The sequence below is a fragment of the Mesoplodon densirostris genome, chromosome 5, assembly GCF_025265405.1.
Source record: "Mesoplodon densirostris isolate mMesDen1 chromosome 5, mMesDen1 primary haplotype, whole genome shotgun sequence".
Lineage (NCBI taxonomy): Eukaryota > Metazoa > Chordata > Mammalia > Artiodactyla > Ziphiidae > Mesoplodon > Mesoplodon densirostris.
In genome coordinates, this window is record NC_082665.1 from 671,339 (window position 1) to 741,883 (window position 70,545).

The 70,545-nt window shown below is 52.0% G+C and overlaps 1 protein-coding gene across 3 annotated transcripts; it reads right to left on the reverse strand.

The window, feature by feature from the left end:
- Nucleotides 1–599: 599 nt before the first annotated feature.
- On the reverse strand, nucleotides 600–38,035 carry COL6A2 (collagen type VI alpha 2 chain). Of its 3 annotated transcripts, none has more exons than XM_060100316.1 (28): nucleotides 37,926–38,035; nucleotides 16,900–17,039; nucleotides 16,163–16,761; nucleotides 15,871–15,891; nucleotides 15,056–15,121; nucleotides 14,366–14,419; nucleotides 14,239–14,283; nucleotides 13,899–13,925; nucleotides 13,644–13,670; nucleotides 13,500–13,544; nucleotides 12,886–12,939; nucleotides 12,395–12,457; nucleotides 12,064–12,126; nucleotides 11,720–11,809; nucleotides 11,000–11,062; nucleotides 10,391–10,453; nucleotides 10,101–10,163; nucleotides 9,723–9,785; nucleotides 9,408–9,458; nucleotides 9,068–9,103; nucleotides 8,762–8,824; nucleotides 8,599–8,661; nucleotides 8,389–8,424; nucleotides 8,162–8,207; nucleotides 7,664–7,816; nucleotides 7,051–7,503; nucleotides 6,904–6,942; nucleotides 600–1,681 (listed from the first exon to the last, which is right to left on the reverse strand). In XM_060100316.1, exons 2-28 carry the CDS (start codon nucleotides 17,036–17,038, stop codon nucleotides 1,083–1,085), a joined length of 3,084 nt encoding a protein of 1,027 aa, XP_059956299.1. In that variant the 5' UTR covers nucleotide 17,039; nucleotides 37,926–38,035; the 3' UTR covers nucleotides 600–1,082. The 3 variants fall into 3 exon arrangements, with proteins under 3 accessions (XP_059956299.1, XP_059956300.1, XP_059956301.1); XM_060100317.1 differs by having other exon boundaries at nucleotides 10,101–10,159; nucleotides 10,387–10,453; XM_060100318.1 differs by lacking the exon at nucleotides 600–1,681 and adding an exon at nucleotides 2,872–4,008.
- Nucleotides 38,036–70,545: the final 32,510 nt, after the last annotated feature.

A 70,545-nucleotide genomic window follows, 5' to 3' on the forward strand; every position in this document is an offset into this window, starting at 1 on the left:
AACAGCCTGGGATTTAACAGGGCACTTCCCAGAGGGTGAACTTAAAAGACCTGGGCGTCTGGACAAAAAGTCACTGCGGCTGCCAGAAAAAAAGAGCCTCTCTCGCATTTCTCCCCTGCCTATCTATCCATCATCTATGTATCAATCATCTATCTACTTCTCTCTCACCTGTGTACCTATCTATATATCAATTATCTATTTTTCTCTCTCTCATCTGTGTAGCTGTCATCTACCATCTACCTGTATCACCTATCATCTGTCATCTCTTTATCATCTCTCTCTATCCACAAATATCCTCACGCAAACCAGCAAACATCCCTAAAGTGCTCTGGCCCCGTTTTGGGGACATAGTGACACTTCACTGACCAAATACTTTTGTTTTCAGCCCAAAGCCAGCTAGACAAAGGTGGATTCCACGGTTGAGGCCACCCAGTCGGTGCCCTTGGGAGTGGGGTGCCTGTAAGGACAGGAGGCCAGGCCCGGCACCCTCTGGGTGCACAGAGCAATCTGGGGGACCCCGGGGTGTGACCAGTCCTGGGGCTTATGTGAACGGTCTCAGCACCCCCAGTGGCACAGACACTTGGAAGGTGGGGAGCAAGGGGGGTTCAAAGCCTTTATTGGACTGAGGTGTGTGCACATAGGGAGCTGCAGGCTCTGCTGTCACAGCTCAGTCTGATGGGGGAGGTGACGCCCAGAGACCTGGGAGCGGGGCCAGGAGGGCTGGCAGAGAGCCTCTGGAGGGCACCCGGCGGAGGACAAGTCTGGGAATGAGGCTGGGCTGAGGGAGGCCAGCCCCAGATGTGCTCCCCGGGAAGCCTCTGGGGCCCCGGGAGGGCACAGAGGGCAGGACAAGGGTGGATGGTGAAGAGGGGCAGTGCGCTCAGGGTGTCCAGGGCTGCGGGATCCCCGGTAGGAGCTGGGGTGGGCGGGGGTCCTCCACTCCTGACTTTACACCCACACGTGGAGAGATTGAGCCCTCAGTGCGCCGGACCTCTCAGGTGGTCTGAGTAGCACCACGGACAGGAGGACGGCGCCCGCGGGGCAGGGGTCGCGGGGCTGGTGGTGGGGGCGGGCAGGGGGCGCTAGCAGATCCAGCGGATGAACCTGTCGAAGAAGCCGGGCTGGGCCAGGCTGTCGTAGTCCTTCTCGCGGAAGACGGCGGCCGGGTCGCCCAGGCTGATCTTGGAGAGCACGTCTGCATCCACGTCGCTGCCCACGGCCACCACGGTGGGCACCACGCTCTGCTTGCGCATGGAGTGCACCGCCTCCTCCAGGCTGTCGTTGCCCGTGACGCCGTCCGTGAGGAACACGAAGTCCAGCTCGGCGTGGCGGCGCGCCCCGGCCCGCGCGCCGCGCACCACCTGGTTGATGGCGTGCACGATGCCCACGCCCACGTGCGAGAAGGAGTTGAGGTAGCGCGCGCTCGCCAGCGCCTCCTGGATGACGGTCAGGTTGGAGGTCAGCGGGAAGGCCACCTGCTGCTCGAGCGGGCCTCCGAACTGCAGCAGCGCCACGCGCGCGTTGAGCGGGTCGTCGTCCCTGCGCGCCAGGGTCAGCCGCCGGGACACCTCCTCCACGAAGCGCCGCGCCTTGTGGAAGTTCTGCTCGCCCAGCCGCTCGGAGCCGTCCAGCAGGAAGACGATGTCCACGGGCCGCTGGGTGCACTGGGCCACGTACAGCTCTGGGGGCGAGACGGGGTGGTGCGCGGGCGACCTGGGTGAGGCCCCGCTGCCCCGCCCCAGCCGCACCCCCCGGGCCACGCCCGCCCCGGCCACGCCCCACGCCCGCCTCTCGGCGCATACCCCACCAACAGGAGCCACTCAGACCGCTGGAGCTTCACTCAAGATCACCGGCGGTCGGGAGCCCTACACAGCACCCGGGACGTGGGTCCAGGCTCCTACCCTGTCTCCCTGGGACCGACATCATCTCTCCTGGTTGTGCTCCCACCAGGAAATGTCCCCAAACCTGAGGCTGAGGGGTCCCTTTCCACTCTCCCAGAACCATCTCTGCCCAGTGACCTCCTTCAGGCCTCGCGGGCAGGAAGCCAGGGATCAGTAAAGCCCCTTCTTTTGGCCCAAGAATTGGATGCGCCCAAAGGACCACGGTCCATGGGGAGTAGGGGTGGGAGAGAGAGGTGTCATCACACCTGTGATTGTGTACAAAGACCTCATGGAGATCCCCAGACGCAAGGACCCACCTCTGGAGGCTGGGCCGTATCTCTCCCAGCCCTGGGAGCATCAGGGAGAGAAGGGGCCTGTGTCCCCTCGACTGGCCCAGGCTTTGGTGGGCAGTGGGCACAGGTGTGGCCAGACCCCTGTGGCAGCCCGGGTGACTCCCTGTTACCTGATACCCTTGCCCTCATCGGGGCAGTCACCAGCCCAGGACATGCTGGACAGTGTGAGGGCAAGGCTGCCACCAGGGCTGAGGCTGGGCCTCTGAGGGACGTGGGCGCCTCTGCACAGCCTGAAAGCCCGCTCCGAGCGGGACCACAGGCTGGGTCTCCGTCCAGCAACGCGCAGCCAAGCCCCTCGCCCAAGGCACTGCTGAGATCTCAGCTCTAACGGCCGACGGGGCTCGGCAGGGGCGGGGCTGGTCCCCCCTCTTGGGTCCAGCTCCTCAGCCCCATGGGCACCCTCCTGACCTGGGCAGGAGAGGACTCCGTTCACAGCCCAGGCGTGCTGACCCAGGGCTGGGAGCACAGGGATCCCATCAGAAGGGGGTCCTGACCTGTGGCACCAACCACGAGGGGCTCAGGATCCTGCTTGGGCCCCGCAGGCACCAGGTGCCCCCCTGCATGGGCAACCCCCGAGGTCCAGGAGAGCAAGCAGTTCACCCCAGCAAGTCGCTGACCACAGCACACATTCACACTCCTTGTTTTTCAGCTTTTATAGAATGCATGAGATGCGCTCACAGCACCTGAAGGACACTCTTGGGTGTGTCGCCTGCAGCACTGGGCTACCCACGGAGGAGCGAGTGTTTCTGGCAGATTTTCTTTTTTTTAAAGGAGCTTATTTATATGGCAGCACAGCTGAAGAGCAGCTTTGGCTTTAAACCCACAGAGCTGGAGCTGGAGCTGGAGCTGAAACCGCCCAGCGAATTCCCCGTGTGCCCCTGGGCCTCTAAGTCCCTGCGGTCAGTCAGAAACGCAGGGACTGCTGGTTTGGGGGTGGTTCTCAATGTATCAACCAGGGGGACGAGAGAAGCGCACAAGGGGTGACCTGGGCACAGAGGCCAGAGGTGAAGCCGGGAGTTGGGGCTGTTCATGAGGCTCTGGTCTTCCCTCTTTCTTTTTGGCGAAATAATGGCCCCCAAGAGATGCCTACGTCCTAATCCTGGAGCCTGTGACTATGACCTAATACGGCAAAAGGACTTCGCAGATGGAATTCAGTTAATAATTCCCTTGAAACGGGGAGACCCTCCTGGATTATCCGGCCCTAAATGCCACCACAAGTGTCCCTGTAGGAGGGAGGCTGGGGCAGGGCCGGGGTGGGGGAAGGGGAGAGGCCATGTGTCCACAGAAGCAGAGACGGAGCTGGAGAGGCAGGAAGGGCCCTCCCTTAGAGGCCCAGAGGCCGCGCGGCCCTGGGACACCTTGCTTTTGGACTTCTGGCCTCCAGACCAAGAGAACAGCTTCCTGCTGTCTTCAGCCCTGCAGTGTAAGGTAGGCAGCCCCTGGGAGCTGCTGCAGCCGGTGGGGCCACACCCCGTGGGCTCAGCAGAGCGCCAGCACCGTCTCAGGGTCCCCCACGATGTCCCTGTGCACCAGCTTAAAGGCATCAATGAACAGGTCCATCCAGTCCTGCCGCTCGCCGCCTGTGGCGAACTTGGCCCTCTCCGCGGTGTAGACCAGCACAGCCACCAGCCTGGAGTAGGCGGCTGGGTCCTGTGTGACCTCCGTGGCGTTTAGCAACTGTTGGATCAGGGGGATGGTCCTGGGGAAGGAGGCGTCCGGGCCCTCTTCCGTGCGGAGGAAGGTGACCGGGGGCTCGCCGCCAGGCCGCGGTCCATCTGTGGGGGATTCCAGAGAAGTCTTTCAGGGACTTGGTCGGCGTGATCGGGGCTCCAGCCGCCTCTCTCCTCTGAGACGAGGAGGGACCGAGAGCTCAGCGAGGGGGTCAGATGAGGAGCCGGGGAGGCTGCAGCTCCGCCGTGGTCAGCACGGGGCGCCAAGGCGAAACAAATGGGGCTTTGGGGAGCCCGGAGGAGACGGGGAGCGGAAGCTCGAGAACTGCAAGACTCCTGGCACAGATGGCTGCTGAGACTAACCAGGTTCTGGCGGCCCTGCCCTGGGACGACCCCAGCCCCTTAAAATGCTCAGCACTACCGGACAACTTCCTGCCTGTTCCAACCTGGCCTATGATAGGCAGCTGGGCCCCCTGAGCCCCTCTCAGGGCGGTTTCTCCAGCGGCTTGTGTACAAATCCTCCTCCGCCCTTCACCTTCAGACATAAACCTCCCCACCCTGCGCCGCTGCCCTGAGGACCAGGGAGCAAACGCTCAGTGCGCCCCACGCTCTCCCCGTCCCGTCCCGTCCCGTCCCGGGGGAGGTCAGAGCCTACCCTCTGGGCCCCTCGCTCCAGGTGCACCACGCCCTCCGGTCCGCAGGGTGCCTCGGGCACGTCCAGTTAGCTCGCCCGGGTGGCCTGGCCTCACAGCCCCAGCCCTGCCCTGCGCCCTGCCTTTCGGGCGCCCAGCCTTCCGGAGCCTCCTGCCTTGGCGTGGGGAGCGGGGCTCAGGGCTCCCTGGCTCTCCCCGTCCCGCAGCAGCTGTCACGCACGAAGACCTGCCTTGGCCACCTTTCACTGGTGTCCATCTTTGTTTCTCTTTGACAGCCTCGTGGTTCTGCCCCAGTTGAGAGGCCCCCCTGGCTTGGTCCAAGCCCAGATGTGGCTGAGCCTCTGGGTGGAAGGGGCCATTTGGCCCAGTAGGTCAGGGCTGTGCCAGAGCAGGCAGCGTCCACCCAGCGCCCCATTTGCTCAGCCCTCAGCGAGCGTGCCAGAGTCCACTCGTGTCAAGGAGGTCATGTGTAAATGCATATTCTGTAGTTACAGCTACTTTCTTCCCTTCTGGTCACAATGTCTAATTTACTTGGAAATTTCAAATCGCTTTAAAGGAGAATGAGATTGTGAGTTTAGCAGAGTGGGGACTTAGGAGAACGGGGAGGGGTCCCTAAGGGGGCTGTTCCTGTTCACTGTCAGGTCCTGGAGGCTCAGGGGAAGTGAGATCACCAGCATTACTCTAGCATCCAAACCAAAAACATCACACGAAAGGGCGTGACAGCCCCAGATCTCTCACAAACAGATGCAAAAATCCCCAATAAACTATTAGCAATCAACTCTAACAATATGTATGCATTACACATCATGGCCAAGTGGGATCTATCCCAGGTCTTGGAAGGCTGGTTCAGCGCTCAAAGCTCCATGAACATAACCCATCACACCAGCAAGCTAAAGAGGAAAAACCACCTGATCGTATCAACAGGTGCAGAAAAAGCATCTGACAAAATCCCGCACTTGTTCACGACAGACTTTCAGTACCTAGCATTGGGGGGCCACCCTCAGCTCGATAAGGAACATCTACAGAGACCCTCAGCGGACTCCCCCATGGTGAGAAATTCACAGCTTCCCCAGCAAAATCACTGCTGGGCCCTGGCACCAGGGGCTGGGTCAGGTTTCTGCCCTCGAGGGGCCAAGCTGACCACGGGACCCGCACCCTGGGAGGAGTCAGGCGCCCTGAGGGCAGGGGCACAGACCAGGGGTTAATTGGGTCTCTGCGTGGACCCCACCCACCCCCTTTAGCCCCCGGGGGAGACTGGGCTTGGCGCTATTGGGCCAGCCTCTGGGGTTTGGGGTGGCTCTGGGCACCACACACAACCGTCTTCAGCTGACTCTGGGGACCCCAGGCCCAGGCCGTCTCTGGGATGACCCCACAGCTTGCCAACGGCCATGGCATAGTCACTGGTGCAATCTCGGCGAGCACTTCCTTGGAAGTTCTCTGTTAGAATAAGTGTGCGGACCCCTGTCCCCAACTCAACACGGTCCCTTACCTCAGGCGGCCTTGGTGCCTTTGAACCTGCCCGGGGCCCCCTGACGCCCAGGAGGAGCCTGCCGGGACACTGACCTCGTGGCAGACACGGATGTGGACGCAGGCCCCAAGGTTCCCATCAGTGTTGGACCTGCCAACAGTCCAGCCCGACTCACCCTGCCCCCCGCCTGCTGCGGAGGCCCCACCACCCAGAGCCGGCCCCGGGGGCCCCTCCGAGGCAGCAGGGTGCCCAGAGGAGCTGGTCGACGCCTCCCGCCCCTTCCCTGCCCCGAGGGACCCCTTGGGGGCAGCCTCCGTGGGTCCCCAGCCCCCAGCCTCCCGCTCTAGTGCAACCACGTAGGGCTCGAGGCACGGCCCCCTAAACACGTCTGCTCCGGAGGGAAGAGCAAACCCCAGCTGCCAGGCAGCAGCTCAGGGCGTCAGGGCAGAGGTCCGCTCTGCAGCTGCCCCCGTGGCTGTGGATGTGTTCGCCTCCCTGAGGGTTTAAGACCAGCCATTTCACTTACTGGATCCAGGGCTTCCGCCTGCAGGAGCCGGGCGGCCCTGGGGTGTCTGTGCCGCTGGGCACCTCAGCCCACGAGGCAGTGAATCTGTGTTCCAGACCAGCGGCCCGAGAGCTTAGCGCACCCCCTCCCCACGTGCGCCAGGTGGGTGGGGTGGCCGAGCGACTCCAGATGTCAACTGCACCCCGAGCCCCCTCCTCCGAAGTGCCGGGGTCCCGGAGGCCAGGCCACCGCGGGTCTGGAATCCGAGGCTTCTCGCTGGGGTGGCTGTAGCAGCAATTCCTAGGGTCCCTGCACGGCCCTACCCCCCGACCTGGCTGCCGGCTTGCCCGGGGGGCCAGTGGCGCCCACGTTACCTGTTTGGCAGGGAAGGTCCGGGCACACGATCTGGGGGTCTAGGAGAGATCACAAGAGGCGGGGGTCCCGGTGGCTCCCTTGGAGGCCTGCGGAGACCTGGCCCCGCCCCGGCCGCACGCCCCGCCCCTCCGCTCCCGCGGACTCACCCGGGCACAGCACGTCCTCCATGTCGTCGATGAACTTCTCGGCCACCAGGTCAGAGAAGAGCGTCATGTTGCGCACCTGCTGCGGCTTGTCGCAGGCGATGGAGTACAGGTTCTCGCTCTCGTGCTTCTCGTGGAACATGTCCCCGATGCCGATGGCCGTCACTGTCACGTCGTGGTTGCACAGCGCCCGCAGGTTGAGGTCGTCGTCGCGGGGGTCGTGGCGGCCGTCCGTGATGACCACCGCGAACACGCGGGTCTTCTGGCGCCGGCTTTCCTTGATGAGCTGGTTGTAGGCGAACTTGAGGGCCGAGGGCGTCCAGGTGCCGCCCGCGATCCACTCAAGGTTCTTGACGGCCTCCTTGAAGCTGGACAGTGAGTCGATGCGCTCGTCGTCCAGCTGGATGGCCTCGAAGGTGCCGTCGTGGCTGTACTGCACGACGCCCACGCGGGTCCCTGCGGGTGGGCGCGGGCGTGAAGGCGGCCCTCGGCAGAGCTAGGACCCCTCCCGTGGATTTCTATCCGGACCTCAGGCATCCTGCGGCCCCTCTGCTCAAGAATGCGGCCTGGTGCCCCCTGCCCTGCCGGACCCCCACCCCACTGCGGTGCCGCTGACCCGTCTCCGACTTGGGGTCCTTGGCGATGGCGCCCAGCCTGTTGACCACGTTGATGACGAAGTTCTTCTCCAGCGTGAAGTTGGTGTAGCCGATGCTCTCGGAGCTGTCGATGACGAACACCACGTCCAGAGCGCCACAGCGCTTCTCACAGTCTGCGGGGGGGCGGGATGAGCGTGCGGGGCGGGGTGAGCGGGGGCGTGGCGAACGGAGGGCGTGGCGAGCAGGCGGGGAGGGGTGAGCGTGCGGGGCGGGGTGAGCGGCGAGCGGAGGGCGGGGCGAGCAGGCGAGGAGGGTCGAGTGGAGGGGCGGGTGGTGACAGCGCTGATCCCCGGCCCAGGGAGACAGCCTAAAACCCCAGGGGCGTGCAGCCAGGTGCACCGTGGGAAACACTGAACGTGAGCGGGAGGGGAGGACTCGGATGGATGACCCTGACCCCGGGACAAGAGCCCCCAAGGACACAAGTGTCCCAGTCCAGCCTCGTGGGGGCCGCGACTCACCACAGCACCCGCACGTCTCCCTCACGTAGGTCATGACGTCGCACTCCTGTGACACAGCGGGGTCAGCCCCCAGCCCAGAGCGCAAACCCTGGGGAGGGGCTGGAAGCGCTTCTATAGGAAGCCTGTGGCCCCTGCCCGCCTCCTGCTCTGACCTCACCCCTGCTGACCTGCCCTTCAGATTTTTAGGAGGGAGGAGGACCCTGAGTCCCACCCCGACTGACACCTACCGTGAGGCCGGGGTCTCCTGGGGGGCCAGGCTCTCCCTGGAAGGAGGAAGGGTATCAGTGAGAGGTGACACCTGTCATGGCTGAGGCTGGGAGGGCTGGACTTGTTCTCACGCGGCCACTCCAGGACCCCTGCATGGTTCGGGGTGCCTGTTGGCCTGGCTGGCCCAGGGACTGTGGCCCGAGGGCCAAAGGGATGGGCGACTGACCTACCTTGGGTCCTGGCGCTCCTCTCTGCCCCCGCGGGCCTGGCTCACCAGGGGGACCAGGGTCTGCCTGAGAAGGAAGAGGGCATGTGGGCTCCGGCAGTACCTTGGGTGGTCCCCCCACGCGGCCCTGCGCCGGGCAACCGTCAACAGGGAGCAAAGGTACTCACAGGCTCGCCCTTCTGGCCTTTCTTCCCGGGTCCTCCTTTGGACCCAAAGTCACCTCTGCCCCCCTGTGACACAGGACACCCGTGTTAATAACGCAGAGAGCTTGGCAGCTGGCACTGCTCCCCTGCCGTCCCCCAGCCCTCCAGGGATCTGCCCAAGAGGGACACGCCTTTTCAGGAGGAACCTGTACTCGGCAGTGCGGGGCGGTCAGATGCAGCCCCACACGGCGGCATTTCAGGGCGCGGCCCACCCCCACCAGCAGAGCTCAGCACGGAGGCCCGCTGCACAGACCGCCCCGCGTTACGTACCTCGGGGCCGCGGGGGCCAGGCTCGCCTTTCTCTCCCTGGGAAGCAAGCACAGGGGTCACTCAGCACTGGGCCGAGGGCTGATGGCCGTGCAGCCCCCTCCCTTCCCTGACGGGTGGGCTTGGGTATCGAAATCTGTACAGAGCCACAGAGGCTATGGGAGAATGTTTGATTCCCGGGGGACCTGCCTCTGCTCTTGATGGTCCCCCCCACCGCGACCCCAGCCTCACCCTGGGCCCGGTGGGGGGCCCTGGCAGGAACTAGCAGGAACCCTCCAGTCAGTGGAAGGCCCTCCCGACAGTGCCCACCCCTCCCCCTGTCCCTGGCCCCCCCAGGACTTACAGGTGCTCCTCGGGGTCCCGGGTAGCTGAAGCCAGGCCTGCCGGGGTCTCCCTGGAGGGACACGGGAGGACAGTCAGGGCAGGGCCAGTGGAAAAGGTGGAGACTGAGTCAGTCGGCCTGGACTGGGGGTGGGTGGGCAGGGCCCGCCTTGGGAGGACATGCCACCCCTGAGGGTGAGAACACGGGCTGGGGTGGGAGGGTGCTGCCCAGGCCCCTGATGTCCTCCCTCACCGAGGGGGCGGAGCCAGCATGCTCCCGGCAGCCTTACTCAGGAGCCCTGGCCCATCCTGCCTGCTGGGTGGGGAGGGGGCATACCTTGGGGCCAGGCTGTCCCGAGTCTCCGCGGGGGCCAGCGTCCCCAGGGTCTCCCCGAGATCCCTGAGGGAAGAAAGGAAGCAGGGAGTCGGCACAGACGGGGCTGACCTCATCCAGCTCTGACCCCCAGGCAGCATCGCTGCCCTGCAGGGCTGGCCATCCTGAGGGTCTCTCCTCTGCGTGCCACGTCCCGGCTCCCCCTGGCACACCCCCTGCCTGGTAAAGCCTGATCCCTCAGGGCAGGATGAGGGTGTGAGGTGCGTGGGGGCCCCTGGCTCACTGTCTCGCTGCCCAGGTTTACTGTGCGGACAGTATCCTGCCTGCCCACGGACAGGAGGACGCAAAGCCATGGGCCCTCCCAGGCGTCCTGCTACTGACCTGCTTCCCGGGCTCTCCAGCAGTCCCCTGGGGACCTCTGGGTCCAGGTAAACCTCGGTCTCCCTGGAAAGAAAAGAGACGAGGGCGCTTCAGAGACGCTGCTGCCGCTCACTGTGGACTTCGGCGAGGGCGGGGCGCCCTGCTGCCCTCCAAGAGGTCCTTAGCCCTGACCCCAGTGGCCCCAGGCAGGGTCTGCAGGGCAGAGGGCAGGAGAGGGGCAGGGGGCCCTGGCGGTGCCACCCCAGGAGCGTATGTGGCCTCTGTGGCTGCCCACCCGCTGCCCCACTTGCCTTGGCTCCTTTGTTGCCAACCTCTCCAGCCAGGCCCCGGGGCCCCTCAGGGCCAGGGTCCCCCTGTGGGAAGACAGGCCAGGTTAGTCTGGGGAAGGTGAGGAGAGGGGATCATGAGCTCCCCAGACGGTGGAGGGTGGTGCTGGAACAGCAGGCCTGCCCGCTCAGCCTCATGAAGCAGGGCAGGGGTCACCAGTCCCAGAGGAAGGAGCCCCTCCTTTGAGACCTTCCCCCACATCTCACAGGGAAATGGCTGCCCTTGGATTTCACCACAAAGACAAAGACCTCCTGCGCCAGCTACAGGAGCACATGTGTGCGGGGGGGGTGCTGGGGGGTGAGGCAGTGCACAGCTTGCACAGCTGTGCATGGCGTGCACGGAACTGTCCTTGCCCAGGCCTCTCATCAGGGAGTGCCTCCTGCTCTCCCAGACCCTGCAGGGAGCGCCCGCTGACGGTCAGGCGCCGGGGGTTGCCTTTGTTCTCCTAGTGGACCGTGGAGGGGGTGCTGGTCATCCCTCGTCACAGGGGCTCCACTGGCACCACGGTGAGCCCCCAGTGTAGACACCGACACGGCAGACGGCGCCCGAGGCTCCCCCGTGCGGACACTCACCTTCTCGCCCTTGGGGCCATCGCTGCCTGGGCTGCCCTTGGTTCCAGGGTCTCCCCTGCGCCCCTGCAGAGAACAGGCACGGGGGAGTGTGGGGTTCCAGGGTGGGAGCCCCACTGGAACCCCATACGGACTCTGGCTGTGGGGTCTGGGGGCCCCTCCAGAGGGCCTCAGCCTAGACCCTGTCCTCTGCTGGGTCGGTTTGGTCCCAGACGAGGATTTAGGAAATGACGGGGGCTGGTGAGCTTGTAAGTCCGGGAGTGCAGGTGACGTGACTGGGACCGAGCTTGGACCAGCTCTTCGTGAAGTCCCTCTGCTCCCTTTGGATCGGGATGCGTCCCCTCTGGGGGTCAGCCCTGGGACTGGGCTCCACCCACCCCGTGGCGGGACCCTCAGGGATGGCTGGGTGGAGTTGCCGTGTGGACCTGCAGAGTGTGTGCCTGGGTCTAGGTTGAGCCCTTGGGGGCTCCTGCCAGGGGGGCAAGGTGGGGCCCCGGGGCCACTTAATGGGCACCGAGCGTCCGGCAGGGGCGTGCCTGGGCCCCGCAAGCCACTCCTCAGCAGCCCTCTGTGGCGGCTGCTCTGCGGGGGCCAGTAGGCTCAGCTGGAGAGGCCGGAGGACTCTGGGCTCAGAGGCCCAGAGCAGCGCACGCCGAGGCAGCCCTGCGGGAGGGTGTGGCAGGCTGGCCAGGGTGCCCAGGGCCTGTGGGCAGGTGAACTCACGGGCTCGCCTTTGGGGCCTCGGGGCCCAGGCCCACCCTTGGCTCCTTTCAGGCCGGGACTTCCTGGGGCTCCGGTGTTGCCTTGGTAGCCCTGCGGGGAAGAGAGAGCTCAGCTACTGCCGCGACCTGCCCAGACGGGCAGACGGCTGTGGGCATGGCCCAGCCCGTGCGGACGCATGCCTGCCGTCTCCGGTGGGGCCGTGTCTCCCTCACGGTGTGGTGCGCTGTCACCTGGCAGCAGGGAGAGAGCGGCTGGGGGCGCTCAGGGCCCAGGGCTGGCCTGCCTGCCCACCCCCCACCATGGGGCACCACGGAGTGGGGCCGGAGCCCGCCGGGAACACTTGCCTTGCTTCCTTTTGCCCCGTTTTCCCCCAGGGGCCCTCTGCGTCCGGGGCGGCCAGGGTCCCCCTGGAAAGGTTTGGAGAAATCAGCCTCGTACTCTTCAGATGCCAGCAGTGGGTCAGGACCCCGGCGGGGCTGGGGGTGCACGCTTCCCCTCCCGTGTCTGTGGAGCACGTCCCCCTGTGTGGGCACCCACGGCCCCCTGCCCGGTTTGCAGGGCCAGGGCCTCTCTGCTGGGCGTCTCGGCCCAGTGCTGCAGGCAGGGAGAAGGCCCCCAGGAGGGTGGCGACCCCCTCTGCTCTGGCCGGCCCGCCACCTTGGCCAGGCCGCCTACCTTGGAGCCTTGATCTCCTGGCTCCCCAGGGCTGCCGGCTTCCCCCACGTAACCATCCGGGCCCTGCAAGAAGGGAGAGGGCTGTGCTGGGGTTCTGGCCGGGAGCTGCGCTTGCATTTTCCCCGTGGGGTCAGGGCCAGCTGACCAGGGGGAGGGTGACCAGCACCCCGTCACTGGACTGGCTACTGGGACCCCCGGCCTGGGTGGGCAGACTGGACAAGCCGCTGGCATGGGAGCCCCTCGCGACTCTGGAAGCAGCCACTCTCCACCTGACCCGGGAGCCCCTGAGGCCATTCGTCATGCTGTGACCCCAAACCTGGCTGAACCCTGGCAGGGCTCCGGTACAGGCGGGGCAGGGGCTGGAGGGAGGAGCCCAGCTACTGGCTTCCCACTGCAGCTTGCAGGGCTGGTGGCTGCCCTACCCACCCCCGCCTGGCGCCCGGCATCTCCCAGGGCCAGGGGTCGACACAAAGCCTCAACGCTGTGCTCACCCGATCCCCGGGGTCTCCCTTGCAGCCAGGAGGTCCGATGCGCCCCAACTTGCCCTGAAGGAGAAGAGGGGAGCAGAAGACGCGTCAGGGCCAGGATTTGGAGGACACGAGCCCCGACGACAGAGGTCAGTGGTGCCGGGTCTACGTGCACCGGGCACCCCACTGTGGACGTGTGCGTCAGCGGCCGTCAGGGTGGCGGTCCAGGGTCACCGGGGTGCGGCCGGGAGCATGAGTGTCTGTGGTACCCACTCCGGGCGTGTGCATGTGTGCGTGCTCACCTGTGACATTTGTGTGTGTGTTTGTGTACACCTGTGCACGTGTGTAAACCACCAGTCAGGCCAGACATGGGGTCTGCGGGCCAGGCAGGGAGATTCCTGCAAGGCGGGGCCCTGCTATTCAGGAGCAAATGTCCACTTCCGTTCTTGCGAGGTTCCCGTGTGTCCTGTGTCCACCGGGTAGATGCAACCAGGGGCCACCCAAGCCGCAGGTTGTGCGCAGTGGCCAGAGAGGCCCAGAGGCCTGGCCCCTGGAAGGACCTGAGAGTCTCGAGGGCGTGGTTGTCATTTCACGGGCACCCTTGCTCCACCCAGGGACGGAGCCCCAGTGCACTCTACCTTCTGTCCATCCGTCCCGTTCTTGCCCGCCAGGCCGGGGGCGCCCTGGAGGAGAGAGGAGGAGGGACCCCGTTAGCCCGGATGCTCCTTCCTTCTGAGCAGTGGGGAGGTAGGCACCCCGCCCCCGCCTGCCTGTCCGCTCACCTTCCGCCCTTCGGCTCCAAACTCGCCCTGCACAGGAGGAAACGAGGCCAGTTAGCGCTGCTAACACATCACAGATGCCACTGCATTAGGCCCAAGTCTACCCTTGGACAAAACACCAGGCCAGAGCAGCCCCAGAAGGCTACTACCGGCACGACACCGGGTCCCATGCCCCAGCGCGGACCCCCGGCTCGCTACCAGACACTGCTGCCAGGGTCGGGGCCGTGTGAGGTCTGGCCGCCCAGAGCCCAATCTCACCTTCTCTCCTTTGAAACCAGGAACACCCTGAGGTCGGAAGGAAAGAAAAGCAGCGTTACCAGTGTGTGTGTGCTGGGACCCAGCAGGCCTGGGGGAAGAAGGGGGGATGGGGAGGTGGGGGGGATGGGGGTGGGGTGGTGGTCATCAGGCTCGGGTGCAGAGGCGCCACCAGGGACGTCGTTGGAAATGCAGAAGCGCTTCACTTCCTTGGGGCAGGGGTGGGAGCGGTGGGCCACGCCAGACACATCCTGACCCCGGCGGCGGGCCCCGCCTGGAGCCAGGGAGCCCTTGGCTTGTCCCCATGTGCCCCGCCCCCCGGGCAGGGTCCACAGCAACTTGCCTTGGGTCCTGGGAATCCAATGGGGCCTTCAATGCCTGGATCTCCCTGTGGAAGAGCAAAGGGCCGTGGGTGTAACCTCAGCCGTGGGGAGTGGGGGCCGCCGGGACGGGGTGTGGAGGGTACTCACCTGTCGCCCCTTCTGTCCAGGCTCTCCGGGCTCACCCATGTTGCCCTTGGCGCCCTGAAAGCAGATGAAAGAAACAGGGATAAATCGAGGTGGGGAGGCAGCAGGTGCGTCTGGCCAGCGGCCTGACAGATGAGCACACACCCCTCCCCCGACGTTAGAAAGAAGGCACGTAGTAATGACTTTCCCGCAACCGTATTTCAAACACCCTGTCTCATGTCCTCAGAGGTTGCTTTCCCCCCTCCTGCCTTTACAATGTTTGACATGAATCACTGGTATTTCTGATACCCTGGCAGTAATGTTGGAAGGATTTCATTTGATACACCTCTGTTGTTATGAAAACGCAGGGCCAACCTAACCCCTTAAAACCTACTTATTTAACAAATGACAGGAGTGAACGCCCTGTATGAATTAGCACCTTATTACCAAGAGGAACGGAGTTCATGTTTCCTTATGTACTTGAGCGTGCTTGTTTACTTTACAGGAGTCTTTTATGGGCAAATCTTAATTAAAAAGTATTCCTACTTTTCTCAAAATGCCATATAAAAGGCAGCTGATAAAAGCTGAATTTTAGTTCTGCCAGGGTGAGAAGTGGTGAGTCCATCCGAGGTGCAGTGGCCCTAACTTTGGAGTTCAAGACAGGTTGGGGGCTTTCCTGGGAAGCAGACCCCTTGGGTGGTCTGGGCATCTTACCTTCTGTCCGCGGTAGCCCTTGGGGCCGGGGGGCCCGGGGATCTCCAGACAGCTCACCTTGTAGCACTGAAACAGGAAGCAAGGGGCAGCGTGTGAGGCTAGCACCACAAGTCCCAGGAGGGAGGGAGGGGGTGCAGCCTGTGGCCCACTGGACACTGGGCCACCCTGAGCTGGGGGCTGCATGATGAAACAGACTTGGGAGGTACCCAGGAGGCCCCTGTGCCCACCAGGGGCGGGTTCAGGGGTCCACACCAGTGCTCTAGTCAAGTTTTGGAAATCAAGGCTGCATTAAGCAATGACCAACAGTAGAAAGTATTAAAGTGCTGCTGGCCAGTCCCCACTGTGCTTGCATATTAAATCGCTGTGGTATTGAGCAGCTGCTCCGGGAAAGGGTGTGCTTGTAGTATCCTGGGCTGCGAGCTGCTGCTGGGGAAGCACAGGCTTCAGATCCTGTGCTGCAGGTCCTGTGCTGGGCACCCAGCTGGCCACCTGCCTTCTCCTCCTGGCCTCCCTCGGGTGGATGGAGACCGTCAGCCCAGAGGGCAATCCTCAACCTTGACCCTCATCTTTTGGCTGTGTAGACCCTAACGCTGACCTCCTGCATTTAAACAGCCTGGTTTTGGCCAGGAGCCCTTTGTCCAGACTCGAGTCTCAGGCCCCACATAGAGCTGAGGGGTCTTGCTCCCTGGCCGGCGCCCCCCTCATTGTCCTAGACCTTGGGAGCCCCAGGGAGTGGGGCGCGGGTGATCGTCTCTGCTGGGTCAGAGGCCCCAAGTAGCTCCCGGCAGGGCCGGCAGGGATGGAAACGCTCTCACCTCTCCGTAGGCTTCATGTTTCTGCGGAAAAGACCCAGAGAGAAACCCTGGTTAAGGGGGAGCTGGAGACATGGTCAGCTCCGAGTCTGGGCGGGGACGCAGGACACCGGAGTAGACAGGACCCTGCCCGGGGCCCACCCTCTTCAGCCACCCCTCTCAGAGGGGGTAAACTGAGGCCCGGAGCGGTGGACTGCCCCCTGCCACGCGGGTGAGCGGATCCCAGGGCTCGGGGCCCCACGCTACGTCCCTGCTGCTGGCGGGTGGGCGTGGCCTCCCCGGGCCAGCGACTCACCATGACCTTGATGATGCGGTTGATGGTGTCCTGGTCGATCTCGGTGGAGTCGGGCCGCATGGTGGCGTAGTTGTTCCGGTAGAGCTCGTGAGGCGTGTTGGCGATGTCCCGCAGGCCCTGCTCGTTCAGCTTCAGGTTGGGCGGCACCGCGAAGAGCCGGATGCCCTCCTCGCGGGCGCGCTCCGCCTGCAGCTTGATGCCCCCGCACGGGCTGCCCGTGACGTGGCCGTCGGTGATGATCACCGCGAAGTTGACCACCCCCTTGCCCACGTGCTGCCGGACCTCCTGGGTCATGTTGGCCAGCATGCAGTCGGTGAAGGTGCCACGGCGGAAGGAGCTGATGCCCTGCAGGCTCTTGGCGAAGGAGGCCCGGTCGCTGCCGGGCGGGCTGAACACCTCCACCAGGTCGGAGAAGTGCAGGCCGCCGTAGCGCCAGCTCAGGGCCACCTGGTCCAGGTAGAGCTCGTCCTGCAGCTGGCTGATGAACTGCAGCACGAACTGCTGCATGTGGTAGAGCAGGCTGTCGGTGGGGGACTGCATGGTGATGCTCTCCGACGTGTCCAGCACGAAGTACACGTGGATCGGGCAGTCGGCCTTCTCTGGGGACGCACACGAGTCACCGCGGCGCTGGGGGCCCTTGCGCGGGCTGGTGCCGGGCTCTGCCCGCCCCGCCCTGTCCCCGCCCCCCGGCCCCGCCCAGGCCTCGCCCAGCCTCGCCGCCCCTACCCCGGTGGTACCTGGGCAGCTGTTCCTCTCGGCGGTGTCGGGGCTGATGACCTCCTGCTGCTGAGCGTGGACGGCCCCCAGGAGGCCCCAGAGCAGGAGGGCGGAGCAGAGGCTTGGGAGCATCTTGGCAGCACCCGTGCGCCCCGACATCCTGCAGCAAAGGGAGAGCGGCGCTGCAGACGGTGCCCGGCGCGCACAGCACGGTCCGAGCCCTCCTCCCCAGACGGTGGGGGCGGCACACACGCGGCCGGCCAGCAGCTGGGCTCAGGGGGCCCCTCTCTCCCTGCCCTGGATGGGCCACAAGCATTGACTGGGAGCAGAGACCGCAAGCTTTGGGCTCCGCTCCGGGTGGGAAGCTCGCCACTCCTCCCTGCCCTGCAGAGCCTGGGTGCGCTGGGCAGACAGGTGCGTCCTGGGAACTGAAAAGCCAGTGACTGGCATCAGTGAGGACAGAGGGGGTCCTGCGGTGGGCAGGGCAGAGGGGCCGCTGGGGGCGACTGGGAGGAGGGGCACCCGGGGAGGGGAGAGAGGCCCAGGCTGGGCCGGGGTGCGCCTTGGTAGTGGACGCCATGCTGACTGGGGAGGGACGGCCTGGGGAGCGGAACGTGGGCGCTGACGACGACAGGCCTGGAGGGCTGGCAGGCAGTGGCCTCCGGGTCCTGCTTTGTTGAGGGACGTGGGGACAGCTGCACAGGGTGGAGGGGACCCTTCTCCAGAGAGGTCACTGCTCCCTGGTGTGTCTCCGCGGGGCCTGAGGTGGTCCTGATGCTGTGGCCTCTGCAGTCGGGTGCACCCTCTGCCGGACAAATGCAGCGAGAGGACCTCGAGGTGCGGTGGGGTGGGCTGGCTGGGCTCTGGGGACACGGTGTGAGGGGAAGGGGGACCCTTCGTGGGAAGGCGAGGAAGGGGCTTGTCACCCTGCTGTTCCAGTGGGGACCCTGCAGACTGGTTCACTTGGCGCCCCTGGAACAGAGGGTGAACCTGGTGAAGATGCAGCCCTGCTGGGGACTTGGGCTCTGCTGGCAGCCTGGGTCCCCGCATGCCTGGGTGCGAGAGGAGGCACCTGGAGAGCTCTGGAGGGAAGCAGAGGCGCCAGGGGCGCTTTGGTGCTGTTTTCGTGGTGATGCCCCTCAACGCTGTGGAAACGTCTCATTTTTGAGAGGAGGTGAATTTGCACTTGGGTTTAAGGTGAGAGGGGTTATTCCTGGCGTAGTTAGGGGCGCACAGGACGTGGTCCTGCCTCCCTCCGCATGGGGGCATGGTTAGCTCAAGAGGCTGTGAGGCTACAGGTAACAGTCATGACCCCGCAGCTTGGCGACAGTTGCTGAGATTAAAGCAAGCTCCGTGGGAGTATCAGGAAATCCAGGAGGGCTTCCTGCAGGAGGTGATGGATGTGCCCAGACTGAGGGAATGGCCAGAGGAAGGAAGCTCCTGGCCGAGAGGAGTCTGGTTTAGGGAGGTCTGGGGGCAACGCTCAACTGAGGTGAGGACTAAGAAGGTGGGGTGAGGGGCCGGCCAGGGGCTCTGAAGCACCCAGAAGCCAAGAGGGAGTCGGGCTGCACCAGCCAGAGCCAAGGGTCCAGAGCCATCAACCACTGGCGATGGCCACCGTGGGACCTTAGTCAGGGGGCCAGTCAGGGCTGACCACTGGGATGTGGGCACAGCTTTGTCCTCCACTACCCCTCACCCTGCTGCCCCATGGAGGAGAGACCGCAGAGAGGGCACCATAAGGCCCACCATGTCCTGTCTGCTACAGATGAGAGGGGACAGAACGGAGGGGAGGCTTGCCCAGCTTGGCACTGTTCTCCATGTGCACACATGTCATGTGCCACACACACACATCACACACACAGCACACACACACAGACATCACACACATCACAAACACCACATACCACACACACACATATCACAGCACACCACACATGTCACACGCCACACACAGACATCACACACACACAGCACACACACAGACATTACACACACACATCACAAACACCACACACAGCACACACACAGCACACCACACGCAGACATCACACACACACATCACATACACCACACCACACACACACAGTGCACCACACACACATCACATGCCACACATAGACATCACACACCACACACAGCACACACAGACATCACATACACAGACATCACACACAGCACACCACACACACGTCACACGCCACACACATCACACACCACACACACATCACACTACACATAGACACCACACACACACAGCACACACACATCACACACACAGACATCACCACACACACAGACATCGCACACAGCACACCACACACACGTCACACGCCACACATCACACACACTCACACATCATACACCACACACAAAAACACACATAATAAATTAAAAGAGGCCCACATAATAAAGTGTACTGGTGGAAAATCTTACTCTCAAATGTAATGAAAAATTCTAAAAATATCTACCCAGGGGAAAAACACAATAGCAACAACAAAATACAGAAAACACCCAAAGGAAAAAATCACTCTGGCCTGTGGTAGGCACAGCCTCCAAGGGGGCCCCCAATTACTCCTGCCCATACAGAGTCCTCTTACCCCCTGAATTGTCTCTGGCCAGTATGACCAGCAGAATAACGTGGAAGTGATGCTGTGTGACTTCCACGACTGGGTCATAAAAGGCAGGGTGCCTTCGGCCTGGTCCCCTCTTGACTTGCTCGCTATGGGAGAAGCCAGCTGCTGTAACGTGAAGATGCTCAAGCAGCCTTTGCAGAAGCTCATGGGGGAGGTGATGAGGCCTACAGCCGACAGCGGTGAGTGAGCCATCTTGGAGGCAGACCCTCCACCCCAGCCAAGACTTAGATGACAGAGGATGTAGCCAATATCCTGACTGCACCTCATGAGGGACCCTGAGCAAGAACCACCCAGCGAAGCCTCTCCTGGATTCCTGGCCTGAATAAATTACAAGATAGTAAATGTTTATTGTTTTAAATCACTAAGTTTTGGGTACTTTATTACACAGCAACAGACCACTAATAGAGGCATAAAACTTTTTCTCCACAACGTTGTAGACAGAAGATGAGACAATAATTCAGAATTTTGACAGGAAAATAAAATGACCCAAGAATGTCTCCCCAGCCAACTTATCTTTCATGTATAAGGATAAACATCTCAAAACACTAAAAATAGAGCTACCATATGGTCCAGAAATCCCACTCCTGGGCATATATCCAGACAACACTCTAATTCAAAAAGATACATGCACCCCTATGTTCATAGCAGCACTATTCACAATAGCCAAGACATGGAAACAACCTCAATGTCCACTGACAGATGAATGTGTAAAGAAGATGTGGTATATTTATACAGTGGAATATTAGCCATAAAAAAACCACAAAATAATGCCATTTGAAGCAACATGGATGCAACTAGAGATTATCACACTAAGTGAAGTTAAGTCAGACAGAGAAAGACAAATACCATATGATATCACTTACATACGGAATCTAAAATATGACACAAATGAACTTATCTATGAAACAGAAACAGACTCGCAGACATAGAGATCAGACTAGTGGTTGCCAAGGGGGATTGGGGGTGGGGGAGGGATAGATTGGAAGTTTGGGGTTAGTAGATGCAAACTATTATGTATAGAATGGATAAACAACAAGGTCCTACTGTATAACACAGGGAACTATATTCAATATCCTGGGACAAACCATAATGGAAGAGAATATAAAAAAGAATGCATATATGTGTATAACTGAGTCACTCTGCCATACAGCAGAAATTAACACATCGTAAATCAACTATACTTCCATTAAAAATAAAAAAAGGATAAACATCTCAGATGTATATGGGCTCAGATCTATGCCACCCACACACCATTCCTAAAAATATTCTGCAAGGGATTTCTGCAAACAATAGAGAAATGAATAAAGATAAATGAAAAGCAAAGAAACTTGAGACATACAGTAAAATATAGAAAATGAAGGGAAAAGAACTGAAGCATAAAATTAAAAGCCAGAAATTTCACATAGATCAGTTGTGACAATAAAGGTGTATGGCTTAAATTCTCCTGTAAAGACAAACTTTCCTAAATTGGGTCCAAAAATGAAACCCATCACAATGAGGTTTATGAGTCACACTTTATATAGAAAGTCACAGATGGTGCAAAGAAAATGGAGTGGGGAGGGATGGATGCAAATGGAGAGAAAGACAGGGGCAGTGTTGTTGAGACACTAGAATTTAAGACAGAGGATGAGGGATGGGGCCCAGGAAAAGATAAAAGCTGCTGCAGTCCAGTTATAAATCTTTATGTACCTAATTTCATAACACAATATTACTTAAAGCACAATCGGTGAAAAATCAAAGAAAAAACTGACAGACTGCAACCAAGTAGAGTTTAACTCATCTTTTTATGTTATTGACAGATCATATTAAAAAATGACAGAGGATCTGAACGTCATGCTTTATAAAACTTTGATATTAACAAGCAGGGAATATGTATTTTCTAAACATAAAGGATTTGGATAATGTGCGTAAAACACACCCACGTATTACATATACACCTATGTTTTCAAAAGCTACAAGTAGGGAACATACACTCTTTAAAAAATTTTACAGAATTCAATCCTAGAGTAAGCCACAAAGAAAGCTTTAATTTATTTAAAAAATGGAAATTTTACAGATAAAACTCTTTGAGCTACAATGCAAAATTTGTCACTAATAAGACATAGGAAAAAACCCCCCAAAACAAAGCACTTGAAATTGAAAAACTCTCACAAAAACTACATAGGAATTAGTGACAATGACAATGTATATTTAAAAACAAATATGAGAAGGCCAAAACTATAATCAGGGGAAAAATACATAGCCTCAGATGCTTTATGTTATAAAGTAAGAAATTAGTGTAACAAATTAGGCATGTGGTTAAAGAACAGGGACAAAAAATACTTAAAGAGATAAATCTCAGGAAAGCAAGAGAGAGAAAGTGGTAAAACAAACAAACAAACAACAATTGGTTGAAAAACAACCTACAGTAGAATAATAAATACATCTAAGAGCTGGTTCTTCAAAAAGGCCAATAAAATAGAAAAAATTTTAGCAAGTCTAAGCAAGAATAAAAGTGATGTAAACACAAATATAGAAATATACAAATTTAAGGAGTAAAATAATGATAGATGAGGAGAGTTTTTATTGTTGTTTGTTTTTAAGAGCATACCAAGTGCAGCTGTGAGCTAGTAAATGTGAAAGACCGTTGTCTGGGAAAGTGGTCTCACCTCTAGAGAGGAGGTGAGGAACTGGCTGGACTCTGACTTGGAAGGAATGGAAACACTGGAAGGAAACACGTTCCCAAAGACTCTGGCCCAAACAGCTTTTGGGTGAGTTCTTTTGCATTTTCAAGAACAAACACTTCTCTATTTAACTTATTTCAGAACATAAAAAGATAAGCTTTTCAATTCATTTGTTAACTTGGCAAAACCTAAGACCAAAACTTGATAAAAGATAGCCTTAAAAGGAACTCTATAGATAAATATCACTTTTGAATACAGTTGCAAAAATCCTAACTGATATTAGAAAATAAAATATAGTAGCATGTTAAGGACTACTAAACCAGTACTAAGATGAAGTTAGTTAAAAATATAATTATGCAACATTAGGAAACATATTAATGTAAGTCACATTAATATAAAAAAGAAAATCATGTATAGGCATACCTCAGAGATATTGTGGATTTGGTTCCAGACCACCATAATAGAGCAAACATTGCAATAAAGGGAGTTGCAGGAATTTTTTTGGTTTTCCAGTGCATGTAAAAGTTCTGTTTACACTATACTGTAGTCTATTGTGTGCAATAGTGTTATGTCTTAAAAAACAATGTACATAACTTAATTAAAAATACCTTATTGCTAGAAAAAATGCTAGCCATTATCTGAGGCTTCAGTGAGTTGTAGTAGTAACATCAAAGACTGCTGATCACAGATCACCATAACAAGATAATAATGAAAAAGTCTGAAATATTGCAAGAATTCCCAAAATGTGACAGACATAAAGTGAGCAAATGTGGTTGGAAAAATGGCGCTGATAAACTTGCTTGATGCAGGGTTGCCACAAACCTTCAATTTGTAAAAACCAAAACATCTGCAAGGTGCAATAAAGTGAAGTGCATTAAAATGAGGTATGTGTGTAATTGCTCTAAAAGAGCCCCAAAACATCCATTTGTGGTTAAACAAGCTAACAGACAGACAAGGCAAAACCTCATAAGAAACTTAGGAGTTGGATTAACATTATAAAAGTAAAACCTCATAAGAAACTTAGGTGTTGGATTAATATTATAAAGGATAAAAATTTCAAATCAACAGCTATCAAATTTTACACAAAAACTAAATAGGTGTTCTTATCTTTGTGGGTCACAAACTCCTTTAAGAATCTGGTCAGTTTCACCTGACACATATGCACAGATTACTCATATACAGAAATCATAGTCCTCATTAATTCAGGGGGTCCATCTATGGAGCTGACTCTGGATTAAAAACTCCTGCACTTGAAGAATGACCATTAGAGTACAAAAAATAAAAAAGACAAAGAGTGTTGATCTCATTATATTATTCACTGTTGTGTTGGAAGCCAATGCAACAAGACAGTAAACAGAAACAAAATGTAAGTCTTGGAAAGGAAGAGATAGGAACTGTCCTTATTAAAGATGGGACTGTCTACCTAGAAAATCCAATAAAATCAATTGAACAAAGTTTAGGGGAGAGAGAAAGGGGTATTCAATGAGGCAATTATAAGAAAAAAATACACAAAAATCTACAGATTTTCTTCTATCAGCAACAACCAATTAGAAAACATAATGGAAAAAATACTATTTACACTAGCAAGAAAAACAACTTAAATCCAAGGAATAAATTTGAATCTACGGATGTGCAGGACTTATGAAAAAGAGTCCAAAAATTTCTAAGGAACACAGTGGAGAGACAAATCTTGTTTTTGGATGAGAGACACAATATTTAAGAATATCAGTTATTTCTAACTGAATCTATAATTGAATGTAATTTTGATTAAAATTTCCAATAAAACATTTTGCTTTTTTTGCCATTACGTGTTGACAAAATGAATCTAAGATTCACCTGGAAGAAAAAATAAAAGTAGCTGAGAAAAATAAAAAATGAAGGGTGATGAAACTTGTGTTATCAAGTGCAATAATGGAATACAATTACAGTAATAAAGCATTAGTGGTTTTGGTGCTGGAATGACCAACAGACCACACGGCAATGGCATAACACCATATGAGAACTGAGGAAATGAGACGGCTGCTTTTCAGAGCACTGAGAGAAGGCTGGGAAAAGGGGTCACAATGTGATTAGAAATAAAGTAATCCCACCTCACACAGTACACCCAAATAAAGTCCAAGAGAAGTAAGTAACTGAGTGTAAAACATGGACCAAAAAGTCTTTGAAGGAAATAGAAAAGATGAAATGACAGTGAAGTGTCTTATGATTACTCTGCACCAGACACTATGCTACATCTTTTCTTTTAATCCTCACAAGAGCCCTTGTGGATAGCACACTGGTGCTATTATAATCCCCATTTCATAGATGAGGAAACTGAGACTGAGACAGGTAACTTGTCCTCGGTGCTCAGATAATAGCTGAGATCCAAATCCAGGCAGCATGGTTCTGAGTCCACACTCATGATAACTGGGCTCCCACATATCACCTTCATTAAAACAAAACAACATGAGCAGAATGGAAACATACCAAGAGCCAGGCAACCATATTCCCAATGCATGATCAAGATTTCATATTCTTAAGGTTTAAGAATTTTGATGGCCTATTACTGTGTAAATGTTTACAAGTGTAATATATTTTTGTTGTTTTAAACTTTTTATTAATATATAATGTCCTTCTTTGCCTCTTATAACTCTTTTTGATTTAAAGTGCATTTTAATCTGGTGTTAGTATAGCTACCCCTGCTCTCTTTTGGTTCCTATTTGCATGGAATAACATTTTCCATCCATTCACTTCAAACCTATTTGTGTCTTTGGTTCTAAAATGGATCTTTCGTAGACAGCATATAGTTGGATCTCATTTTTTTAACATCCATTCTGCCAGTCTCTGTCTTTTGCTTGGACAGTTTAATCCATTTACAGTTAAAGTAACTACTGATAAGGAGAGACTTACTTCTGTAGTTTTGCTATTTGTTTCCTATGTAGTTATAGCTTTTTTGTTCCTCATTTCCTGCATTATTGTTTTCTTTTGTGTGCAGCTGATTTTTCTTGTAAAACATTTACATCCCTTCCTCATTTCTTTTTTTCTTTTTCTTTTTTTTTTTTTTTGCAGCACGTGGGCCTCTCACTGTTGTGGCCTCTCCCGTTGTGGAGCACAGGCTCTGGACATGCAGGCTCAGCGGCCATGGCTCACGGGCCCAGCTGCTCCGCGGCATGTGGGATCTTCCCGGACCGGGGCATGAACCCCTGTCCCCTGCATCGGCAGGTGGACTCTCAACCACTGTGCCACCAGGGAAGCCTCCTCATTTCTTTTTGTGCATATTCTTTTGGTACTTTCTTTATGGTTACCATGGGATTACATTTAACATTCTAAAGTTATAACAATATAATTTGAATTTATGCCAGTTTAACTTCAACAACACACAAAAAAATCTGCTTCTTTAAAAGCTCCCTCCCTATCCCTTTCAGTTATTGATGTCACAAAATTACATCTTTACACATTTTGTGTCCCAAAACACAAGCAAATATTATTTTTAATGCATTTTCCCTTAAATTATGTAGAAAACAAAATGTGGAGTTACAATAATGCTAGTTTTAAGAAGAACAGAGCTGGACGAATCATGCACCCTGACTTCAGACTATACTACAAAGCTACAGTAATCAAAACAGTATGGTGCTGGCACAAAAACAGACACATAGATCAATGGAAAAGAACAGACAGCCCAGTGCATAAACTCATGCATGTATGGTCAGTTAATCTATGACAAAGGAGGCAAGAATATACAATGGAGCAAAGACAGTCTCTTCAATAAGTGGTGCTGGGAAAACTGGACAGCTAAATGTAAAAGAGTGAAACTAGAACATTCTCTAACACTACATACAAAAATAAACTCAAGATGGATTAAAGACCTAAATGTAAGACCAGATTCCATAAAACACCTAGAGGAAAACATGGGCAGAACACTCTTTGATATAAATCACAGCAATATTTTTTTTGGCTCTCTCTCCTAAAACAAAGGAAATAAAACCAAAATTAAACAACTGGAACCTAATTAAACTTAAAAGCTTTTGCACAGTGAAGGAAACCATCCACAAAACGAAAAGACAACCTATTGAATGGGAAGAAGTATTTGCAAATGATATGACCAATAAGGTGTTAATATCCAACATATATAAACAGCTCATACAACTCAACACCAAAAACACAAACAACCCAATTAAAAAGTGGGCAGATTTCACCAAGGAAGACATACAGATGGCCAAGAGGCACATGAAAAGATGCTCAACATCACTAATTATTAGAGAAATGCAAATCAAAACTATAATGAGGTATCACCTCACACCAGTCAGAATGGCCATTATTAAAAAAGCTAGAAACAATAAATGCTGGAAAGGGTGTGGTGAAAAGGGACCCCTCCTACACTGTTGGTGGGAATGTAAATTGATACAACCACTATGGAAAACAGTATGGAGGTTCCTTAAAAAAGTAGAAATAGAGCTACCATATGACCCAGCAATCCCACTGCTGGGCATATACCCTGAGAAAACCATAATTCAAAAAGAGACATGCACCACAATGTTCATTGCAGCACTATTTACAATAGCCAGGACATGGAACCAACCTAAATGTCCATCAACAGATGAATGGATAAAGAAGATGTGGCACAGATATACAATGGAATATGACTCAGACATAAAAAGAAATGAAACTGAGTTATTTGTAGTGAGGTGGATAGACCTAGAATCTGTCATACAGAGTGAAGTTAAGTCAGAATGAAAAAAATACCATATGCTAACGCAGATACATGGAATCTAAAAAAAAAAAAGGTACTGATGAACATAGTTGCAGGTCAGAAATAAAGAAGTAGGTATAGAGAATGGACTTGAGGACATGGGGTAGGAGGGTGAAGCTGGGGCGAAGTGAGAGTACCATCGATACATGTACACTACCGAATGTAAAATCGTTGGCTGGGGAAGCAGCAGCATAGCACAGGGAGATCAGCTCAGTGCTTTGTGGCCACCTAGAGGGGTGGGATAGGGAGGATGGGAGGGAGGCTCAAGAGGGAGGGGATATCGGGACACGTGTATGCATATGGCTGATTCACTTTTTTGTGCAACAGAAACTAACACGGTATTGTGAAGCAATTATAAAAAAAGAAATGGGCAGAAGAACTGAATAGACATTTTTCCAAAGAGGAAATGGCCAACAGGCACAGGAAAAGATGCTCAACATTGCTAATCATCAGGGAACTGCAAATCAAAGCCACAATGAGATATCACCTCACACCTGTCAGAATGGCTATCATCAAAAAGAACACAAATAACAAATGTTGGTGAGGATGTGAAGAAAAGGGAACCCTCATGCACTGTTGATGGGAATGTAAGTTGGTTCATCCTTTGTGGAAAATAATATGGAGGTTTCTCCAAAAACTAAAAGTACAACTACCATCTGACCCAGCAATTCCACTCTTGGGTATATATTAGATTAATAATTTTTAAAAATATATTAGTCTTTCAAATCATATAGAAAAAAAGTGAGTTACATGCCATTGTTACAATAATTATTGTTATAATAGCTTTATAATTGCTCATGTATTTACCTTTACTGAGAGCTTCATATTTTCATATGACTTCAAGTTACTGTCTAGTGTCCTTTCATTTCACCTGCAGGACCCTCTTGAGCATTTCTTACAGGGCAGGTCTAGCAGTAATGGACTCTTTCAGCTTTTGTTTATCTGGGAATGTTTTAAGTTTGCCCTCACTTTTGGGGGACAATCAGGCTGGATATAGAATTTTCAGGCAACAGTTTTTTTTTTCCATTTAGCATTTTGAATATATCAACACCCTGCCTCTGGTCTCCAAAGTTTCTGACGAGAAGTCTCCTGGTAATCCTATTGAGAATCCCTTGGATATGATGAGTCACTTCTCTCTTGCTGATTTCAAAATTCTCTTTGTTTTTGTCTTTTGACAGTTTGATTATAATGTGTATCAGTGTGAGTCTCTTTAAGTTAATCCTACTTGTCTTGGATGTTTATATTCATGTCATTCATCAAATTTGGGAAGTTTCTTCACATATTTCCTCTGCCCCTTTCTCTCTCATCTCCTTCTGGGACTCCCAAAACAAGTATGCATGTCCTTTAGGTTCTGTTCACTTTTCTTTAATCTTTTTTCTTTCTGCTCCTCAGACTCATAGTTTCCATTGTCTTATCTTCAACATCACTAACACTTTCTTCTGTCTTCTCAAATTGGCCTTTGCATCCCTCTAATAAATAACTAAAAGTCATTGTATTCTTCAGCTCTATTATATCGTTTTGCATTCTACCTAGGTTTTCTATTTATTGATATTTCTATTTTGTTCATACATTATTTTCTCAACTTTCTCCACATCTTCCTTTAGATCCTTGAGCATCTTTAAGATGGTTGTGTTAAAGTCTTTGTCTAGTAGATCCACCATCAGTTCTGTTTCAGGGACAGTTTTGGTTGGTTTATATTTTTTCCTTTGAGTGGGCCATACTTTCCTGTTCCTTTGTTTGCCTTTTGATTTTTTGTTAAAAACTGGACATTTGAATCTAAAATGGTCACTCTGGAAATCAGATTCTTCTCCTTCCCTAGGGTTTGCCATTCTTGATCGTTTGTTTTCATTTTTATTTTTTGTTTTTGATTGTTGTAGGCTGTCTCTGTGCCAAGGTTCAGCCTGAGGAGTAAAGGTAAGGTCTTCTCATTTCCTTCCTGAGCCTGCACTTTCCCCCAGGCATGTGCAGTTCCTGTCTAATTTCCCCTGTATGTGCAGTTGCTTTTGAATGTCATAATCTTCAATGTCTGGCTCCCAAAAGGAGAAAAAGAGAAAAATGAATGGGGGAAAAAGGTTCCAGCCCTTTAAATCTCCTGGAAGTCAATTCAACCAGAGAGGGAGAGGCTTGCAATGGTGAGGAGAAGTGTAACAACAGTGGAAGCCTCAATAAATTTAAAAAGAAAATAACATAAAAAGTATCTTCTCTAATCACAATGGGATGACTTTAGAAGTCAGTAACAGAAGGAAAACTGAAAAATTCACAAAATTGTGGGAATTAAACAACTCACCCTTAAGCAAACAATAGAATAGGTCAAAGAAGAATCACAAGGGAAACTAGAAAATACTCAGAGACTGATAAAAATGAAAACAAGACATAGCAAACATATGAAACACAGTAAAAAGCAGTATGAAGAAGAAAATTTACAACTACAAATGTTTACATAAAACAGTAAGAAAGATCTCAAATTAACAACCTAACTGTACCTTTACAACTTAAGGAACTAGAAAAAGAACAAATTAACAGCTAGCAGAAGGAATGAAATAATAAATACTAGAGCAGAGGTAAATGAAATAATAGAAAAACAATAGAGAAAAATCAATGAAACCAAAAGTCAATTCTTCAAAAAGATCAACAGCACTGACAAATCTTTAGCTAGATGGACTAAGAAAAAAAGAGAATACTCAAATTACTAACATCAGAAATGAAAGTGGGAAATTACTACTGATTCTACAGAAATAAAAAGAATTATAAGAGAGTACTATAATCAGTTGTTTGCCAACAAATTAGATAACCTAGATGAAATGGACAAATTCCTAGAAACACAAAACCTACAAAGACAAAACCATGAAGAAATAGAAATTCTGAATAGACCTGTAATTAGTAAGGAGTTTCAATCAGTAATTGAAAATCTCCTGTCAAAGAAAAGCCCTGGACCTGATGGCTTTACAGGTGAATTCTAGGAAGCATTTAAAGTAGAATTAACATCAATATTTGTCAAACTTTTCAAAAAAATTGAAGAGGAGGGAATACCCCCAAACTCATTCTATGAAGTCAGCATTACCCTGATACCAAAGCCAGACAAAGACACTACAAGAAAAGAAAACTACAGACCAATATCCCTTATCAACCTGGATACAAAAATCATCAATAAAATATTAGCAAACAGAATTCAACAGGACAGAAAAAGGATTAAACATAATGACCAAGTGGGGTTTATTCCTGGAATGCAAAGATGATTCAACATATGAAAATCAATTAATGTAACACACCACATTAACAGAATGAAAGAAAAACCCATCATCATCTCAACTGATGCAGAAAAATCTTTTGATAAAATTCAATATCCTTTCATGATTAAAGAATTCAACAAACTAGGAATAGATGGAAACTACCTCAATATAATAAAAGCCATTTATAATAATCCCACAACTAACATCATACTCAATTGTGAGAGACTATAGGCTTTTGCTCTAAGGTGAGGAACAAAGCAAAGATGCCCACTTTCACCTTTTCTATTCAACATAGAATAGAAGTCCTATTCTACTTCTAGGAAGTCCTAGCCAGAGCAATTAGGCAAGAAAGAGAAATAAAAGGCATTCAAACTGTGAAGGAAGAAGTAAAATTAACTCTGTTCACAGATGATATGATTGTATAGGTAGAAAATCCTGAAGAGTCCACAAAAAGAAACTCTTACAATAAATGAATTCAGCTAAGTAGCAGGAAACAAAGTCAACACACAAAAATCCATTGCATTTCTATACACTAACAATGAATAACACAAATAACACAAAAGGGAAAATAAGAAAACAATTCTATTTACATTTGCATCAAAAGAATAAAATACTTAGGAATTATTTTTACCAAAGTAGTGAAAGACTCACTGAAAAATATAAAACATTTCTGAGAGAAATTAAAGAAGATATAAATAAATGGAAAGATATTGTGTTTACAGATTGGGAGAATTAATATTAAGATGTCAATACTACCCCAAGTGATTCACAGATTTAATGCAATCTCCATCAAAATCTCAATAATGACTTTTGCAGAAATGGAAGAAACCACTCTAAAATTCGCAAAGAATCTCAAGAGACCCTGAATATCATAAACAATTCTAAAAGAGAAGAACAAACTGAGGAACAAACTACCTGATTTCAAAATTTACTACAAAGCTACACTAATCAAAACAGTATGGTACTGGGATAAAGGGACATATAGACAAATGGAATAGAATAGAGTCCGAAAATAACCCTCACGGGCTTCCCTGGTGGCGCAGTGGTTGAGAGCCCGCCTGCCGATGCAGGGGATATGGGTTCGTGCCCCGGTCCGGGAGGATCCCATGTGCCGCGGAGCGGCTGGGCCCGTGAGCCATGGCCGCTGAGCCTGCGCGTCCGGAGCCTGTGCTCCGCAACAGGAGAGGTCACAACAGTGAGAGGCCCGCGTACAGCAAAAAAAAAAAAAAAAAAACAAACCCAAAAAACAAAAATAACCCTCACGTATGTAATCAAACAATTTTCAACAAGGGTGTCATGACCATTCAGTGGGGGAAAAGACAGTCTTTTTCAACAAATGGTGCCAGAAAACTGGATATCCACATTCTAAAGAATGAAGTTGGACCTTACCTAACAGCATACACAAAAATTAACTCAAAACGGATCCATGATTTAAGTGTAAGACCTAAATTTATAAAACTTCTAGAAGAAAACAGAAGGCAAAACACTTCACAGTACTGGATTTGGCAATGCCTTCTTGAATATGACACCAAAAGCACAAGCAACTAAAGAAAACAATAGGCATACTGGATTTCATGAAAATTAACAATAATCGTGCATCAAAAGACACTATTCAGCCTGGTCCAGGGCACTCCTTTTCGTGTCCTTCCACCAGTCGTGGACAGGGTCTGAGCGGTTCACTGGGGGCGGAGATGCATCCTTGGGGAGGGCAGTGAGGCTCTGGGGCTGTGAGGGGAGGGCAGCCTGGCATCAGAGGTGGCAGCGAAGCCTCAGAACACGAGGCTTCGGGACCCAGGATGTGGAGTCCCCAGGCCAGCTGCTGCGTTTGGGACCCCAGGGTAGCACAAGAGGCGAGGTCATTGCAATTCAGGATGTGAAGGGCAGAGCTGATATGCACCATCTTCTGAAATGTCCACCAAGGAGCTCTGAAAATGATGACCTAGCAACCACTTTGGTTCTTGATCCCTATTTCAGTTTTCAAACACACAAAATGAATACAAGCTTTCGGTCTGTTACAGGAAGGCAAGAAGAACTAAAGGAAGTGATTGAACATTTTAAGAAAGATGAGCACTTGGAGAAAGCCGTCAAATGTCTGACTTTGCAACAACAAAAATGATGCAGGAGGAGCAACTAAGCCCGTGCACCACAACTATTGAGCCTGCGCTCTAGAGCCCGTGGGCCACAACTACTGAAGCCCGCATGCCCAGAGTCCACGCTCCGCAACAAGAGAAGCCACCACAATGAGAAGCCCGCGCACCGCAACAAAGAGTAGCCCCTGCTCACTGCAACTAGAGAAAAACCACGCGCAGCAACAAAGACCCAACACAGCCATAAATAAATAAATCAATAAATAAATCAATAAACAAACAAACAAAATAAATTTATAAAAAAAATGATGCAGGAGAATTTATTCAAGGAACACGTAATTTACTTGCGAATGTTTGCAACTGACAGTGGATTTGAAATAATGCCTTTAACAGATACTCATTAGAACAAAATAGAGCCAAAATAATTGCAACAAAAGAGTGGCAACGCAATGACAAAATAGAATTACTGGTGAGTTGTGTGGATGAGCTTTCAGAAATTGAGGAGAACATCCTACTTGGACCCAGAGAAAACTACTTCAGCGTTGTGTAGTCCAGAAGGAAAAACTGTGCTCAGCTTGCCTTGGTCCTGCTGCATTTACAAACCATGACTGCCGAACAAGTGTGAGGTTGTCTCAGTTGACCAAGACACAGCAAGTGCGAAGCCTCTAAGAGATACTGAACCTGGAGAAGAAATTCTTGTTATTATGGAGATGGGCTTTTGGGGGGGCAATAATGAGTTCTGCGAGTGTTACACTTGTGAAGGACGGCAACTGGCGCTTTTAAATCCAGAGCAGGACTGCTTGCTTCTGCTCCTGTTATCAATAGCAAATATGGACTCAGAGAAACAGTACATCTTTAAATAGGCTTAAAAGGTTAGGTGCCAGCAGTAGGAATTCAGTCAGTCTGTCAGTTCTAACGCTGATGCGGATCCCCCTCAGGAAGAAAAACAAGGCACGGTCCTCATACGTTTGAAAGAAACCTTTCCGTGGTGTTGGTTTCTCTGTGATGATGTTGTCAGGTCCCGCGAGAAGACAAAGGACGAGGTGGCGTCACACAGGCACACACGTGTTCCACGCCTGGCCAGTCTGTTAGGTTGGATAGTGGACTTGGGGAGTTCATAGCGTCTGGCCTCAAGGCTCCCCACCCCCTTTTTACAACTTGCTTGCCTTTTTCAAAAGGAGCTGATCCAGTTCACCAAACCACCAGTTTCCAGACTCAGAATTGTGATAGAGGAGCATTTTGAATGTTGCTCTACTATGACGTGTGGTAACAGCCACTCCTCAAAGTAGCAAGAGAGATGAAGAGGAGAAAGAAGTGAGCTTTAAGAGATACCAGCGGTGAGTGGGGGTAGAACCTAATGGAAACTGGAGAAAGAGAGAATGAAGAATAAAGAGAAAAGAAAGAGAAGAAAGTCTAAACAAGCAAAAGAAAACACATCATGTTTGTGGAGCTTTGAAGTCCTGGAATCACTGTGATCGCTACTGTTTTTCATCTGGGTGACACCAGTTTTCTCTAGTTGCCCCTAAACAGTAGCCTCTTTAGTCTGACTTGTCTCTGATAGGACTAAAGTGTAAAAGTTTTCACTTGGTGGTCCCCACAGCACGCCTGTTTTGGCACTATAAGTGTCCATACATGCCTCTCAGCACCTAAGTACCCTTGGAGGTCTGATTATTTCAGCTCTTCTCCCTGTCTTCAGATGTCTTCAGCCCAACTCTGGGTGTTCTTCTCCACTCCAGAAGATCCCAAAGAAAAGGGAGGGTGTCTCCCATGATGGGGACTGTCACTGCCGTGAAGTCTGACTCTACCTGCTGCTGGGGGTCAGAGGCCAGGGGTGACCTCTGCTGTGGAAAAGTGATACTGTGTTCCTATTCCAGTCTTTGTAACGTCCAAAGTGAACAAAGACGGGCAGTCAGTCTGTCATTTACTGTTGACTGTTGGTTTTAATAATAAATGCAGAACAATACAAAAGAGACACTATCCAGAGAGTCAAAAGGCAGCCTACATAATTGGAGAAAATACTTGCAAATCATATATCTGATAAGGGATTAATATCCAGAATATATAGAGAACTGAAACTCAACAACCAAAACCCCAGCAACCCGATTCAGAAATGGGCAAAGGGCTTGAATAGACATTTCCCTAAAGAAGTTATACCAAGGGCCAATAAGCACATGAAAAAATGCTCAACATCACTAATCATTAGGGAAATGCAAATCAAAATTATGATGACATATCACCTTACACTCATTAGGATGGGCAGTATCAGAAAACAAGAAATGTTGGAGAGATAAGGGGAAATTGGAATTGTTGGTGGGAATGTACACATGTAGAGCTGTATGGAAAATAGTATGGTGGCTCCTCAAGGAATAAAAATAGAATTACCATATGATCTACCCGTTCTACTTCTGGGGATATACAGACTCAAAGGAATTGAAAGTTGGGTCTCAAAGAGATATTTGTACAACAATGTTCATAGCAGTATTACTCACAATAGATAAAATGTGGAAGCAACCCAGGTGTCCAACGATGGATGAATGGATAAGCATAATGTGGTCCATCCATACAATGGAATATTATTCAGCCTTGAAAAGGAAGGAAATTCTGACACATGCTCTGACATGGATGAAACTTGAGGATATTATACTGAGTGAAATAAGCCACACACAGGAAGACGAATACTGTATGATTCACTTATATGAGGTACTTTGAATATCTCAGAAATCATAGCGACAGAAAGTAGAATGGTGGTTGCCAGGGACTGGGGGAAGGGGGATTGGGGAGTTAGTGTTTAATGGGACAGAGTTTCAGTTTTACAAGATGAAAAGAGTTCTGGAAATGGATGGTGGTGATGGTATCACAACATGAAGGTACGTAATAGCACTGAACTATACATTTAAAAATGGCTCAGATAGTAGATTTTTTTTTTTTTTTTTTTTTTTTTTTTGTGATACGTGGGCCTCTCACTGTTGTGGCCTCCCCTGCTGCAGAGCACAGGCTCCGGACGCGCAGGCCCATCAGCCATGGCTCACGGGCCCAGCCGCTCCGCGGCATGTCGGATCTTCCCGGACCGGGGCACGAACCCGCGTCCCCTGCATCGGAAGGCGGACTCTCAACCACTGCGCCACCAGGGAAGCCCCAGATGGTAGATTTTATGTTATGTGTATTTAACCACAATTTTAAAAAATTAGGGAAAAAAATCTTACAAAGTAGTAAAAAATGAGCACCCATTAGGAAGATGGGGAAATCATAACCAGGAAAGTAACAGCAGTACAAATGGTCAGTGATCGAACTGCACAAAAACCAAGGACACGCAGACAAACCAACAAGGCACCATCCCTCATCTATGAGACTGGCAAATAGGACAGAAACCAGACACTGTCCACAGCCAGGGCACCAGGGCCCGTCTCCACTCCTCTGGTGGCTCTGACAACAGTTTGGAAGCCTTGACACTTTTCAGAACTTTTGACCCAGACTCTGCTCTCCAAGGTGCAGCCCCCCACAGCTGGGATGCCCACCCTCCGTCTGCCCGTCACAGGGTCTACAGTGGGCCCCCGGAGGCTAACCGCAGGCGGGGCGTGGGGATGCCCGCCTGTTCAGATCTCCAGGGCGGATCTGCACCTGGTCTTTGCAGGGTGTTGCTTTCTGATTTGGCCCAATCCCAGCACATGCTTCAGGGCGGGGGCCAGCCCCCCAGGTCCTGTTCAGTGAGCAGCACCCCACGAACCCTGCTTCTTTGCAGGTGTGCCCCACACCAGGGTCCCCCGGCTTTGCACAAATGTTTGAAAGGAGCCACAGGAAGGAGAGACCCACTGGAACACGGGGCCGTGTTTAAAGGAAAAGAATCAAACTATTTGAGTTTTTCTTCAAATAATCACAAGAGCTAGGTTTCGCAGCATTGTAAAGCACTCGTGGCCGCAAACACGGTCTCCCTATACCCTGTGCACCTCGAGACCTTGTTCTGCAGATGAAAAAGCAGCGCCAGAGAGGAGGCTGGGCTTGGCCCACACCCCCTGCTGAGGCCCTGGGAAGACCCCTGGGTCCTGCTCCTCTCCCAGGCACCGGCCCATCCCAGGGAGCTCATCTGACACCTGAGGGACCTCAGGCAGGCCTGCTGCACAACAGAGCTGCCTGTGCTGGCTGACGATGCAGAGTCTGCTGGGAGTGGATGTGCCCTGCCTGGTGCAGGGCCGCACTCCACCCGACAAGGTGACCCAGCAGGTGGAGCCTGGCTTTCACCTGGATGTTGCCTTCCCTGTAGTTTCCACTGTGGACATGCCCAACAACTGCCCCCAACCTGCCACGGTCTTCACAGGCCTCCCAGGTCACTTTCATCAGCCCAGGGTGGCAGCTTCCCAGTGGCCAGAGTGGCCCAGTGGCCCACTGAGACCCACGTCCTGCCAAGGGTACACATCTGCGCCCCTTGCATCCAGTCCCTCCAGTCACCTATGCCCTGGGGGCCCAGGCCCTCTCCCCCACCCAGCTCTCCTGCCTCGGAATGACGGAAGGAAGGCAGACCACTTTCCTCCCTCCTGGGAGCCCCCAGTGCCCGTCCAGTCTCCTGGCCCTGGTGAGGCAGACAGGGAATAAACCCCAACGCAAGATGGCCTCCAAGCCAGAACTCCTTTACTGGAAACAAAACCCAGGGAAATCTGTGTACCTCAACATTCCTTCTTTTTGGGTGTCCCTCTACAAAGGCAGATCCTTCCCTTGGGGACAGTTGGGTGACCTGGGGGTGTGGGGGCCATCAGCTTTCTCCCTGGGTTCAGGGGACCATTCTCCGGGGCCCCGGGCAGGATGGCAGGCACCCCAGGGCGCCACCCTACCGTTTTTTGGTTGTTGTTACCAGCATCAGCTGATACGCTCAGCGGCTGACCTCCCCAGCCCCTCAGTGGGTGCTGGGCCCTGTCCTGGGCTCTGCTGGGCCTGTGAGGAGCCCTGGGTGGGTGTGGGGCCCGACCAGCAGGGGAGCCGCCCTGGCACAGTCCGCCTGGGCTCCCACCTCCCTCCCTGTGTCCCACTCAGCACCCTCTTAGTCTCCCTTAGCAGACTTTGTCGGGGGGATGCCGGTGCGCCCCTCCAGCCTCAGAGGAATAGGGACAGGCTGGCTCCTGCTGACTCCTGGGTAGGGTGGGGTGTGACCTGTGCGCTCCCCCTCCCTGCTCACCCCTGCTTCCGGGTAGCAGAGACCCCCTCCTCCCCTGCAGCCCGAGTGCCCGGGAAGCTGGCCCCTCAGAGTTCATTCTAGGGGCCAGTCCTTCCAGGGGGAGGAGGGACATCCGCTCCCTCTCAGCCGAGCCGAGGAGGGGGCCAGCACCCCTGGAGACCCTGTGCTCAGTTCCGTGTGTGGGGGGTGGTCCTCCCATGGGAGTGAGCTGGGCTCCTGAACCTCCGGAGATGTCCCCGGGCCTGAGACAGAACCAAGCCTCCCAGGAGCGGCCAAGGGTCTGGCTGCAGATGGGGTCCCGGGCAGGGACGGCAGGCGCTGTGGCCTCAGCACCGCGCCGGGAACCGGGAGACCAGCTCGGCCCCAGGAGAGGCGGGGACAGACGGACGGGCCCCCGCGCGAGGCGCCCCAGGCGCGGACCCGGGGGCGCCGAGCGAGGCCGGCGGTGGAAGTGGGGGCACCGTGGCGGGCGCGTCCCCCGGCGAACGCCACGTCCCCGCGTCCCGGCGTCGAGGCGGACCGCGCTGCCCAGGGCCTTACCTGACCGCGCGTCGGGCGCCCTCGCCGGACTCTTCCCGAGCGCAGAGTCTCCGGATCCAGTCGGTGCGAGACGGCGCCGAGTGGGCAGGGGGAGCGGCCGCTGCTAGACCCCGCCCCTGCCCCCTGCCCCCGCCCCGCCGCGCGCCCACAGAGGCCACCGGGGGGCGCTGCGGCCCCGCGCATGGAGGCGGGGCGGGGCCGACAGGGGACCCGAGGGGCCAGGAGGGGACCGGAGCGGGCAGGGGTGCGGGAGTCTGGGGACGCGGCGGGAGAGCGGCCCCTCGAAGACAGGACCCCTCCCCGCCCTCGGGCAGCTGCTCCGACTGGACGCCTGCCCACCTCCCTGCCTGCTGCCCGCCCCCGCCCATTTCCCCGTGACCTGCGGCGTCTACTCCGGGGCCTGGGGCGCCTCGGACTCCCCACTCACTCGCCCCTTGGAGGGGCAGCCCCGGGAGGCCGCAGGGTCCTCCCTTCCAGCGTCCCCTCCCCATGTCCCCCTTGCTCAGGACCAGCGAGCTGGGGTCTTCTTCCTCGTGCAGGGACACGCAGCTCTGTGACCCGCTGATCACGAGTGTCCCGCTGTGGGATCCCTGCCCCTCAGGGGTGAAAGGCCGGCCGGGGAGGGGCAGGGCAGCCAGGACACTGGGAGCCTCAGGCGCTCTGGGTGGGGAGCGAGGGCCTAGTGGTGCTGGCTGGGCCCCGGTTTCCTTGCAAGAACCCCACAGGTGCTCTTGGGGCTGGGCCCTGGGGCCACTGTGATGGCCCTACCTGAGCCGAGTCGGAGAGGGTGAGAAGGGTCCCTGTCAGGGCTGTGGTGGGGATCGCCACTCCCTCACCCACCCTGGAGCGGCAGCCCCCAAGGACCAGTGCTCCTCCTTGAGGGAGGGTGCAGGCGGGACTGGGGGTGAGGTCCCTGGACTCTGGGATAGGGCGTGCCACCGCCATCCTTGAAGGGGGCCCAGGCACCAGGAGATGTGGCTCCAGCCTCAGATGAGCAGCTTTGCACATCTCTGACTTAGCCCCTCCACCCAAGAGGAGAGAGACCCCAGAGCTTCTTGGTCACCTGTGTGTGCCCAGGAGGACTTCCTGACCACCTCTTTCCGTCTGTGCCCTGACTCTGGTGCAGCTGGGTCCCGTCTCCTGTTGGGATAGTACGTGGCTGAGTGGCCGAGGCCAGGGGTCTTTGTGTCCTCCGTAAGCCCAGCAGTCGTGACCTGCAGCAGAAGGGGAGGGACGCGCAGTCCGTGCAGCCTCGAGACAGGACGCCGCTGCTCTGCCAGCTGGAGGCCTTGCCAGTTACTCCTTGGCTCCACATGCTGCCTTCCACACGCTGCCCCTCCCGGAGCCCCTCAGGCCGGACCCCCATCAGTGCCCACTCCACCGCCCACTGCCCACCCGTCCCTTGGCAGCACCAGTCACGGTCTCCTCCCCAGGGGCCTTTCCCGTGTGGATGGGCGCCGGAACCAGGGGGCACTGAGGTGGGGGTGTGGCCGTCTGAGTGTGTGTATCTGTGTATGAGTGTGTGGGTGGATATACAGTGTGTGTGCTGTGTGTCTGTGTGCCAGTGTGTTGATTGTGGCAGCTGCGTGGTGACCGGGAACACGAGCCCAGCTTCCCTGCTCCTGGAGGGCTGCCGCCTGGGGCCCTGCGTGGTGCTGCCCTGCTGTGTCCACCTGTGCTCTCTGGGGCAACACTTCCCACGGGGGCTGCTCCCAGCGCTATGAACGCAGGCCCATTCCTACAAGACCCAAATCCTTTAAGGGGCTAAGCTGGCTCCAGGTGTCCCTGTCAACATGGCCAGGACAGTCTAGGAGCTGCTCTGTGGGCGGCCACTCGCTTTCCCCAGCGCCCTCCCCGTGTCCTCCCAGGGGTCTCACCTCTGGTCTGAGGGCTCCCCCATCATCCTCAGCCTCCTCCCCTGGATCCTTTGCAGCCATTGCCCCAGTAAATTTCTAGTCACATCCCGCCTGCCTTGGTGCCTCCTTCTCGGAGGGCCCCAGTGGACACAGGAGTGCAGGGGGCATTGGTGCTGCGCCTCCCAGCACTGGGGACCCCGTCCCAGTTGGTGTGGTGGGGGGCAGGGAGCTCTTGGCACAAGGTGGAGGCCCAATTGCCAGATTCCACCAGGGGTGACCTGGGAAAATGTCGTGTTACAGGAGCGCCTTGCAGGTATGACGACCCAGGAGTCTGAAGGGGTCGGAGGTCTACGTGGCTAGTGCTGAGTGGCACCGACGGCCCTGCAGGGGTTAACGGGAGACTGAGGCAGTCAGCCAACCGTTAAGGGCACAGAGTGAGCACCAGGGGTCTCTTTGTCCTAAAAAGAGATCCCATCTCCTTCGGGGGGAAGAACTGAGGGCTGAGCAGCGGCTGAGAATGACAGGAGCACCCGGCTCCAGGCGCGGTGACTGCTCAGCCATCGCTGGTCTGTGACGGTCAGGCCCCGGCCGAGTAAACCCGAGACCCTGAACCTGGGTGGGGACATCCGGGTGGAAGCCCTGAGGATGAGCTCTGCAGACCCCTGAGCCCTCAGAGCTTGCGGGGCCCCACTCTTCCCTGGTAGAGCCAGTATTTCACTGTGCTGGGACTTGCTGCAGGGGCCTCCCTGCCGCAAGGCAACAGATGCCCCCCTTGGAGGCAGCCCATCTCCTGGCTGCCAGGCCAATGACTGGGAGAGAGTCCAGTGTAACCTGATGGGGACCTGTGGGCCGGGTCAGAAGGACAGAGGTCGTATGTCGGACATACGACAGAGGAGCTGCGGGAGAGCCGGCCCACCTCCTGGCGCCGGGCAGCAGTCCTGGGGTTGGATTTGAGGGTCCTTGACCCAGAGGCCAGAACGGAAGACTGTGAAAGCAGGAATTCTCAACTTGGAGGCACTTACTCGGAACTTAGGATTTAATCTCCTGGCAAGTCTTCAGGTCACAGGGCACACTCAATTCTGGGATGACTCACAGAGGCCTGGAGAAAGTTCTGGCCCATAGTGAGCAGAATAGAAGTGCTGAAGCTGCCCTGGTAGATGGCAGAGGAAGGAACGAAGAGGCCGAGGGCAGGGCCTCCAGTGAAAAGGCGGGATCCCGACTCTGTTCCCAGACTTCACGAATTTCCCATCGGAACCACTGACTGCAGAGGTGGCCGGGCGGCCAGGAGGAAGGACCGGGCCACGCCTTGGCCAGTTTTTACTGTGAGGCTCCCCGATTCTCCCAAAGACCTACAGCATTTACTTGGGTGGCCCAGATGCTCTGGTAGGGAACTGTCAAGACGTTTTGAGGACAGTTGGACACAGAATCTGAGTGGACACTGACACCTGGAGACCCACAATGTCACCATGGCCTCCCTGTTGGAGGGGCGTTTACCAGGCCGGGTAATAAAAGAATACTGGCCCAAGTGTTGGTCAGACCACTCAGTGGTCATTTTCCTTGTCCCCAGGTGTGCAGCTGGCCACTGGAGTAACTGCACATTGGGCTCCCTGCCGGGATGGTCACAGACAGCCCAGCAGGGAAGCTTGGACACTGCCCCCTCGTGGTCCCGAAGGTAAACCACAAACTACGAGTTGTCCTGGAGGTCACGACCTGGAGGATGCAGGCGGGGTGGGCTGTCGGTCTCTGTGGTGACAAGGGCTGTGGAGACTGGCTGGTCCTGGAGAGTGTAGACCCCTGAGGCTTAACCAGGGAGCAGCCCAGCTGCACCTGCTGCGCCAGGTGTGACACCCTTGTCGCAGGTTAGTAAGGCCGTAGATCAGTGATCACGTTCTTTTCCATCCCAGTTAGAAAAAGAGGATCAGAAACAGTTTGCGGTCACGTGGGCGGGACCACAGCACTCATTTACGGTTTGGCCTCAGGGCTGTGCCAACTCTCCCCTCTGTCCTAACACAGTCAAGGAGACTGGGCCCCTGGACGTCCCCCAGGACAGGACATAGGCCCGTCGCAGTGAGGACATCAGTCACTGGGCAGGATGGGCCAGGAGGCTGTGAGCAGAGGGCTTAGGACACGTGTGCCCAGACGTGGGAGGGGAGCCCCGTGAAATGCAGAGAGCTGCGCCTCAGGCAGGGTGTAGGGCCGGGGGTCAGGGGTGAGCCAGGATGTCCCCCCAAAGTGAGAGACGAGTTGCTGCGCCTGCGTCCCCTTTCTAGGAAGAAGCACAGGCCCGGCAGGCAGGCCTCTTGGGTTCTGAAGGTGCACGTTCCACTCTTAGGAATATCGCCCCGCCCCGTGTCTCAGGTGACTCAGAGGCAGCTTTGAGGGGCGGGGAGCAGGCATGTCTGCGCAGCAGGCCGGGCTGGGTGCAGGCGGCCCTGCGCTTGGACCCCTGGCATCGGAGGTGTCTGTGGGAAGCGCCCTGCGGGCTTTGGGCAGTCCCTGGGCCCTGGAGCGAGGCCGTGTGTCTGTGGATGATCCTCACCTGTAGAGAGACGCTTCCCGACTCCCCAGCACGGGGAGCACCGGGGACACCAGGCTCCGGGGGAGGCTGGGCACTTTGCGGCCTTGCTGGGAGCCTGCGTCCCCACCCCGTCCTCTGTGGGGGGCCATCAGCACCCGCCGTGCTTGCGGCTCTGTTTGCCTCTCCAGGCGGTCGTGACAGTATCAGTCACTCGATGACTTCCCACCTCCTGCCAGACGCTGCACGCACATGGCTCAGGGCACCTGCTGCCCGGCGCCCTCGGCTGCAGAGGGAACAGGCCCAAGGGCACAGGTAACCTTCCTGGGAAGAGAACCTCAGCCTGGGATGCGAGGCCGGCCTCCTGTGCCTTTGTGCCTGCAGGGCAGGGCCCGGCTTCAGCGCGGGGAGGGGGCTGCTGAACCAGTAAATCCTGAGCCTCAGATGCAGACTTTGCAGGGCCCCGATATTCTATGGAGATTCGTGTGGACCAAGCCCCCGAGAGTTGCCCTCTGCGTCCAGCCCATCTCGGCTGGGGGTCTGCGAGGTGTCCGACCACCGGCGCCTCCTGCTGTGGCTGTATTTAGAGAGTTCTGGAGGCATCACTTAGCCTTTATGATCCCTTGGGCCTGAGGAGCCTTCCCCTTGCTCCTGCATGGCTGTTCCTCCAGGATTCTGAGGTGCAGAAGGTTACGGAGGGGAGCCCGGGTCAGCCCCATCTCAGCCAGGTGTCCTGAGTCCAGCGGCCCTGGCAGCTTTGGCCCCGGGCTGCTGTCTGCACTGCCACGCTGCCCGATCCGTGCAGCATCCCGTGAGGGGCCTGGCTGAGGTCCGAGGCTGGGGGCTCACGGCCCTGAGGGGTGTCCGGGAGGGAGCCAGGTGCCAGGGTCACTCCTGTGTGTGGGAAGATTGTGGGGGTGAGCAGCACAGACGCACTTTGAGGCCTGGGGGGGCCAGCGATTCCTGGAGATGTGAGTGTGCCCCTAGTGAGGGAAGGAGCTGCCCTTGGCTGTGAGCCCTGCCGGCCCTGCCCGAGGGATTAAGAAGTGCCATTTCTGGGACTTCCCTGGCGCCGTGGTTAAGAATCCACCTGCCAATGCAGGGGACACGGGTTCGAGCCCTGGTCCGGGAAGATCCCACATGCCGCGGGGCAACTAAGCCCGTGTGCAACAACTACTGAGCCTGCGTTCTAGAGCCCGTGAACCACAACTACTGAGCCCGCAAGCCACAACTACTGAAGCCTGCGTGCGTAGAGCCCCTGCTCCGCAACAAGAGAAGCCACCGCAATGAGAAGCCCGCGCACCACAACACCGCTCCTGCAACTAGAGAAAGCCCATGTGCAGCAATGAAGACCCAGCGCAGCCAAAAAAAAAAAGAAAAAAAAAGTGTTGTTTCCTCCTCTGCCCACGTGTTCTTAGGCCGTGGGAGGCCTTAAGTGGTTCCATGTGGACAAGCCCTCCATGGCTTTCTCATGCTCAGCGGCTCTTGTGGGACTATTCTGGGGGGCGGGGTGGGGCTTTCACAGCCTCAGAAATGCATTTAGAAGAAGACTGTGGACTCACATTTTCCTTTCCTCACTCATGGGGCCGACAGAGTAATGCCACTCTCCGCTTTCCAGACTCAGAAATGACAAAACCCACCCTTAACGGGCGATGCCCGGGAGTCAGTGTGTCACCGTGTGTGTTCCAAGTTGGTGGGAGAGCAGCACCTTTTACGGTTTTAAGCCAAAGCTTCCTCACTGGTCTGGATAAACGTAGCGGGTGTTGGGCAGCAGAGTGCTTGTATTCATGACAACCTAGGGCGCTGTGACAACTTGGCATGGGCCGCCATTCACATCTGCAGTGCGAGCCAGGACAGAGGGGGACCCCGGCGAGGGGCCTGCCTGGGGCCAGGACACCGGGTGGCAGGAAGGTTGGGGGACACGTGCTGTTGGGCAAGAGCTGCCCCCTTGATGGAACGAGGCTTGTGAGTGCACGGTGGCCTCCGTCCAGCCATGCGACGCTCCTGAGGGTCCTTAGTTCCCCTGCACATCCGGTCATTTCTCGGGAAGTGAAGCCAGCCTGAGGATAGCAGCTCCCCAAGGTGGCATCCACAGAGCTCCCTTCATACACCTGATCTAATGGATCCTGTATCATGAGAGCCTCGCAGACAAGAGATTGGTGCTCACAGGGAGGACAGGTGGGGGAAGAAAACCTGAGAAGGTGGCGTGGCCTTCCTGTGCCAGCAGACACTGAGGTGCATGCCATTCTGGGGGCCCTTTCAGTTCAGTACCACACAGGTGGTCAAGAGGAGGCGTAAATATTCTGCGGCATTTTGTAAACTAATTCCATTTGGTTTAGATGTACTCAGAGGTGAGGGAGGGGAAATACCGCCACCACTGGTGGGATGAGAAGGTCAAGACCCAGCCTTTGGTCTATAGCTGTTTTACTGTCGTATACCTAGGAGTGGGGCTCTTTGCATTTACCCTGTTGGGCTTATGTCGATTTCTCCTTTGAGTCTGCAGTGTTTACCTTTTATCGGTTTTAGAAAAGTCTTGGCTGTAAGCTCCTCAAATACAGCCTCTGCTCCGTTCTGTCTTTATTCTCCGTCTGGGCCTTAAAGTTTACATATGTTAGACATTTTCATCATGTTCCATTTATCTCTTACGCTCTTTTCTGTGTTTTCTATCTGTTTTTAATTTGTCCTTCAGTCTTGACCATTTTCTATTGACCGATTTTCCAACGAATTTATCCTCTCTTCTGCTGTGTCTAATCTGTTGTTAATTCCATCCATTGAGTTCTTACTATTAGTTACTGTATTTTCAATTTTTAGAATTTCCATTTGATCTTCAATTTCTAGATTACAGTTCTCTTATTCAGTTCTCTATCTTACCTTCCAGTTTCTTGAGATATTAACCACATTTATTTTAAAGTTCATGTATGATAACTCCAAAACCAAGTCTACTTGTGGATCTTTTTCTCTTGTTGTTTTTTTTTTTTCCCCATAGAGTCATATAGTCCTGTCTCTTGACTAACCTGATGATTTTTTATTAAATGCTGGACATTATTAGTGAAAGACTGTAGAGGTTCTTCTTAATGTTATCTTCCTTTTTATAGGATTTAATTTTATTTTGGTGGGCAGTTAGTTTAGGCCTGGATTCCTTTCTCCAGTCAGGGATTGATATAATTCAAATCTAGGTTTATGCCTTTGTGAAGACTGGTATATTACCAGTTCTTCATTACTTTTAGAGCATAACTTTCTAAGTGACCCAGTTGAGAGCCTGGTGTATTTACCAAGGCTCCCATTTCTTTGAAGGTCCAGAATTCTAGGTGTTGAACTGAGAGGATAGCAAAGGCTATGCATAGCTTAAAAAAAAAAAAACAGATTTATTGAGGTATATTTTACATAACACAAAATTCATCCTATTCAGGTATGTAGTTCAGTAATTTTCAGTAAATCTGCTGAGTGGTGTCATCATCATCACAAATCAGCTTTAGAACTTTTTCGTCATCCCAATAAGAGCCCCCATGCCCTTTTCGAGTTAGCCCCCTTTCTATCCCTCAGCCCCAAGAAACCACTGGTCTACTTTTCTCTATACATTTGCCTTTTCTGGATGTTTCATATAAGTGGAATCATATAATATGTGGGCTCTTGTGTCTGGCTTCTTTCACTTGGCATGATGTTTTTGAGGTTCATGAATGTCATAGCATGTTTCAGTAGTTTATTCTTACCAAAGCACAGTCGTTTTTCTTGAATAAAATCTTCAGATTGTTGTAATCCTTTGGTTAATCTCCAGAGCTCAGAAACAGTTAATTTAGATACTTTTGCTGGTGATTTCATGGCTTTTAAGAAGGAGTAGGTTCACAGAGGTCCTCACTCCACCCTTCCGGAAGTCCCGCCTTTGACTTTTGTATATGGATTCTGTGCCTTGCTAAATTCACTGATTGGTTCTTGCAGCTTTTTCTGGGTAGATTCTGTAGAATTTTCTAAGTACACAATCACATCACCTGTGAATAGACAGTTTTACTTCTTTCCAATCTAGATTTCTTTTATTTCCTTTTCTCACCTTTATGCACTATTTAAACCTCCAGTGTGACGTCAAGTAGCAGGAGTGAGAGTGAACACCTGTATTCTGCTCCCACATTTAGAGATAAAGTCTCCTGTTTTCATATTAAATGCAATATCAGCTGTGGGGTAATTTTGGTTTTTTTGTTGATGATGTTCTTTATTAGGTTGAGAAAGGTACCTTCAATTCCTAGTTTTCTTACAGTATTTTCATAAACAGGTGTTGTATTTTGCCAAATATATTTTCTGCATTTATTGAGGAGGTCAGATGGGTTCATCATCTTTATTCTGTTAATATGGTGAATTATATTGTTTGATTTTTAAAATTTTTCAACCAAAATTGCATTTGGGGGATAAACCCACTTGGTAATGGTATGTTATCTTTTTTCTAAATTTGTAGGTTCAACTTACTAATGTTTCCTTAAGGATTTTTGTGTCTATATTCATGAAGGATGTTGGTCTGTGCTTTTCTTTTAATATCTTTGTCTGGTTTCGGTATCAGGGTAATACTGGCCTCATAAAATGAGTTGCGAAGTGTTCCCTTTTCCTCCATATTTTGGAAGAGTTTATACAGGATTGATGTTACTTCTTTCTTAAACGTTTGATAGGATTCTCCAGTGACGCCCTCTAGGATAATGAATTTATTTTCTTAATAAATGTCAGGCTATTTCTTCTTGAGTTAGTTTAGAAAAATTTGTGTCTATCAAGGAATTTGTTTATTTCATGTAAGTTGTCTAAATTTATTGTTATAAAGATGGTCTTTATATTTCTTTTCTTCTTTCCTTTTTTCATTTTTTTGAAAATGAAGTGGAGAGAGAATTCTCTACATTAGTGTTTAAGAACCAGGGATAAAACAAATCTGAAATCTGTAAGTCCAGGGTCTTCCGAGTGTGATTCCTATTGTGTTGACAGTTCGGTGAGGACTTTGCTTATGCTTCTCTCTTATCATTGCGTTTCTTTATTGTTCCTTATTGTCTGTCTAGTGTCTGTTGGATCTATAGTTATATTTTCTCTTTCATTCCTGATATTAATAATTTGTGACATCTCTCCTTTTAAAAATTAGTATATGTGGAGTTTTATCAAATTTATTGATCTTTCCAGGCAATCAGCTTTTTGTTTTGTTGATTTTATCTTTCATTTGTCTGTTTCTTACTTCAGTGTTTCTACTTCAGTGACTTCCCTGTGTGGCTGGGCCTGTCTCTCTGTCTGAGATGATGAACAGTTCCGTTCAGGTCAGTCCGTCTGGGAGATCAGTGCCTCTGGCTGGTCCATGATGACAGTGGTCAGGATCATGGGGCCAAGGCACGCAAGTGACCAGTCATGAAGGGCATGACTCCAGAGTCCCACCTGTGCCCTGTGATGCTGGCCAGGCCTCGGAGTCACCCGAGCTGTGGCTTCTCCTCTGTCAAAGGGATCTTCCTAGCACTTGTGTCGACAAGCTGTCCCATGTACGTGACTCTGCAGGGTGCCAGAGTCAGGACAGCATTTGTTTGTGACTTGGCCCCTCTGGCATCTTCCCCTGCTCACCTGGCAGATGTTAGCACCACTGGGTGGACATAGGTGCTGTCTGGCATGATCCTGTGAAAGCCGTCCAGCTGAACCCAGGAAGCACATCTGAGTGTCCCATATGGGAAGGAGGAGAAAAGCCAAAAATGCTTCTAACAACACCCAGCATCCATCCTGATGAGCCCTATTCTCACATTTTTAGAAATGCACACTCACGCTTGGCAGTGAAACTGCGTGTGCTCCCGTGTGTTCCCTATTTTCCCACTGGCATGGCGACTGGCTCCTGCCTGGGCTCACCCCTGCTCTTCCCACTGTGCCTCTACTGCGTCGGGCGTGAGGGGTCAGCGCCTTATCTGGTTGGCAGCCCCCTCCATGGCGCCCACCCGCTCCCCACTCCTCCCGAACGGCTGTGGCCTGGCCACCCCGGATGGCGAGAGTTTGCAGATGCAGATGCTGGCAACACGGGAGCCGTGGTTAGAGGTGAGGGGGCATCACAGAGCTTGGGACAGGGCCCTGGGTCCTCTCCCACAGCTGGATTGCAAGGCCTGGGGCCACAGCTGACCTGGGGTGATTTAGACCCAGAGACTGGACACGGACTCTCAAAGTCAGGCTGCTACTGCTTAGATGCCCATGGCCTAACATGGGGACGGGTCAGGAGGCGGAAGGGCCCCCTGAGCACAAGGTGCAGCCCAAGCATCATCAATAAAGCACCCCTTGCTTGGAAGGGACCTCAGGGTCCCCTGGAGGGACACCCATTTCACGGCCCCCCCAGCTCCTCCCCTGCAGGGCCAGGTCTCAGGGACTTCTGAGTCCTCACCACCACCCCACTTGTACTGCGAGGTCCCTGTGATCAGAAAGGGTGACGGTGGTACCAGAGCCGGCCTGGGGCCCTGCTGGCTTTCCCTGGGATGAGAGCCTCCTGACGCTCGCAGACCCCTCCGCTGGTGCGCGCCCACCCCGGTGCCTCCGGCCCCTCCTCTCTCCGTGGCCGAAGCTGGGAGGGAGGCCCAGCAACATCAGCCACAGAGGAGGGGCCCTTCCCTTTGATGGAAGCGCCTTCTGGCAGGAAGAAAATTCAAAATTGTCTGACAAATCAAGCCTTAAACAGAACCAGCTTGTCTGAGGATTAACAGCCTTGAGACGCGGAATTCCTACAGACCTACATGTAGGGGGTGAGTGGCTCTGTGGGCGGCGACTGGAATGGATTTGAGAGCTGGAAGGGACTTCAAGAGAGCCCTGATTCCAGGGCTTAGGGTAATCGCGGTGCGGGATTTTCTGAAATGCCACAAGGGCCCTATCCAGTTCCCCTCAGGTCAAGGGCTCCCGGGTCGGGAGGGACCCAGGCCGCTGCTGCCACCGCCCTGCCCTGAACGGCCTGGGGGGACGTCCAGCCCCGCTGAACAGGCCCGTCCTGGTCACGAGGACGAGGTGGAGGGAGGCCAGCGACATGTCCCCCCACCTCCAGTCAGTTATTCCACACACTTAGCCCCCCCGGCGTGGGGACACGGTGGCAGGTGTGGGAGGGGTGCTGGGGTCACTGCTTCCACCTGGGGGGCGTGGACTATGCCCCTCCTGAGGGCAAGCCCTCGCCCACCCGGGAAACTGACGGGGAAGTAGCCCGGTCACCCTCGAGCACCTTTCCAAGCTCAGGTCCAGCTGCTGAGTGTCTGGCCGGGCTGCGTACTCCTCTGGCTGCGGCCCGGCTACCCCGCCCATCCTGCAGGGGCCTGTGCCCATCACCACGTCTGAGCCTGGCCCGTGGAGAAGCCCCACCCCGGCCAGCTCTTCCTGGAGCCCCCTTCCACCAGCTCCGAGACCCCCTTACATGGTTACCCCGGCCACCCTGCCCTATTCCAGGTCCCTGGCAGCCTGTCGTCTCACTTGGCCTGTGTTTGGTGACCTGGCCTCGCCATTCTGAGTGGCCTTCTTGGAGGAGGTTCTGGTCCTCTCTGTCCTGCCAGATCCCAGGTCCTCCCGAGCCCTCTCTCCCCACTGGTCCAAGTGGCTGCCTGGCAGCCAGGAGTCTCAGGCTCAGCATCAGGTGGCACATGGCCCCAAAGCGAGAGCCCCCAGTGCCCTGCCCAGCTCTGTTGTCGAGGTCTGGCCCACAGGGTGGGTCAGGGCTGGGAGGGTCTCTGGGACCCAAAAACAAGGTCCCCTGGGCCGGTGGTCAGAGGGAGAGAAGGGCAGGCAGCTGCTGGTGTCCCTGGAGGGCCCAGCGGTGCCCGGAGGACGCAGCGGTGGGTCCTAAGTGAGTGGGTGAGGGACCAGGTCACCCCCTGCAGGAGGAGGGGCAGCCACTTGGCCCTGCCTGCTCACTCCAGGACTGACCTTGGCCTCCTAGGGGCTCTGCCATGGTGGCCCAGCCTTCAGCACGGTGGTTGGAGCAACGACTGGTGCAGGGCAAGTGGTTGCCAGGGTGGGTGGTCAGGCTTGTGGACCCAGAAAGCCATTCCTGACACAAAGCCCCTGAGATCCCCGGCCTCTCAGCCTGGCCTCATGGGCTGCCCTCCTGGGCCTGGGCTCTTGCACAGCCCATGCTGGACGCTCACGGTCAGCCTCTCCCTCTCTGGGCCGCATGGTTGCAGCATGGCGGAGGGATGGCTCCCCGCTGGACCTCGGGTTCTGGGCACTGAATGGTGGGCGGGGTCTCCAGAGTCCGCCTCAGTGCGGGAGCCGTCTGACCTCCGCCCACACACGGCGCCGACGGAGAGCCGGACTCCCGGAGCCCCACCTTGTCTGCCGCGCAGCCAGAGGCTGGGCGGTGGCTCTGCGCTGCCTCAGTCTCCCCGCCGGTACAAAGGGCGGGCACGTCCTGTGAGGAGGTCAGTGAGACACAGCACATGCCCCGGCTTTCAGCTGAAGTTCTCCAGTCCCCACGTGAGGGCGCTCCGCCCGAGAACAAGGGAACGACCCACGAAGGGAGGACGTTGCCACCCCTTGTGCCGCCAGCGGAGATTCCATCAAGCAGTCGGTCCTGAACACTGGTCAGGTTAGATCCGCCTGCCCTCGAGCTCGGGGTGCACGGCCCGCCCAGCCCTCTTGGGTGGGGTGCCGAGAGAGGGAGTGCCAGGAATCTGGGCGCCAGAGACGTGGTGGCCAGCAGGGATGCTGAGGCCAGGCCCTTCCCCCTCCTGCCCACTCTGGGCCCACCTCTCAGTCCCTAGGGTTGGGGACCAGGGAAGCGTCACACTGCTGGGGAGAGACACGGCCACAGCCCTCCCCCGGGCCAGACGACTTGGCCACGGCAGCTCCTGTAACAATGTGCTTTCCAGAACCTGGGCCGCTGAGCCCTATTAGTCACTCCAGAAAAATGTTCTGAAGGTAGTTGGGTCCAGGTGAATGTGTCACAGCAAATTTATCAGGATGGAATTCGGGTTGTTTGTGAGTAACTGTGGAAACAGAGAAACGCCCACATTTTCTGCAGAACCAGCCCGTGTCTGGTACCCGGTGGAGATGAAATCATTTGGCCGATGTCTCTGTGTCTCTTCCTCCGTCCTGCTGTCCCAGAGAAGTCGCTCTACGCCCCATGAGGGTTTGGGGGGCTGTGTGGTGGCTGTCTTGGCTTTGCTGCCCAGGAGACCTGCCCTTTCCAGCGTCCAGCTTGGAGGCCAGCTCTGTCCCATGGCACAGGATTCTGAGATGGCCCCTGGGCCAAGCCTGAGTGCCACGGCACGTTTGCAGCATAGCTGAGGTTGCTAATCAGCCGATCTTAGGATGGGGGACCATGCGGGTGGCCTGACTCGATCACACAGCCCTTACAGAGCTGAGTTCTCTCTGGATGGAGCCGGGGGGATTTGGCGTGAGGGAGGTGAGGGCTCTCTGTTGCAGAGATGGAGTGACCTCGTGGCAGGAGCTGAGGGCAGCCCCAGCTTACAGCGGCCAGAAGACCGAGTCCTACGGCCAGAGAGAACTGAACGCAGCCAGTGACCCGAATGAGCCTGGAAGAGGGTCCTCAGAGCCCCCGATCTCACCTTAGCTCATCTGTCCTTGCTCTCAGCGTGTGAGGACAAGCCGGCCTCCTGGGCTTCTCACCCAGAGACAGTGGGCTAAGGGTGGGTGCGTTTAAGCCACAGTTTGTAGAAAACTAATACGCTCCCTGGGGGTCCCTTCTGCTAAGTCCTTGCAAGGCTGGCAGCCTCTCTGCATCTGCTCTGCAGGTTTAGCTGTTGTTTTCTGATGCCACTGGACTCAAGGGCTGGCATCACCCGGCACCCACTGAACGTGCTCCAAACTCCCAGAGAGAAGCTCACATTCCAAAGACATACAGATGCCAACAGGTACAAGAAAGGTGCCCAACACTGCTAATCATCAGGGCAATGCACATCAAAGCCACAGTGAGGTATCACCTCACACCTGTCAGAGTGGCTATCATCAAAAAGACAAGAAATAAGAAGGGCTGGAGAGGGTGTGGAGACCAGGGAACCCTTGTGCACTGTTGTGGAAATGCAAACTGGTGCAGTCACTATGGAGAGCAGTATGGAGGGTCCTTAAAAAACTGAAAATAGAACTACCACGTGATCCAGGAATTCCACTTCTGGGTATTTATCCAAAGGAAATGAAAACATTACCTCAAAAAGATATATGCACCCCCATGTTCATTGCAACATTATTCACAATAGCCAAGACATGGAAGCAACCTAAGCGTCCACTGATGGGTGAATAAATAAGATGTGTTATATATACACAATAGAATATTACTCAGTCATAAAAAAGATGGAAATCTTGCCATTTGTGACAACATGGATGGACCTAGAGGGCGTTAAGCTGAGATCAATTAAACGGAGAAAGACAAATACCGTATGATCTCACTTACCTGTGGAATCTAAAAAAAACAAAACCAAACAAAAAAACCAAGCAAAAAACCAAGCTCATGGATATAGAGAACATATTGGTGGTTGCCTCAAGTGGGTGGTGGGGTGTGGGCAAAATGGGTGAAGGGGTCAAAAGATGCACACTTCCAGCTTAAAATGAAAAAGTCACAGGGATGCCATGTACTTAATAATAGGGTGTTGCATATTTGAAAGTAGCTAAGAGAGTGGATCTTGAAAAGTTCTCATCATAAGAAAAAAATTTGTAAGTATGTGTAGTAATGGATGTAAACTGGACTTACTGTAGCAATCATTTTGCAATGTATGCAAATAATGAATTATCACATTGTACACCTGAAACTTATTTTAATGTTATGTCAATTACACCTCAATTTTAAAAAAAAGAAACTCATGGCTACTCCCTGCTCACCTGGTAGTGGGCTCTAGAGCTGGGAAGCCAGAGACCACGTGGGTGTGGCCAGGGCAGTTAATCTGGACCATCCTCCAGGGAATGAGAGCAGGTAACACAAGGATGGGGTACAGAAGGTGCTCAGGCTGATGGGGCAGGTTTAGGAGCAGGTGGCACGTGTCCTGTTTAATCCCCTTGGTGCACGCACCCCATGGTGCACACACACCCCATGATTTACACCCCCCATGGCACATACACCCCATTGTGTACATATACCCCATGGTGCACACACCCCATGATTCACACCCCCCATGGTGCACACCACAGAGCAGGACTGATCTGCTGTGAGCATGAAGGCTGCTTTTCAACAGGGGATGAGGGAAGGCCATGGGCTGGCAGGAGGGACTGTGTGCCCTTTCCATCCCCACTGCAGACAGCCTGCTCTCTGCTGCGTTTTCCCAAAGCAGAGCCCCTGGAGAGGCCTGGGGCAGGGTCCTGGGAGTCCTGAGTGATCACTTCAGTGAGCTGGGATCCCACGCCCCTGCAGGCGTGAGGAGCTGGTGGAATGTGCTGTGTGCACGTATGTAAGTGTACATGTGTATCTATGTGTGTCTGTGTGCATGCATGTGAGGGAACGTGTGTGCATGTATGTAAGTGTACACGTGTATCTGTGTGTGTCTGTGCATGCATGTGAGGGAACGTGTGTGCATGTATGTAAGTGTATGCATGTATCTGTGTACATGCATGTGAGGGAACGTGTGTGCATGTATGTAACTGTACACGTGTATCTATGTGTGTCCGTGTGCATGCATGTGAGGGAACGTGTGTGCATGTATGCATGTGTATGTATGCAACCAGGTGCTCTCGGGAAGGATGAGGAGCTGTGGTGACCCCTCTCCTGGAGTCAGGCTGGACGTGCATGGGAGCAGTGCCTTCTAGAATATCCCGGCTGGATGAGATCAGCTCAGTGGCCTACACATGTCAGCCAGACTGAAGCGGGGGCTCACAGGAAGTGAGCCCCCAGTTAAAAAGCCCGTGTGAGCTCGTGGAGGAGGGTGGCGCCTGCTCCCTCTGAGTCACACGCGGGTCTGTTTCTAATTACGGTCCCTCTGGCACAGAGCCTGCCGTGTGAGGGGCTGGAGTCTGGGAGCAGCTCCACGTAGCCTCCTGGATGCTCAGACCCACAGGGGCCTGCGTCCCTGTCCAGCCTGGGCCACTGAGAGGGCTGGGATGGGGGAGGTTGGTGACCCGACAGGGTCCGGTTGCACGGCAGCTGCGTCGGCACTTCTGACCCCACATCTGGGACACCTGGCCTGGACCCTTGGTTTGGTTGATGAGTTGGCAGCGTGGAGGGCCGGGGTCCCTCCTGAGAGTGCAGGGCTGTGGCTGCTCGGGGCTGCCTCTCCAGCCTGGCGGCACCCGCTCGCCTCTGGGGCGCCCCTGCGGCACTTTGCAGCCACACTAGGTGGTGCCAGGACCCGCGCTCTTCATTTCCTTACAGCTCAGCCTTCGGCCCTGGGGACCACAGCTGTTAAATCTCCATCACTGTGAATTTTGGACCCTCTCCAGAGAATCCCAGGAGGCCCCTGGGGGCAGAGGCATGGGCAGGGGGCAGTGGGGCCTCTGCTGCTGAGAGCCAGGGACATGCCCTGCGCAGCCCCCAGGCCCCAGTGGCCACAGCATTTTCTCTGCCGGGGCCTCCTGGGGACAATGGATGCCCCTTCTGCTCCGACTCTGTGCCGGGGTGGGAATTCCAGGAGGCTGCGGCCCAGGTAGCCCTGCTGTGGGGCCCGTCCACCTGCCCAGCCAGGTGGACGTGGGTGGCTCTCGTCAGCTCCCCTGCCAAAGCCGCCTTTCCCAGGCTCAGCCTGGGAGCAGGATCTTCCCAGAATCTTCCACCTTACCTTAGGTCCTTCTAGCCCCCTCAGGGACTAAGCCTTTGAAATACGAACAGGGAAAGAGTCTGTTTGCCCTCCTTTCTGTATTAGTTGGAGCAGAAGGGCCGGAGGTGCATCCGATGGGGAAGCAGCAGCACGGGGAGCCCATCCGACACTTCGGACCGTGGCAGCCCCCGTGGGCTGTGCAGGGTGGTCTGTGGTGGCTGCCAGGGCCGAGTCGTGGAGAGGAAGCTACAGGATGGTGATCCAGTCCAGGAAGAGGCCAGAAGGATGACGAGGTCTTGGCCTGTCACTGGCTCCTCACCCCCAGGCTGTGCGGCCTTGGCAAGAGTATCAGTCAGGGTTCTCCAGAGGAACAGACCGTAGGATCTGTATCTGTATTCATATCTAGATCTATAGATCTATAAATAGGTCTATATACAGCCTATAGATCTACAGGGTATTTATAGATCTATAGATCCTGTATATAAATATGTCCTATAGATATATGTATAAGGATCCATTTATATACAGATATACATAAGAGGAGATTTATTGTAGGCATTGGCTCACGTGGTTCTGGAGGCCGGGAAGCCCCACAGTCTGCCCTCTGTAAGCTGGAGGCCCAGGGCAGCTGGTGGTGTACTTCAGTCCAAGCCCAAAGGCCTGAGCATTGGGGGGCTGATGCTGTAAGTCCTGGTCTGAGTCCCAAAGCCCAAGAACCAGGAGCAGCAATGTCTGAGGGCAGGAGAAGGTGGACGTCCACTCAACAAGGGAGAGTGAGTTACTCCTTCAGCATGGGCCCGTTGTCACAGTTTTTTTTTTGCTGTGAAGTGAGCAATGTTGTGTGGAATGCGTGATGGATAAGGTGTTCTGTAAGTCCATGGGTGGTAGTTTGGCAAATCTGAACCCATGGTGTCTATTCCTGTAAGGACAAAATGCTGCCCTTGTGATCAAGTGGCCCAGTGTAATCAACCTGCCACCAGGTGGCTGCCTGCTCACCCCAGAAGTGGTGCCGTATCAGGGGCTCAGTGTTGGTCTCTGCTCCTGGCAGGTAGGATGCTCAGCGGAGCTAGTGGCCAGGTCAGCCTTGGAGAGTGGGGGCCCACGTGTTGCTCCCCACACCCCGCCACCATGGCTACTTTGCTCAAGAGCCCCTTGGGCAACGGCAGGACTGGCCAGGAAGAGGCTGAGTCGTACTCACAGGATGGGTCACCTGTCCACTTGATAATTACAATCCTCCTGCACTGAGGTCACCCTTTGGGGAGCATTCTCACGGGACACAGTGTCTTCACATTTTTTCTCCATTTAGAGAGGTCTATCCATATTCCCCTTTCCCAAATTTCTTTGTCACCAGTTTTCCAGTCATGGTCCTTCCAAGACCCTGACCGTCTAGCCAAACCACGGGCCGCAGCCCATGAATTGGTGTATAACCACACAGCCGGCCACTTCTCCCTCTAAGCGAAGTGCGCAACCAGGTGCGTGGCCTGAAGTCCGGCTCCCTGGAGGGTTTCCCTTCACCAGGTCTTCGGGGGATGTCCCAGGGCGAGGCTGTGGTCCCGGAGTCGCCCACCTGTGGGTGCTCCCGCACACCATGCAGAGCCGTCTGCAAACCAGGCCCAAGTCCTGTCTTTCTCTGTCATGGATCCTAGGGAAGTACATTCCCCACAAGGCCATAGGCGCTGACTGGAGAGAGAAGGCAGAGGAGCAGGCGTGGGGACCGTAGGCATCTGAGCCACTTTCTCGTGGGACGTCCCTGTGCCCTCAGGGCCTGCTCAGGCCCCTTTCACACACACCACTTCCATCTGATGATGAAGTGCTGCCGTGCATCTCCAACTTTATGGCTTGGTGGGCCAGACAACACCTGGTCCACGACGGGCCGTTCATGTCTCACGGTAACGCGGTGGCCCACATTCGCATTCAGTTTCAACTAAGGCCCAGTAGTAGGCCAACCAAGAGCTGTTTCTCAAAAAGAGAGTACTTGTCTGCACAGGGTGGCAGGGCCTTGCTCCGAAGCCCTCAAGGCCTGCACCGCGATTCACCTACACCAGAGGCTCCAAACAGCTTCCTTTCTGCCACTGCCGCTTCAGGCATTGTTGGATCTGCTGGATCTGTGGTGCAGGGCAGAGCAGCTTGCCCCGCAGCCTGGACCTGCAAGGAGGCTTCTCTTGTTCTGAGCCCCACTCAAAACCAGCAGTTGTGCAGGTCACTTGGTACATGGGCCTGAGTAGCAGCCAAAGGAGGAATACGATGCCTCCAAAATCCTAAGGGGCCCTCAAGGCATCATGCCTCTTTCTAGGTTCTAAGAGGGGCCTGATGCAACAGCTTACCCTTTACCTTAAAAGGGATATTTCAGCCTGTCCTACCTTGCTGGACCCTAGAAATCTCACTGAGGTAGAAGGTCCCTGAATTTTTGTTAGATTTACTTCTCACCGTCTGACACGCAAATGTCTCACCAGTAAGTCTGGAGTAGTGGCTACTTCTTGTTCAATAGGCCTAATCAGCATAATATCATCAGTGTAATGGACCAGTGCGATAGCGTGTGAAAGGTAAAGGTGATCAAAATCCCTGTGGACTAAGTTACGAGGTAGGGCTGGAGGCTTGACGTACCCCTGAGCTAGGCGGGGGAACTTGTATTGCTGTCCTTGTCACAAGAAAGCAGACTGCCTCTGGTGGTCTTTATTGACAGGGATGGAAAAGAGGGCATTTGCCAGATTAATAGCTGTATACTAGGTCCCCAGGGAGTTAGTTCTGGGGTTTCTGGAATTAGCTCTCTAATTTGATTTGCTTTAAAGCCACTAAAGACTATTTTCAGTCATCAAGGGAGCGCTGATAGTCCGTGGCGTGGACGTAGAGATGACAAAACACCTGCACTGGATACCCCTCATCAATCACTTATGAAAAACAAAGAGCTGGGTGACTCTGGATATGATGCTTTCAAACATTTGGAAAACTAAGGCACATAAAGACATTAGCTGGTCGCTCCTAATATCACTGGACAAAGCGATGAAAGAAAAAGGAGAGCTCAGGAATTCAAATTCCCAGCTCAAGCTGTGCATGATGATCTAAGAGCTTCTGGATTTGCCCTGAAGGATATGAGGGGTGAAACTGCTCAAAATCAAATGCAGAACCTCACCCATGTGATCGTCTGCATTACAACACAAGCTGAGCTCCTAGCCTCATAGAATATCTACTGTTAATGTGAGGGCATTAGATGTGAAGGAAATGGGTCCTATAAGCTGGGTGGGGATTGTGTGGACATTAAGCCCCTAAAATCTGGTGAGTCTTCTCTGTCAGTGGAAGAGCCCTCTCCAACCCAGCAGAAACGGCCTTCTCTGCAGAGTCTTCATCCATGGTGGTATCTGCCTTCCCACCTTCATCTAAGGGGGTTGACCCTGCAATTCCTGGGGAAACCTTAATGGCCTCCCACAAGACAATGCTGATTGTCCTCAGGACCCACCCCACCACTCTTCTTTGCTTCTAGACCTATAGCTAGACTCAAGTCCCAAGAGGCCCCTAAAGGTAAGGAACAAAGTGTGGCACAAGAGGAAGAGTGCTACGTGCACTCCAAAAGAACGACTTGAAATTTTATACAAGCAGAAATCCTGGAACAGGTGTGAGAACGGATCCTAAATGTGTGGGATCATGATAGAAGGAGTATAAAACTGGACCAGGTCAAATTTATGGATATGGGTCCATTAAGCAGAGATTCTGCATTTAATGTTACTGCCCCAGGAGCTAGAAAGGGCTCTCAGTGTGTTTTGTTGGTTGATTGGCTGAAACATGATCCAAAAGATGGCCCACCCTCTGCAACTCAGAAACGCCTGACCTCTCTTGGTTGAAAGTAGAGGAAATGATTCCAAAGCTTAAGGAGATTGCAATGCCCGAGTGCATTTGTCATTTAAGACCTACACATTCATCCTGGGAGGGTCCAAAAGACATCTTTCACTACCACTATGAGAAATGAATTTGTGAGGGGAGCCCCAACATCCTTGAAGAGCTCCTCGATAATTCTTCTCTGTAGCCCAGACCTTATAGTGGGAACGGCAGCCATCCAATTGGAAAACCTAAATTCAATGGAGTATTTGGATGCTGGGGTGTCAGGGGCCAAGTGGTAGCTTTCAATCACCAAAGGCAAGATGGGCATGGTCCCCATAACAACAGCAGAATCAAGAAAGCAATCAGAATTGTCTGCTTCACCTAGACCTACAGCACTGGCTGGTTACTCGTGATGTTCCTGGTGAGAAATATATAGGAAGTCTACTAAATTCCTGCTTGCCCTGCATAAGCAGAAAAGTTCTAGCTCAATTGAACAAAAGTCTAACTCAAATCATAAAAACAGAGTTATGTCCCCTCAGTCAATTCCCAGACTTGAGCTAGTTTACAGACCCAGAACCCCTTGGATGAAGGGGAGGCCACGTTCCCTTGAGGAAGGACCCTGGCACACTATCCAAACATTACACTGTTAATCTTTCTCCCAGTCTTTCCTCAAAGGAACCTAGAGCTTTTTACCAGAGTAACTGTGCTTTGGGGAAAAGTAAATAATCAGACATTTTGGGGGCTACTGGATAATAGCTCTGAACTGATTCTGATTTCAGGAGAAGAAAACGTCACTGTGGCCCCCCCAGTCAGAGGAGGGGCTTATGGAAGTCAGGTGATCAATAGAGTTTTAGCTCAGGTCTGTCTCACATTGGGTCAGTGGGTCCCTGAACACAACCTGTGGTTACTTCTCCGGTTCCAGAAAGTATAATTGGAATAGACATACTTAGCAGCTGGCAGAATTCCCACATTGGTTCCCTGACCTGTAGAGTGGGGGTTATTATGCTGAGAAAGGCCAACTAGAAGCCATTAAAACTGCTTCTACACAGGAAAATAATAAATCATAGCAGTACCATATCCCTGGAGGGATGCAGAGATTAGTACCACCACCATGGACCTGAAAGATGCAGGGGCAATGATTCCCACCACATCCTCATTCGACTCTCCCTGCTGGCCTCCGCAGAAGACAGACGGGTATTGGAGAATGACAGTGGATTGTGGTAAGTTTACTGAGGTGGTAACCCAAACTGCAGCTGCTGTACCAGACATGGTTTCATTGCTTGAGCAAATTAGCACATAGCCTGGGACCTGGTGTGCAGCTATTAATCAGGCAAATGCCCTTTTTTCCAACCCTGTCAATAAAGACATGAAGGTAGCAAAAGAAAAGTCTATGACTCCAAACAAACAAACAAACAAATAAATAGGGAGTTCCCTAGTGGGCTAGCGGTTAGGATTCTGTGCTTTCACTGCTGTGGCCCGGGTTCAATCCTTGGTCATGGAACTGAGATCCTGCAAGCTATGTGGCACGGCCAAAATAAATAAATAAATAAATAAATAAAGAACGAATGAATAAATAAATAAATAAATCAAAAAGTCCATGACTTAAAAAAAATTTACTGAGGTATAATTTACCTCCCCTTATTGCACCAATTTTAAGCGCAAAGTTCAACGAGTTTTGACAAATGTATACACCTCTGTAACCAGCACTCCAGTCAAGCTTTAGAACATTCCCTTTGCCCCATTTGTGCCCACCCTCACCTTCAGACAAACATTAATTAAATTTCTGTCACTGTAGATTACATTTACCTTTTTCCTGAGTTCCACATGGATAATATAGGACTCTTTCTTCACCAGCATAAACTTGTTGAGATTCATCCATGTTGTGTCAATCTGTACACAAAGGATTGTGTCAATCCTTTCTCCTGCTGTACAGCACAGTGAGCTCAGCTCAGCGCTCTGTGATGACCTAGATGGGTGGGATGGGGGAAGGGAGGGAGGTCCAAGAGGGAGGGGGTATATGAGTACATATAGCTGCTTCACTGCACTGTAGAGCAGAAACTAACACAACATTGTAAAGCAGTTATACTCCAATAAAAACAAAAAAGTAGTTGGTTCCTTTCTGTTGCTGCACAATATTCCATTGTTTGGGTGCACCACGATTAGATTATCTAGTTTCCTGCTGGTGGACATTTTGGTTCAAGTTTTGGCTATTTATAAATAAAACTATAAACAATATATAAATAATACATAAAAATATAAACCATATATAAATATTTGTGTCAACATATATTTTCATTGTTCTTGGGTAAATATCTAGGAGTGCAATTGACAGGTCATAGGTAAGCATATGTTACACTTGATAAAAAACTATAATTTTTCCAAAGTAGTTGTACCATTTTGTATTCCTACTAGTTATTTCACATCTTTGCCAACATGTAACATTGTCAGTCTTTCAAATTTTAGTAAATCTAGTAGGTGAGTGTGTAGTAGTATCTTATTGAGACTTAATTTACATTTCTTAGATGACAGATGATATCGAACATCTTTTAATGTGCTTATTGACCATTTGTATATGTTTTTTGAAAAAGTATCTATTCAAATTCTTTACTCATTTTTTATTGCAATATTTGTATTCTTATTACTGAGTTGTAAAAATTCTTTAGATATTTGGGATACACGTCTTTTATCAGATATATGCATTGCAAATACTTGCTTCCAGTGTGTGGCTTTTTAAAAGTTTCTTTTTATTTAATGGTGCTTTTGGAAGAGCAAATATTTTTATTTTGATGAAGTCAAATTTAACAATTTTTATATTTTATGGTTCATCTTTTTGTGTCTTACTTAAGATATTGTTGCCTAGCACACGGTTGCAAAATATTTTCTCCTATCTTTTTGTCTAGAAATTTTACAGTTTTAAATTTTTATTTAGGTGAGTGATGTTTTTTTTTTTTTTTTTTTTTTTTTTTTGCGGTACGCGGGCCTCTCACTGTTGTGGTCTCTCTTGTTGCGGAGCACAGGCTCAGCGGCCATGGCTCACGGGCCCAGCCGCTCCGTGGCATGTGGGATCTTCCCAGACCAGGGCATGAACCCGTGTCCCTTGCATCGGCAGGCGGACTCTCAACCACTGTGCCACCAGGGAAGCCCGTGAGTGATGTTTTTGAGTTAATTTTTATGTATGGTGGGAGGTAAGGGTCAAGATACATCTTTTTTTCCATCATGATATAAAGTTGTTCCACCACCATTTTTTTGAAAAATTATTCTTTCCCCATTGAATTACCTTGACATTGTGGTCAAAAACCATTTGACTATATGGGACTATTTTTGGACACTATATTCTTTTCCATGGATATAGCAACATATCAGTACTACTCTCCTCTGATTACTGCAACTTTTCAGTGAATTTTAAAATCAGGTAGGTAAAGTCTTCTGACTTAGTTCTTTTTTAAGATTGTTTTTGCTATTTTAGGTCCTTTGCATGTCCATATAAATTTTAGTACCAGCTTGTTGATTTCTTCAAAGAACCTGCTCAGATTTTGACTGAAATTGCTTTGGATTTGTAGATCATTTTGGGGAGAGTTTCATTTTAACACTATGTGACTTTAAATTCATGAATATGGTATAGCTCTCCATTTATTTAGGTTTTTAATTTCTCTCAGCAGTGTTTTGTTGTTTCAGGAGTACAAACTAATTTTGTCAAATTACTAAGCATTTTTCTTTTCTGTTGTTGTTGATGCTATCATAAATTACATTTTAAAAATTACAACTTCTGACTGTTCATTGCCAGAATTTAGAAATACAATTTATTTGGGGGAAGGCACTTATTGACCTTGCATTCTGTGATTTTGTTAAGTTCATATGTCAATTCTAGTAGCTTTTTAGTAGATTTCTTTAGTAGATTTTTAAGGTATGCAGTCACATTGTCTGTGCATAAAGACAAGTTTACTTCTTTCTTTCCAATCTGTATTTATTTATTTATTTATTTATTTTTTTGCGGTACTCGGGCCTCTCACTGTTGTGGCCTCTCCCATTGCAGAGCACAGGCTCCAGATGTGCAGGCCCAGCGACCATGGCTCACCGGCCCAGCCGCTCCGCGGCATGTGGGACCTTCCCGGACTGGGGCACGAACCTGCGTCCCCTGCTTCAGCAGGCGGACTCTCAACCACTGCACCACCAGGGAAGCCCCTGTATACTTTTTATTTATTTTTCTTGGAAAAAGGCCAGGCTTAGGGCAAGGCTAGGCCTTTGAATACAATGTTGAATAAGGATGGTGAGTCTACTTTGATATTAATATAGCAAGTTCATTTTTGCCTTTTTCCTTATCTTAAGAGGAGGACATTCAGCCTTTCACATTACATTGAAATTAGCTATGAGATTTTTGTGGATATCTTTTATCAGGTTGAGGAAATTTCCTACTATTCCTGATTTCTAAGAGTTTTTATTACAAATAGCTGTTGGATTTTGGCAAATGCTTTTCCTACATCTATTGAAATGATCATATTGTTCTTTAAAGACTTATTCTATTAATATAGTGAATTGCATTGTTAAATCTTTGAATGTTAAATGAATCTAGCATTTGTTGGAAATATCTCAACAAGTTTGAATTTGATCATGATACATTAAAAAAATTGCTGGATTTGATTTTGTTAAGGACTTGTTCTTGTTCAACTATGCTCATGAGGGATCCTGGCCTGTAGAAGATTTTCTATTTTTTTTTCCCCTTGATTCAGTTTGGTAATTTGTGTCTTTTAATGAATTTTTCCATTTCTTCTAAATTGTCAGTTTTGGGAGGAATAAAGATCTTTATAACATTCCCTTATCTTTTTAATACCTGCAAGATCTGTAGTGCTGGACTTCTATTTTATTCCTGATATTGGTAATTTGTGTTTTTTCTTTTGATCAGTTCATCTGGATATTTATCCATTTTATTAATATTTTCATTAAACCAGCTTTGGTTTCATTGATTTTTCTCTATTTTTGTATGTTTTCAATTCCACCGATATCTACTCTTTTCTTTTTAATTTTCTTCTTTCCACTTATTTTTGGTTTAATTTTTCTTTTTCTAGCTTCTTAAGAAGGAAATCTAGATCTTTGATTTTAGATTTTTTTCTGTTCTAATATAAGCACATAAAAAGCTATGTATTTTCCTCTAAATGTTACTTAGCTCTACCACCTATTTTGACATTTTGGATTTTAATTTTCACTCATTACAAAATATTTTCTAACTTTCTTTTGATCTCTTCTTTGACGAAAGTACTATTTAGAAGAGTACTGTTTAATTTCAGAGTATTTGGGGATTTTCCAGATATCTTTTATTACTGATATCCAGATTTATTCCAGTGGGGTCAGAGAATATACTCTGTATGATTTTACTGCTTTTAAATTTGTTGAGTCTCATTTTATGGCCCAGCAGATGGTCTTGTTTTTTCCCCCTATGTAGTCTATCAATTATTGAAAGAGGTGTTGAAATCTTTACTATAATTGTGGGTTTGTTCATTTCTCTTTTCCATTCTGTCAGTTTTTTTTTTTTTTTAGAAGATGTTGGGGGTAGGAGTTTATTAATTTATTTATTTTTGCTGTGTTGGGTCTTTGTTTCTGTGTGAGGGCTTTCTCTAGTTGTGGCAAGCGGGGGCCACTCTTCATCGCGGTGTGCGGGCCTCTCACTATCGCGGCCTCTCCTGTTGTGGAGCACAGGCTCCAGACGCGCAGGCTCAGTAGTTGTGGCACATGGGCCCAGTTGCTCTGCGGCATGTGGGATCCTCCCAGACCAGGGCTCGAACCCATGTCCCCTGTGCTAGCAGGCAGATTCTCAACCATTGTGCCACCAGGGAAACCCTCATTCTGTCAGTTTTTGATTCATGTTTTCTGAAGATTTTTTATTAGATGAATATTTCAGATTATGTCTTCTGATGAATTGACAATCTTATGATTAAGTAACACTCTTGTTTATTCCTCATAATATTGCTTGTCCTGAGTCTACTTTGTCTGATTTAATATAACAACTCCAGTTTTCTTATGATTAGTATTTGCATGGTGTATGTATTTCTTATCCTTCTATTTTGACCTACTGTGTCTTTGGACTTAAAGTATGTTTCTTTAAATATTGTTGTAGCTTACATTTCTGTACACTTTGATATCTCTGCCTTTTAGTAAGAGTGTTTAGACCATTTCTATTTAATGTAATCATCAATATGTTTGGGATTAAATCTACCAATTCAGTAAATTATTTTTTATTTGCCCCATCTATTCTTTCTTCTTTTTCCCTTTTTTTCTGCCTTTTTTTTTTTTTTTTTTTCAGTATGCGGGCCTCTCACTGCTGTGGCCTCTCCCGTTGCGGAGCACAGGCTCCGGACGCGCAGGCTCAGCGGCCATGGCTCACAGGCCCAGCCGCTCCGCGGCACGTGGGATCTTTCCGGACCGGGGCACGAACCTGTGTCCCCTGCATCGGCAGGCAGACTCTCAACCACCGCACCATCAGGGAAGCCCTTTCTGCCTTATTTTTGACTGAGTATTTAATATTCTACTTTACCTCCTATATTTGTTTATTGGCTATACATTTGTTTTTTTCCCCCTACGGTTGTGCTATGGTTTGAAATATGCATCTTTTACTTTTTAAAAAATTATCCTGTGTCATATGTATTGTAATAAACTCATAACTGTGAACGTCCATGTCTCTCTCCTACCCTATAGGCTATAGCTGTTTTAAACTTTATGTGTATATATGTTATAAACCTCAAAGTACATTGTTATTATTTTTGCTTTAAACAGTGAATTATCTTAAGTAATTTTAAAATGAAAAAAATTCTTTTATATTTACCTATGGTACTCAATATTTTATGTAGATTTCAGTTTCCATCTGGTATAATTTTCCTTCCTTCTAAAGAACTTCCTTTTGCATTTCTTACAGGCACAATTTTGCAGGTGAAGGATTCTCTTAGTTCCCTACCCCCTCAAGATAGTAAATCAGAAACAATATCACATTCCAAAGGGGATGACAGAGTGTAGTACCACCATTAAAGACCTTAAATATGTAGGCTCCCTATCATAGTTCCATTTAAATTCACCCCTGCAGCATCAGATGGATCCTGGAGAATGATTATAATCCACCACAAGAGTAACCAAGCAGTAACCCAAATGCAGCTGCTCTTCTGGGCATGGCATTGCTGCTAGAACAGATTAATAAGACCTCATGTACATGATATGTGGCCACTGATTTGATGAATGCATTCTTTTCTATTTCAATTAGAGAGACTATCAGAAAAGTCTGTAATCACATGGGAAGGACTAAAATACCCACATTGTTTTGCCTCAGGTTCTGTTAACTTTTCTGTCCTCTGTCATAAGGACACTGATCAGTTACATTGATGACCTCATGCTGATCATGCAAGATGAGAAAGAAGGATTCTGGATCAAGCCCATTCCATCTATAGCTGAGAATCATAGGCACTCAGAGAAATGTTTTATTATCTTGATAGGATGGAGCACTTGTCTTGGGGACGACTGACCATGTGTTGAAAGCCCATTCAGAGGCAGAGCCTGTTGGAGTCACCATGTCATAAAGCCACATGTGTTTAGCAGCAGTCTTTCAAAAAATGGAAAAGAGGGGATGACTCAGTTGCGTGAGAGGGTAGTGTTGACTCTCACGTCACCCCAGCAGTGACAGTGGTACCCCCCCACCAAGCTCACACCTATGTGGGGGAGGCTCTGTCGACCACATGCAGAAGGAGGGAAAGGTCTGAGCTTGGTTTACACTGCAGTCAGCTCAGTATGGGAGCCGGCTGACAATGGATGGTGGCTGCACTCCAGCCAGAGGCAAGGACATCTCTGAAGGCAATGGAGGAGACAGCTGCCCAGTGGGCAGTGCTCCAGGCACTTGGCCATCCACTCTGTGGGGAAGGAGATGTGGCCAACATGAGAATATGTAGAAATTCCCAGGCAGTAGGCACTGCATTGTTGTCTGGTCAGGAACCCAGAAGGAAAAGACTGCAGGATCAGGGATGAGGATTCCGGGCTAGAGGCATGTGGATGGACATTTGGGAGTGGACGTGAAGTGTGAAGATTTTTGTATCACTCGTTAACACCCACCAGGAAACACTCACCACAGAAGAGGCTCTGTGACTCGGCCAGTAGACACCAGCCAGTTTTCACTATCAGTTACCCCAGAACCAGCGTGATGGGCACACAAGTAGAATGAGCACAGGGCAGAGATGCAGGCCATAGTGGAAATTGACCCAGCAGTATGGATACTCACTTCCAAGGAAGATTCAGCTACCTCTGAATGTCCAAACTGCCAGCAACAGAGAACAGAACTGGGTCCCTGTTATTCTTCAGGAGACAACAGAATACTTGGTGGTAAGTCAGCCACATTGGGCTACGTCCATCCTGGGACAGCTTGGTGAGATACTCCAGGCACAGTTTCACCTGTTCACAAGGCCTCAGCCCACATGGTCCCCAGGCATGGAATCTCATGAGCATAGCATCCAATCAGGGGGCCCACTTCACAGCGCAGGAGCATGGGATTGGGTGCATGACCATGGGACCCACTGCTCCTCCCAGGGTCAGGCGGCCTCCCAGGAGGCTCGAACAGCTTTCTAAGGGCGAGCTGAAGTAGTGGTGAGGAGGCGACACTGAAAAGAGGGGTGCCCTCTTTCAGCATGCAGCGTCTGTGCTAAATCAGAGACACTTACATGGTGCTGTGTCCCCAACAGGAAGAACATGTGGGCTCAGGAACTGAGGGTGTGAGCAGAAGTAGCCCCACCTACCACCGCTCCCTCTGGCCCATTGGAGGGTCTGGGGCTTCCTGTTCCTGCAACTCCGGACTGTACAGGGTTGAAGGTCCAGTCCCCAAAGGGTGCCATTGGACTAACAGGGCACATTGGATGGCTTATATCCAGGGTCCAGCAGACGAGAAAAGGAATCACCAGCTTGGCAGGGTAACTGGCACTGATCACCAGAAGGCAGGACCACTTTCCCGCCATGGAGGCTGGGAAAGACACCTGTGATTCACTTGGGTGCCTCTAGGCAGTCCCTTTCCCAGGCCTAGTTGTGAATGGACTCATGAACAAGGGCTCAGACTCCTCCAGAATGAAGGCTTGAGTCACACCCCCAGGGAAGCTGGGGAGACCTGCAGGTTGAAGGCTGCCCAGCATGAGGGGACTCAGAAAGGATGGTGGAGGAGGGAGAGGACCAGGGTCTGTCATGGCCCTGAGACCTGCTGCAGTGATGGGGGCTGTGGTCCACCCCACTGACCCCTCCTCTAAGTGTCCCCCAGAAGCGAGGCCCGTGGGAAGCATGGAGGAGCTGTTCCTTGGGCCCGTGCAGCATGGGGCAGGCGGCCGTGGAGGGCGCGCTGGGGGAGCAGGAGTGACTGACGGTCCCCTGGTGCCCTTTTCAGACCCCACGGTGCCCTGGGATGCTCCAGCCCAACGACTCAGCTTGCGGGAGCAGGTCGTCCTGTGACGCACAGACTCTACGAAGGGTGTGCTTGGCTCCAGAGCCCTGCACTGCCTGCCCCCCTCTCCTCCTTCCCCGGCACCTTCCCCGGCTCCTCCACCCATTATCTGTCCCAGACGTTTCCCCAGGACATCTCCTGCATCCTTTCTTGGTTTCTGCTTCTTGAAAGACACTAACTAGCATCTCTTCTTTTTCTTGAATGGTAGCATTTTTTATTAAGGCCAGAGATTTTCTTTGCTCGGTGTTTTTGCTGGAAATACGTCTAAGTGGTGCATGGCTTACAGTCATGTTAGGACTCAGATGCGCCCTGCTTGAGACTGAAGTGTGTTCCCATCAGCATTCCTCCACAGCCAGATGAAGGGAGACAGGTTTACTGTGAGTTTCCGTGTGTAGGTTGAGATCCAGCATCCAGCGAGGGGGGCCATGGCAGCAGGAGCTGCAGACAGTTCTGGAAGGGAGTGGAATCTGTGCCACCAAGGGCTGCTAGTGCAGGTACAGTCCTGAGGTCTCCCCAGCTGCTGATGTGACCCAAATGCTGCCACCTCTCAGCAGAGACCTGTCCCAGGTCTGCCCTCCCTCTGGCCCTGGGTCCTGGGCTGGGGTTACTCACAGGAGGAGAGCCTCAGACAGCCTCAGTGGGTCCTGACTGGCTTATCACTTACACAGAGACCTGGGCCACAGACAGCCTCTCCCTTGGCTTTTAGCCTGAACACATTTTTAAGGGGGGTGGGGAATTTCTAGCCCAGATGATTTAAAGGGCTTCTGGTTGGGAGAGTTAGATATTGCTTTTCAAATTACTATTTTGCTTGAAATTCTCTCCCCAAACTTTACCGTCAGCTGTAAAGTACTGTAAAATTACATTGTATTTATCTTTGTATGTATTCTCATTGAATGTGTGGTAGGTGCTCAATAAAAGCATGTTTAGCAAATAAGAATAAGATAATCTGAGAGTCTCCTTCCTGCTTATCCAACCCTGCAGAGGTCTGGACTGAGCAGTTACCAAAGGTGAGCCGGTGAGAGGAGGGCTGTGATCACCTGCACGAAGAATAACAAGACACTCCGAGTTTTTAGAATTGGTTTACGATTCTGTTTCCTTTGAATGTTAATATTAAATTGTGCTGCTGAGAGGCCAAAGCAACAAATATTCTGACCCTGGAAACTACCGTGGAAGGGGAGCAAACTTCCACGCAGATCTGTGTTCGCCCTTGTGATCGGCGTGGCCTGCATCACCCATCAGTGGTCTGTCGGCTGCCCTGCGGGAGGCCAGAGGCCCCTCAAGCTCTTGAGAGTGGAGACCTGGTCTCCTCCGTGTCTCCCGTCCTCACCATACAAAGCCTTGCTCTTAATAGGTGTTGAATAACCATTTGGTGACTAATGAATAGAAGGGGAATTAGGTTGACATGTTAGTGTGTGTTAGGACAGTTTCTGTATTGTCAGAGTGCATATTTGAGATTCAAAACTGGGTGGAAGTGTGAAATTCCTTATGTAGAACAAAAATAGAACAAGTCAGCAAAAACCGAATTAGTGAAGCAGCTGGTTCCTGGAGCCTGGGGCCATCTGGACTGCGCACGCAGCAGCCTTCCTCGGTGGGGACCAGCCAAATGGTGGGAAGGAGACACTGGCGCACAGGAACGAGGGCTTTGTCACTAATTTGCTGTGTGGCCCTCTCTTTGCTCCTTAGCTGCTTCATTTTACAACGAAACAGTTGGAATAAAGGAACAATATTTTCCTAGCAACCCAATTCTGTGATTTCCAGAGACAAGGAATCCTCAGCTTCAGGTAATAGAAAGCCTATTCCACCATCAAAAGCTCTGGTCGTTAGAAGGAGAAAAGGCAAGTGCTGTGAGCTTTTTGCTTTTATATTTATATCTCGAGCAGGGTTGGAAGACATGGGAGCAGGGTTCCCCCCACCCCGCCCTGGTCTGGAGAGAAGCCTGCGCCAGGGAGGGAGCAAGAGCAGCCACAGCCCTTTCTCCTTGGTGACCCAGAAGAAGACATCTGTCCAGCTGGCTCTGTGGCACAGAGTGAAATGGGGGAGAAGGAGTTAAGTGAGAGTTAGTTTGGATTTCTTGCTGAGTTTCCAGCCCAAGGTGCCTGCTGGAAAAATGTAGCTGGGAGCCAGGTGACACAGCTGTGTGTGTGTTTGTTTTTGATGTTACCAGAGAAACAAGAGGGAAAAATACAAAAATAAAGTTTCCACAAAAACCCAAACTGACTTCAAACAAGTCTGTGTGCACGCAGAAAGGAGAATCCGGCAGCCCAGGCTCCAATAACGGGGCGCTCTGTGCTGCCTCGGCCGTCCCCACCCCGTCCCACCCCGGCACCTCAGACAC

Excerpts from the sequence above, each read along its gene's own strand:
- COL6A2 (XM_060100316.1), bottom strand. The coding sequence starts at position 17,038 with ATGTCGGGGCGCACGGGTGCTGCCAAGATGCTCCCAAGCCTCTGCTCC. Across the intron at positions 13,545-13,643 it reads TTGGAGCCGAAGGGCGGAAG|GGCGCCCCCGGCCTGGCGGG; the intron begins GTGAGCGGACAG and ends TCTCTCCTCCAG. Across the intron at positions 1,682-6,903 it reads GGACCTTCCCTGCCAAACAG|AGCTGTACGTGGCCCAGTGC; the intron begins GTAACGTGGGCG and ends TCTCGCCCCCAG.